General features: G+C 37.9%; 2 protein-coding genes and 5 long non-coding RNA genes across 7 annotated transcripts; 6 read left to right on the top strand and 1 right to left on the bottom strand.

Moving 5' to 3' along the window:
* The first annotated feature begins 3,157 nt into the window (after positions 1-3,157).
* On the top strand, positions 3,158-5,636 carry LOC148928440 (uncharacterized). Its single transcript, XR_016137720.1, has 2 exons — positions 3,158-3,661; positions 5,360-5,636. It is a non-coding gene; the product is annotated as an uncharacterized LOC148928440 (long non-coding RNA).
* LOC148928441 (uncharacterized) lies at positions 3,471-4,233 on the bottom strand. Its single transcript, XR_016137719.1, has 2 exons — positions 3,985-4,233; positions 3,471-3,884 (listed from the first exon to the last, which is right to left on the bottom strand). It is a non-coding gene; the product is annotated as an uncharacterized LOC148928441 (long non-coding RNA).
* Positions 5,637-14,128: 8,492 nt separating the features above from the next.
* Positions 14,129-15,249, top strand: LOC125198500 (uncharacterized). Its single transcript, XR_007172423.2, has 2 exons — positions 14,129-14,901; positions 14,979-15,249. It is a non-coding gene; the product is annotated as an uncharacterized LOC125198500 (long non-coding RNA).
* A 5,811-nt stretch (positions 15,250-21,060) lies between these two features.
* Positions 21,061-21,675, top strand: LOC148928439 (uncharacterized). Its single transcript, XM_089056673.1, has one exon. It carries the CDS (start codon positions 21,061-21,063, stop codon positions 21,673-21,675), a length of 615 nt encoding a protein of 204 aa, XP_088912799.1.
* A 10,326-nt stretch (positions 21,676-32,001) lies between these two features.
* Positions 32,002-33,813, top strand: LOC148928438 (uncharacterized). The gene is made up of 3 exons (XR_016128685.1): positions 32,002-33,255; positions 33,366-33,433; positions 33,510-33,813. It is a non-coding gene; the product is annotated as an uncharacterized LOC148928438 (long non-coding RNA).
* Positions 33,814-42,088: 8,275 nt separating this feature from the next.
* LOC125197373 (uncharacterized) lies at positions 42,089-43,903 on the top strand. Its single transcript, XR_007172053.2, has 3 exons — positions 42,089-43,340; positions 43,452-43,524; positions 43,596-43,903. It is a non-coding gene; the product is annotated as an uncharacterized LOC125197373 (long non-coding RNA).
* A 19,190-nt stretch (positions 43,904-63,093) lies between these two features.
* On the top strand, positions 63,094-63,904 carry LOC125191767 (uncharacterized). Its single transcript, XM_089069706.1, has 2 exons — positions 63,094-63,215; positions 63,440-63,904. The coding sequence occupies exons 1-2, from the start codon at positions 63,137-63,139 to the stop codon at positions 63,661-63,663; spliced, it is 303 nt and encodes a 100-aa protein (XP_088925832.1). The 5' UTR covers positions 63,094-63,136; the 3' UTR covers positions 63,664-63,904.
* Positions 63,905-72,089: the final 8,185 nt, after the last annotated feature.

Below are 72,089 nucleotides of genomic sequence, written 5' to 3'. Positions count from 1 at the left end.
GAGCATAAGCAGGGTTAAGGTGGGGTGCCCCTCAGCCATTTTAATTTCACCTACATTACATGTATGTATTGTTTATCAAATGATGGGGAAGTTGTTGGGGCTTGCACAAGGAAAATTACAAATTAAATAAATTTATAGAAAGACTCTACTTAGGTGATTATTACATGTATATATTGTTTATCAAATAATGGGGAGGCTGTTGGGGCTTGCACAAGGAAAATTGCAATTTAAATAAATTTATAAAAAGAATCTATTTAGATGATTATTACATGTATGTATTGTTTATCAAATGATGGGGAGGCTGTTGGGGCTTGCACAAGAAAAATTGCAATTTAAATAAATTTATAAAAAGAATCTATTTAGATGATTATTACATGTGTGTATTGTTTATCAAATGATGGGGAGGCAGTTGGGGCTTGCACAAGGAAAATTGCAAATTAAATAAATTTATAAAAGAATTTATTTAGGTGATTATTACATGTATGTATTGTTTATCAAATGATGGGGAGGCTGTTGGGGCTTGCACAAGGAAAATTGCAATTTAAATAAATTTATAAAAAGAATCTATTTATGTGATTATTACATGTATGTATTGTTTATCAAATGATGGGGAGGCTGTTGGGGTTTGCACAAGGAAAATTGCAAATTAAATAAATTTATGAAAAGAATCTATTTAGGTGATTATGTGGATCGATTCAATTTCATGCTACAACATTTATAAACATGCTATTGCGCAATTAATCACATAATTTTATATTAAATTATGATATTGAATCTTACAATTGTGATTCTCCAAAGAATAGAAGTGACTTGCTACTTCTCCACGTGTAAACCTTGAAGCTTTATTGCAAAACCAAAGATCTTCTAACCTATGACCAACTCTAGATCTAAGTTCCTTGTGGGATGAATCTATTGGCAATTATAAGGATCTTTAAGGAGAAGACAAGAAAAACCAATTGCACACACTTTCCAATTTTTGAATCCTCCTGTTATTGAGGAGCTCAAAAGCTGCCTCTTTTCTCTTCTTTTCCGCACTTTTGCTTTCGCCCTCTAGAATGATGTGATCTTCGGTTTCCGGCGAAATCAACACACCACCTGGCTCAAAAAGGGTCGTTAGTTTGCTGATTTCAGTGCAGTTTTGCTATAAAACACATGCATGAAACAGGATTGGGAGGCAAAAAAATACGCTCTCTGTCAAAAAAATTGTCTCATTTTTGCATGGCAAGAGTTTTAATGAGAAATTCGTAAAGAGAAATGAGGAGAAAAAGTAGGTAAAGTAAGAGAGATAATGAAATTATGAGAGAGTGAAGATAAAGTGGGAAAAGTATGGGAGAGAAACTTTCTATTTTTAAGAATGAGACTATTTTTTGTAGACATCCCAAAAATAGTAAAGTGAGACTATTTTCATGGACGAGGGAGTATTATTAATCAAAATATTATTCATATTTTAATTCACCGATGAAATTTATAAGAAAAATAATAATTGACTGAAACTACCTAATTTAAAAATTCAAATTATTAAAATATTATACTAATATATTTACTAATGTAAATAGTTAGACTTTTTAAAATAAATACAACTTATAATATATGTAAAATAAAAGTTTCAATTTATTAAAGTATTTTAAGGGTTTATTTTGGTAATAAGAAATATGAGATATCACTATAAAAAAAAAGTTGAATTTCCGACGGTGGCCAATCCCTCGGTAATTCTGATCAAATTTCGAACATAATTTCTGTAGTCTGCAGCTAAAAAACTTTTACCGACATGTAAAGTACTAACAGAAATTTTTCGTTTGATGCGTGTTAATCCTTCTTTGTTTTGTTTTATGAAATCGATTCGATTATAATATTTTAGAAAATTTTATTGACTATTTTAATTTTATAAAATTTATAAAAACCAAAGCTCGGTATATTTGTTTCCTCACTAGTTACAAGAATTGGGAGTTTGGTTATGGTAGGTGTGGGCGAAATTTTTATGTACTTTTCTTTTATTACTATTAAAATCATATTTTTAAAAATTGATTGGGCATATTAAAATAAAAATAATATAAGTAAGAATATCTATAATAAATCATTTAAGATACCATAGACATAGAAGTATTTATATTTGAGATGTTTTTCTTTTATTTAAGACATTTGTACTCTCTCCATTCCACATTAATAGAATGATCATTTTTTTAAGCATGATGATTAAGAAAAAATGTATAAAAGAATAAATAAATAGATAATAAAATAGGAGAGAGCATAAGCAGGGTTAAGGTGGGGTGCCCCTCAGCCATTTTAATTTCACCTACATTACATGTATGTATTGTTTATCAAATGATGGGGAAGTTGTTGGGGCTTGCACAAGGAAAATTACAAATTAAATAAATTTATAGAAAGACTCTACTTAGGTGATTATTACATGTATATATTGTTTATCAAATGATGGGGAGGCTGTTGGGGCTTGCACAAGGAAAATTGCAATTTAAATAAATTTATAAAAAGAATCTATTTAGATGATTATTACATGTATGTACTGTTTATCAAATGATGGGGAGGCTGTTGGGGCTTGCACAAGAAAAATTGCAATTTAAATAAATTTATAAAAAGAATCTATTTAGATGATTATTACATGTATGTACTGTTTATCAAATGATGGGGAGGCTGTTGGGGCTTGCACAAGGAAAATTGCAAATTAAATAAATTTATAAAAGAATTTATTTAGGTGATTATTAAATGTATGTATTGTTTATCAAATGATGGGGAGGCTGTTGGGGCTTGCACAAGGAAAATTGCAATTTAAATAAATTTATAAAAAGAATCTATATAGGTGATTATTACATGTATGTATTGTTTATCAAATGATGGGGAGGCTGTTGGGGTTTGCACAAGGAACACTGCTAGCATCCCAACAAAGTCCAACACGTCAGCGACATCCGCCAATGTATGTTCCTGCGTAAAATGGGAAAATTTGTAGAAATCATATAAGATCTTGCACTTAATGCCAAGATCAAAATCTACGGTGAGATAGATTGAGAAATCTAAGCTAATCTTTGAGAAGATTTTCCATAAGATTTACTGAGGAGATCATTTATTCCCATATCAAATAAAATCTTAAGGAAATAGATATAATAATTGCAAGTGGGAATACGTGGTAACTTCTTCATATCTATCACCAATCTTATACAGTATTTGCATTCAATACGAATCTAATTTCAGAGATTTCATAGAAAGAATGCAACATAAATTATTTTATCCTATAAATAGAAACAAAGTTCCTTCTGCTCTCAATCACTTTCACATACTCTATCAAATAAAATACTATGAGGAGATAAAGTAATGTGCAAGTGGATAGTAGACATTTAATGCATAATCTCATTGCAAGATTTGTTCAGGAGATTGAGGGAGCAGATTATGCCAAGTAAGATATTAAATCCCTGCTAAAGATCTAAGCATATCAAATCAGAGATATGTACAAGCTAAGCTAGGCAAGGTAAATGTATATATATGGGAACGAGCTTTTCTTTTTCCAGCGTCACTTACAAAACAATAGGAACTCACTCCAAAACTTTCAACCATCCAAAGGAGAGAGAAGGAGTAAGAAAAGGGGGAGAGTTGCAAACAATTACAGGGTCAAGTCCCACAATCCAACAACACATTTTCCCACGTAATGAAGGTAAACTCCAAGCACTTTTCTTTTCTCAAAATTTGCATATAAGCATGTAGATCAAGAATAACAATTCTTCACTTTAGCTACCAAAACAACAAATAACAATTCTTCACAAAATAAGAACTTGTCTCGAGAGTATAAATCTGTCGGGACTCCGGCGACTAATCTTCGGCACCCTATCGACGACAGTAGCAGCCCCACAGCCCGATGCATCACTGATTTCACCCACCTTCAAAAATATACAAGTTTGAAACACCTAAACTTTAAATCAAAGATTAAATCTTTAGAAATTACACAGAAAGAAATAGGATAGAATTTCTCTAACTTACCTCTCAGGAGTCGGCGATGAGGCAGCGGCCGTCGGGGCGTCGGGAAACTGCTCTGGCAGTGCGAGGCGTGGGGAGGCCGGGGAACCGCCGCCCGTGCAGCGGCGGCGACAGATTCGAGATTCGAGAGAGAGAGGCGAGGGGGAGAAGAAATAGAGAGAGAGTTGAGGGAGAAAGGGAAAGAGACGTAAGGAGTATATATATATATATATAATTGGGCTAATTTCTAATTAATTCTTCTCAATTTGAATTAGTGTAAGAAGTATTCCTTTAGCCCACTGCCGATAATTTCATCTTGAGCTAAGTTCTATATATTAATTGGCCCATTTAGCTCTTGATTTATAAATTGATCCATGCTTTGTTTAGGCTAATTTAAATTATTTTGGCAGGACCAAAATATTTTGATAGAAGATAAAATCTCTGGAAGTAAATAAATAAAATTTCTCTTTAATTAGTTGTTTAAGACTTCTAATTAAATCCCAGAATTATAATGAAATGATTTGAAAATGAATTTCTAGAGAGAGTCATAAAAACCTAATAGAAGAGTAAGGCTTAAAGAAGGAGAACCATATAATAAGATGCATATCGTAAAGTTATTATATATATATATATATATATATATATATATATATTCTTGAAGCTGAAATTTAGCTTGTATTTTGTTTCTAAAAAGGAAGAACATACAGGAAGATAACTTTGAGAAACAGAGAATTACGAAAATCCTAGGAAGCAAAAACAAGGTGAACTTTTCTATCCTACATACTAATGTGGATAAAAATGCAAATTATTTTTGAAGTGATATTTTATGAAAAACTCGAACATATGTTTGTTGTTTATTTTAAATGATGTTGTCTTGCCAAAATGTTTTGTGTATGATGCCTATCTGTTTTGGCGTGAGGCCAAGTGAGTTGTGAATGATGATATGTGAATCGAATTCGGGTCCAAGTGAGGGTGGTGTCCCTACTCGGACTAGTGTACACAGGAGACCTATGGCCAGAGGGCAGGTTTGGTGACCGAGGAAGGTGGCCACCTTCCCGACACAAGAATGTTGATGTGACCGTGAGAGAACACCATCTCTACGGCACAAGATTGTTAATGTGACCGTGAGAGAACACCATCTCTACGGCACAAGATTGTTAATGTGACCGTGAGAGAACACCATCTCTACGGCACAAGATGATCAGATATGGCAAAATACAGAAAGAAATGCACTGCAGTCGAAAAATGATTTTTAGTAAGCTCGGGTCTTTTTAATAAAATCCCTGAGTGTTACTGTGATAATGGCTTGACAATATTTTCAAATGTATATTTGTATTTTCGGCAATGTGTTCACTGAGTACTTTTGTACTCAGCCCTGCATATATTTCTAAATGTGCAGGTTGAGCAGCGAAGTGGTGGATGAAGTGCTATTGAGACAATACATTTAATTCAGTCAGATTAGGACTCTCGGAGGTTCATGTCTCCATACATGGAACCGCGTTCATTTGCTTCCGTTGTGCATCTTAAAAGACCCAAGTCTATTTTGTTCAAAACTCTGGTGTATTGAAATTTTTACAAACGATTACTCGAGTTTCATGATCGAGTATCTTTCCTTCTATGTATCAGCACTTGATTAGTCATGTCTCGCAACCAATGTTTGATTTTGTTTTTCCCTATTTCTTTCCCCGCTTCTTATACCCTCCCCCGAGTCACGGTTCCCCGACTAGGCTATCCTTAGCAAGTGCGGTCGTGAAAATCTATTTAGGTGATTATTACATGTATGTATTGTTTATCAAATGATGGGGAGGCTGTTGGGGTTTGCACAAGGAAAATTGCAAATTAAATAAATTTATAAAAAGAATCTATTTAGGTGATTATGTGGATCGATTCAATTTTATGCTACAACATTTATAAACATGCTATTGCGCAATTAATCACATAATTTTATATTAAATTATGATATTGAATCTTACAATTGTGATTCTCCAAAGAATAGAAGTGACTTGCTACTTCTCTACGTGTAAACCTTGAAGCTTTATTGCAAAACCAAAGATCTTCTAACCTATGACCAACTCTAGATCTAAGTTCCTTGTGGGATGAATCTATTGGCAATTATAAGGATCTTTAAGGAGAAGACAAGAAAAACCAATTGCACACACTTTGCAATTTTTGAATTCTCCTGTTAGTGAGGAGCTCAAAAGCTGCCTCTTTTCTCTTCTTTTCCGCACTTTTGCTTTCGCCCTCTAGAATGATGTGATCTTCGGTTTCCGGCGAAATCTACACACGGCTCAAAAAGGGTCGTTAGTTTGCTGATTTCAATGCAATTTTGCTATAAAACACATGCATGAAACAGGATTGGGAGGCAAAAAAATACGCTCTCTGTCAAAAAAATTGTCTCATTTTTGCATGGCAAGAGTTTTAATGAGAAATTCTTTAAGAGAAATGAGGAGAAAAAGTAGGTAAAGTAAGAGAGATAATGAAATTATGAGAGAGGGAAGATAAAGTGGGAAAAGTATGGGAGAGAAACTTTCTATTTTTAAGAATGAGACTATTTTTTGTAGACATCCCAAAAATAGTAAAGTGAGACTATTTTCATAGACGAGGGAGTATTATTAATCAAAATATTATTCATATTTTAATTCACCGATGAAATTTATAAGCGAAATAATAATTGACTGAAACTACATAATTTAAAAATTCAAATTATTAAAATATTATACTAATATATTTACTAATGTAAATAGTTAGACTTTTTAAAATAAATACAACGTATAATATATGTAAAATAAAAGTTTCAATTTATTAAAGTATTTTAAGGGTTTATTTTGGTAATAAGAAATATGAGATATCACTATAAAAAAAAGTTGAATTTCCGACGGTGGCCAATCCCTCGGTAATTCTGATCAAATTTCGAACATAATTTCTGTAGTCTGCAGCTAAAAAACTTTTACCGACATGTAAAGTACTAACAGAAATTTTTCGTTTGATGCGTGTTAATCCTTCATTGTTTTGTTTTATGAAATCGATTAGATTATAATATTTTAGAAAATTTAATTGACTTTTTTAATTTTATAAAATTCATAAAAACCAAAGCTCGGTATATTTGTTTTCTCACTAGTTACAAGAATTGGGAGTTTGGTTATGGTAGGTGTGGGCTAAATTTTTATGTACTTTTCTTTTATTACTATTAAAATCATATTTTTAAAAATTGATTGGGCATATTAAAATAAAAATAATATAAGTAAGAATATCTATAATAAATCATTTAAGATACCATAGACATAGAAGTATTTATATTTGAGATGTTTTTCTTTTATTTTAGACATTTGTACTCTCTCCATTCCACATTAATAGAATAATCATTTTTTTAAGCATGATGATTAAGAAAAAATGTATAAAAGAATAAATAAATAGATAATAAAATAGGAGAGAGCATAAGCAGGGTTAAGGTGGGGTGCCCCTCAGCCATTTTAATTTCACCTACATTACATGTATGTATTGTTTATCAAAGGATGGGGAAGTTGTTGGGGCTTGCACAAGGAAAATTACAAATTAAATATATTTATAAAAAGACTCTACTTAGGTGATTATTACATGTATATATTGTTTATCAAATGATGGGGAGGCTGTTGGGGCTTGCACAAGAAAAATTGCAATTTAAATAAATTTATAAAAAGAATCTATTTAAATGATTATTACATGTATGTATTGTTTATCAAATGATGGGGAGACAGTTGGGGCTTGCACAAGGAAAATTGCAAATTAAATAAATTTATAAAAGAATTTATTTAGGTGATTATTACATGTATGTAATGTTTATCAAATGATGGGGAGGCTGTTGGGGCTTGCACAAGGAAAATTGCAATTTAAATAAATTTATAAAAAGAATCTATTTAGGTGATTATTACATGTATGTATTGTTTATCAAATGATGGGGAGGCTGTTGGGGCTTGCACAAGGAAAATTGCAATTTAAATAAATTTATAAAAAGAATCTATTTAGGTGATTATTACATGTATGTATTGTTTATCAAATAATGGGGAGGCTGTTGGGGTTTGCACAAGGAAAATTGCAAATTAAATAAATTTATAAAAAGAATCTATTTAGGTGATTATTACATGTATTGTTTATCAAATGATGGGGAGGCTGTTGGGGCTTGCACAAGAAAAATTGCAATTTAAATAAATTTATAAAAAGAATTTATTTAGGTGATTATTACATGTATGTATTGTTTATCAAATGATGGGGAGGCAGTTGGGGCTTGCACAAGGAAAATTGCAAATTAAATAAATTTATAAAAGAATTTATTTAGGTGATTATTACATGTATGTATTGTTTATCAAATGATGGGGAGGCTGTTGGGGCTTGCACAAGGAAAATTGCAATTTAAATAAATTTATAAAAAGAATCTATTTAGGTGATTATTACATGTATGTATTGTTTATCAAATAATGGGGAGGCTGTTGGGGTTTGCACAAGGAAAATTGCAAATTAAATAAATTTATAAAAAGAATCTATTTAGGTGATTATGTGGATCGATTCAATTTCATGCTACAACATTTATAAACATGCTATTGCGCAATTAATCACATAATTTTATATTAAATTATGATATTGAATCTTACAATTGTGATTCTCCAAAGAATAGAAGTGACTTGCTACTTCTCCACGTGTAAACCTTGAATCTTTATTGCAAAACCAAAGATCTTCTAACCTATGACCAACTCTAGATCTAAGTTCCTTGTGGGATGAATCTATTGGCAATTATAAGGATCTTTAAGGAGAAGACAAGAAAAACCAATTGCACACACTTTGCAATTTTTGAATCCTCCTGTTAGTGAGGAGCTCAAAAGCTGCCTCTTTTCTCTTCTTTTCCGCACTTTTGCTTTCGCCCTCTAGAATGATGTGATCTTCGGTTTCCGGTGAAATCTACACACACCTGGCTCAAAAAGGGTCGTTAGTTTGCTGATTTCAGTGCAGTTTTGCTATAAAACACATGCATGAAACAGGATTAGGAGGCAAAAAAATACGCTCTCTGTCAAAAAAATTGTCTCATTTTTGCATGGCAAGAGTTTTAATGAGAAATTCGTAAAGAGAAATGAGGAGAAAAAGTAGGTAAAGTAAGAGAGATAATGAAATTATGAGAGAGGGAAGATAAAGTGGGAAAAGTATGGGAGAGAAACTTTCTATTTTTAAGAATGAGACTATTTTTTGTAGACATCCCAAAAATAGTAAAGTGAGACTATTTTCATGGACGAGGGAGTATTATTAATCAAAATATTATTCATATTTTAATTCACCGATGAAATTTATAAGAGAAATAATAATTGACTGAAACTACATAATTTAAAAATTCAAATTATTAAAATATTATACTAATATATTTCCTAATGTAAATAGTTAGACTTTTTAAAATAAATACAACTTATAATATATGTAAAATAAAAGTTTCAATTTATTAAAGTATTTTAAGGGTTTATTTTGGTAATAAGAAATATGAGATATCACTATAAAAAAAAAGTTGAATTTCCGACGGTGGCCAATCCCTCGGTAATTCTGATCAAATTTCGAACATAATTTCTGTAGTCTGCAGCTAAAAAACTTTTACCGACATGTAAAGTATTAACAGAAATTTTTCGTTTGATGCGTGTTAATCCTTCTTTGTTTTGTTTTATGAAATCGATTCGATTATAATATTTTAGAAAATTTTATTGACTTTTTTAATTTTATAAAATTTATAAAAACCAAAGCTCGGTATATTTGTTTCCTCACTAGTTACAAGAATTGGGAGTTTGGTTATGGTAGGTGTGGGCGAAATTTTTATGTACCTTTCTTTTATTACTATTAAAATCATATGTTTAAAAATTGATTGGGCATATTAAAATAAAAATAATATAAGTAAGAATATCTATAATAAATCATTTAAGATACCATAGACATAGAAGTATTTATATTTGAGATGTTTTTCTTTTATTTTAGACATTTGTACTCTCTCCATTCCACATTAATAGAATGATCATTTTTTTAAGCATGATGATTAAGAAAAAATGTATAAAAGAATAAATAAATAGATAATAAAATAGGAGAGAGCATAAGCAGGGTTAAGGTGGGGTGCCCCTCAGCCATTTTAATTTCACCTACATTACATGTATGTATTGTTTATCAAAGGATGGGGAAGTTGTTGGGGCTTGCACAAAGAAAATTACAAATTAAATAAATTTATAAAAAGACTCTACTTAGGTGATTATTATATGTATATATTGTTTATCAAATGATGGGGAGGCTGTTGGGGCTTGCACAAGAAAAATTGCAATTTAAATAAATTTATAAAAAGAATCTATTTAGATGATTATTACATGCATGTATTGTTTATCAAATGATGGGGAGACAGTTGGGGCTTGCACAAGGAAAATTGCAAATTAAATAAATTTATAAAAGAATTTATTTAGGTGATTATTACATGTATGTATTGTTTATCAAATGATGGGGAGGCTGTTGGGGCTTGCACAAGGAAAATTGCAATTTAAATAAATTTATAAAAATTATCTATTTAGGTGATTATTACATGTATGTATTGTTTATCAAATGATGGGGAGGCTGTTGGGGTTTGCACAAGGAAAATTGCAAATTAAATAAATTTATAAAAAGAATCTATTTAGGTGATTCTGTGGATCGATTCAATTTCATGCTACAACATTTATAAACATGCTATTGCGCAATTAATCACATAATTTTATATTAAATTATGATATTGAATCTTACAATTGTGATTCTCCAAAGAATAGAAGTGACTTGCTACTTCTCCACGTGTAAACCTTGAAGCTTTATTGCAAAACCAAAGATCTTCTAACCTATGACCAACTCTAGATCTATGATCCTTGTGGGATGAATCTATTGGCAATTATAAGGATCTTTAAGGAGAAGACAAGAAAAACCAATTGCACACACTTTGCAATTTTTGAATCCTCCTGTTATTGAGGAGCTCAAAAGCTGCCTCTTTTCTCTTCTTTTCCGCACTTTTGCTTTCGCCCTCTAGAATGATGTGATCTTCGGTTTCCGGCGAAATCTACACACCACCTGGCTCAAAAAGGGTCGTTAGTTTGCTGATTTCAGTGCAGTTTTGCTATAAAACACATGCATGAAACAGGATTGGGAGGCAAAAAAATACGCTCTCTGTCAAAAAAATTGTCTCATTTTTGCATGGCAAGAGTTTTAATGAGAAATTCGTAAAGAGAAATGAGGAGAAAAAGTAGGTAAAGTAAGAGAGATAATGAAATTATGAGAGAGGGAAGATAAAGTGGGAAAAGTATGGGAGAGAAACTTTCTATTTTTAAGAATGAGACTATTTTTTGTAGACATCCCAAAAATAGTAAAGTGAGACTATTTTCATGGACGAGGGAGTATTATTAATCAAAATATTATTCATATTTTAATTCACCGATGAAATTTATAAGAGAAATAATAATTGACTGAAACTACATAATTTAAAAATTCAAATTATTAAAATATTATACTAATATATTTACTAATGTAAATAGTTAGACTTTTTAAAATAAATACAACCTATAATATATGTAAAAAAAAAATTCAATTTATTATAGTATTTTAATGGTTTATTTTGGTAATAAGAAATATGAGATATCACTATAAAAAAAAAGTTGAATTTCCGACGGTGGCCAATCCCTCGGTAATTCTGATCAAATTTCGAACATAATTTCTGTAGTCTGCAGCTAAAAAACTTTTACCGACATGTAAACTACTAACAGAAATTTTTCGTTTGATGCATGTTAATCCTTCTTTGTTTTGTTTTATGAAATCGATTCCATTATAATATTTTAGAAAATTTTATTGACTTTTTTAATTTTATAAAATTTATAAAAACCAAAGCTCGGTATATTTGTTTCCTCACTAGTTACAAGAATTGGGAGTTTGGTTATGGTAGGTGTGGGCGAAATTTTTATGTACCTTTCTTTTATTACTATTAAAATCATATTTTTAAAAATTGATTGGGCATTTTAAAATAAAAATAATATAAGTAAGAATATCTATAATAAATCATTTAAGATACCATAGACATAGAAGTATTTATATTTGAGATGTTTTTCTTTTATTTTAGACATTTGTAATCTCTCCGTTCCACATTAATAGAATGATCATTTTTTTAAGCATGATGATTAAGAAAAAATGTATAAAAGAATAAATAAATAGATAATAAAATAGGAAAGAACAAATTAAATAAATTTATAAAAAGACTCTATTTAGATGATTATTTGTCACGACCACAACTCCCTAGTGCTAGTGAGCGTAGCTATTTCGCGACTAAAAATTCTCAATAATCAAGGGACAACAATAAAAGGATGAAATCACTTAAATCAATAGTATCAAAGGCATATGGGTACATAGTCAAAACGTGTTCAGAGTATCAAGACTAAGTTCATAGCTTTCTAGCACATAACTCTAGATTTGCAGCGGAAGAGTCCAAGACAAAATAGCACGTATGAAGACATGCTACTTTGGGCTACCTAACTACTTATTTAAAAAGCTTGTCCCAACACCTTCGCCTGCTCGTCCACGTTCAACCTGCACATTTGAAAATAACATGCAGGGCTGAGTATTTGATATACTCAGTGGGCACATTGCCAAAAACAGTTCTATTTTAAATTGTCAATGCCACAGTTAAGTGATCACGGGGTTTTACTTAAAAGACCCGAGTCACTAAAATACTTTTCCTTTAGTAAAGATTTGATTGCGCAATCACATAACATAGATATACCATATCTGAAACTGATATGAACCGGGAATGTGGCCACATTCCACGACCGTCACTGGACCGGCCAACTCCTTTGTTAGCTCACGGTCCCCTCATGTGTACACTAGTCCGAGTAGGGTTTGCGGCCCTACTGGGACCCGAATTCGATTTAACTAAATTGGCATAGCCAAGCAGATAGGTAATCATAAAACAAAACATGGCATGACAACATACTTGAGCAAAGATTCACATTTTCATACTGAAATCACATTTTGAAAGAAATGCCCACCTCAAAAGCTAAAGCTCCTTCCGAAATTTCCTTAACTTGGTCTTAGATGACGTTCGAAGACGTCCCTTTAGGAAATAAAATGATACTTAATTAGATTTTGAGATATCCGTTAAGCTTAAACATGAATGCATCCTAGGTGCGTGATCATTTTATTCTTCCTCTAAATTTTCTAGGAGAGTTCTAGAATTCTTGAGTATTAATTAAATCAGTAGATTTAATTAAATTAGAAAAAATTATTCACTTAACTAGAGGGTGCTACCTCCTATGCTATTTATTTAAGCACACTAAAATAAGCTCGAGGTCTATTCATCGTTAGCGTATTGTAGTCTCTTAAAAATTAATTATTTGAGCACTCATACTAAATTCCGGAAGAAAAACGACTTATCCTCGTGGAGATAAAAATGCGGGCTATTAATTAAATTCTATAGCAACCCAATTCTCTATTTAATTTCTTAGTCCATACTTTTAAATTTTCTTTACAAGGGCCCAACTTAAAACTTATATCACTAGCCCATCCTTTTAGTTAATAGAGGCCCAACAACTAAAACTAAAAAGAAGAAGCCCACTACTCCCTTAAACCATCGGCCTCCCCCCTTCTCACACCCTCATTCTCAACCCCCCAACATTCGAAACCCTAATCGGAGAAGAGCTTGGCGGCGCCTCCTCGTCTACCGCCGCCGGCTGCTCCGATCAGCGCCCCCCTCCCTTGTGCGTCGCCGGTGACTCGTTGCCTTCCCCTCCTCTCTCTACCTCATTAATAAAAAATTTCCCAAATTAAAATCCTAAATCGGAAGAGGAAAAATCGGCGGCACCACCCTCTTCTTCCTCACGTTGCGTCGCCGGACTCCGCCGGCACATACTCCCCTGCAACTCGACACTCGACGCCGCTGAGCGTTTCCCGGTGAGGCAGCGCCGCCTCCTTCACGGCTGCATCCGTCATCGCCGTCTAAGGCTCGGGGGAAACGACGGCTGCTGCGCGGCGAGGCTCGAGGCGCCGCCGCTTCGCGCTACTGCTCCTGCGGCGCCGTCGCCCCGGTCGACTACCCGGAGTTCTGCCGTTGACTGACCATACCAGACAGCTTGCCTTTCTAAGGCTAAGTTCTTTAGCCTCTCTCTTTTTTTTTTGTTCATCTCCTATGATTTAGGTGTGGAAAGGAAGTAGATATTCTCAAAACTGTGCCTCTGATTTTAAAGATTTATTCTTGTTGGGGTAAAAGCAGCAGCCTGTTGTTTTTCTTCTTCTGTTATGCAGGATAGCTCTAATCTTCTTATCTTAAACATGAAATCAATGAAAGGCAAGGAGTGTGCTAGTGCTTTACCGATTCTATTTAGGATTTAGTATGCTATTTAAGATTTCTATGTTGAGGTGCTCTGTTCTCGCTTGTATTTGTTCTTCTTACTGATTCCGAGTTGTGGATTTGTAAGTGACCTCTTTGTGCTTAAGCATGGTTGTGTGGTGATTTTCTACATGGATGAAAAAGGAGTCATAAGGGAAGTTGTGTGTTACCTCTTATGATAGTGAAGAAAATGGGGCTGCCCTTGTTGTTACTCTCGGTTATGTGCCACTCTTTACTCTCTATCTTGCTGAAAATTTGATGGTATGCAGAAGGAAGTTGAATGTGTTGTGGAGGGGATTTTATAGATTGGTTGTGGTGTACTATGGGGGAATTAAATGGGGCTGATCTCTCTTGTCTTCATATCACAACATATCTCTCTTTTTCTGATCATGCAGCCCCTTTGTCTTAATGTAGTTTGTTGGCTAGTTTGGGTACTTGGTACTTGGTGAATAAATCCCATTGTTTGATTGTGGCTAGGTATAACAGGTGTTGCGTTAGTGAAGGGCTTTGCAGGCTGGACTTGCCCCCTTTTTGGGTAAGTCCTTGGTCTTCATAGGAAAAGAAAGGTTGTTTCTTCCCCTCTATAAGTATTCCATTAATTACTCTTGTCCCATGGCCATTAAAACTTGTTTTTATCTTGCAGGTGAGAGAGGAATCTTAGCTCCCACCTAGCTGCACTTCGAGCGGGCCTGGATTTGATGTCTGGGCCGACGGGCTGCCCGAAACGGGCCCTAAATTGGGCCTGGAGAAAAGGCCCGAAATGCACTCCACATTTTATATTTTCCTTTCCTTGTTTTCTTTCTTTAAGGACTTTGATCCATGTAATCTATTTTATTAGTTGTTCCTTTTATTGGACACGAAAATACCATTCGAAACACTTTATTTTTCCGAAGTGTATCTTTAGTCTGTTTTAACTCGCTCACTTACTTCTTTAGCTTTTACTTTGCAACTAAAAAGATTAAGTTTCATTAAAGGCTCGAGTTCCACTAAAACTTCACGAAAAGAGAGGACGTTACATTTCTAGTTCCACATTAATATATCGAAAGCAAACTAATGGTGCGGGTATTACATAAAAAGAATCTATTTAGGTGATTATTACATGTATGTATTGTTTATCAAATGATGGGGAGGCTGTTGGTGTAGCACCCGCTTCTTTTATTATCTTTTCATGTATGTTAACGTCGAACTAGAAATCTATCGTTCTCTTGTTTCGTGAAAATAAATGGAACTCGAGCCTTTGATGAACTTAATAGTGTTATTTGCAAAGTAAAAGTTAAAGAAATAATCAAACGAACTAAACCAACTAATGTACGTTGCGGAATAAAGGAATGCTATTCAAGTGTTCCCGAAAGAAAATATCCACATAATGCCCAAAATTTGTTTCTTTGGAATTTCATGATGGTCTTACAAAAAGGATGAGATGGGATATTAATATTACAATACTCTTGAATGAACCAAAAGCTCAAGGAAATAAAGTCTAGGGTAGCTTGCACTTGGACTTCTTTTCCCGAGCCCACGCCGCACTACCACCGCGCCATATCCGTGCAGTCGCCGAGCCCAGGCAGCCGACGGAGACTCAGGGCAGCTGACCCACGTCTCAAGGCAGCCGCAAGGCAGCCATGCTTTTCCTCTCACCTACAAGATAAGTAAAGACAAGTTTAGTGACTAGGAAACAAAAGAAAATAAAGGGGGCTATTAATTGAAGAAAAGAAACAACATTTCCTTTAGTTATAGAGGACCAAGGATTTGCCATAGAAGGCAAGTCAGCCCTGCAACAACTATTGCACAACAGCCATTTATTTCTCACGAGTACATACTCCATAAACCACCAAAAGAATAGCTAGCAAGGAGCCAAAGAGTCCAGATTTAATCTCTGCCAAAATCCCAACAAACTCCAATATATATACACCCTCTCCAATCAGCCTCACTGCCACACTATGACCACACACATTGTCGAGAATTAGAGCGGGAGCAAGGAGAGTGAAGGGAGTGAGCCTAGAAGTATCTCAACAAACAAGAGGAATCCACAAGCAAGGTAATCAAGATACTCCCCTCTGCATCATATTAGAACCTCATACTCAAGAACTTAGAGCTTTAGGATTTCCACATCACACAATTTAGTACAAGAAATATCATAAGCTACTGCCTAAGGAGGATCAAAGCTTTAGCACCCCATAGTCAAGAACTTCTTTACCACAAGCTATTGCCAGAAATGAACTCAACATAATGAACTAGATAATGGGAGTTAGAAAGCTTAGCTTAGTGCGATCGAATGACAACGAAGCTCCGGAGAACTGGCTGTAATGGTGGCGCTGCTGGAGCAGCTGCGCGAGGCAGCGGCGGCTGGCGTCGGCGCCGCCGAGTAAAGATCGCTGCCTTCCGGAGAGCTTGATGGAGAAAGAGCTCGACGGCGAGAGAAAGCTCGGCGCAGAGCAGCGGCGAACGGCGAGGTGGAGCCGTCGCGACGGAGGCGATGCCTCCTCTCCACCACTGATTCGCCGGGAAGGAAGAGCGCCCGCCGGAGCGCAGAGGAAGCGGGGGCGTGAGCCTCCGGTAAGTGTCGTGGCTGCCTCACGGAGGAGGCGGACGACAAGGGACGGCGGCGAGAGGAGCTGCCGCTCCCGTAGCGGAGTGAAGGACGGTGTGGGAGCCAGCGCTGACGGAGCTCCGAAATTCCCATCGAGGTAGCGGCGCCGGAGAGGTCGTAGGAAGGGGATGGAGGCTCAGCTCCTCATTCTCAATTTAGGGAATCAATTTTAGGGGATGAATTAGTGGGGGGAAAGGAGACGGCGAGGAGGCACTGCGACTCCGGCGATAGTGTCGCTGAGCTCGACGGAAATCGTGAGCACAGAGCTGACGGGCTGACGCTGGCAAATACAGCCGAGAGAGAGAGGGAGAGTGCTGGACGGAAATGGGCGGTTGACGGCATTTTCACCAAGGAAGAGAAGCGCCGCCGGAGGAGGTGGCGGAGGACGGCGACCGATGAGGGCGGCCGCGAGGCGGTGGCGGCGGAACAGGCGGCGTTGTCGCCGAGAGAGAGGAGGAAGGAGAGTTTAGGGTTTGTGATTGGGGAATTTTGGAAATGAAGGAGGAAGAGAGAGGGGTCGATGGTTAGGGTAGGGAGTTTGGGCCAATTCTTTTTATTAATTAGGTATTGGGCCTCCATTTTTTTTTTTGTATCGGGCCTCTTTAGTAATAGGTTGGGCCACTAATTAATTAAAGCATGGGCTAAGAATTTATTTAAATCATGGGCCTTTATATGTTATGAATTAATTAATAGTCCACAAATTAATTCCACGAAGATAAGTCTAAATTTTTTTTTCGGAAACTAGCAAGAGTGCTCAAATGATTAATTTTAAGAAACTACGATACGCTAACGAGTATTTAGACCTCGAGCCAAATTTTTTGTATGTTTACATAAATGGCATGGGAGGTAGCACCCTCTAGTTAAGTGAATAATTTTACTAATTTAATTAAATCTACTGATTTAATTCATATTCAAGAATTCTAGAACTCTTCTAGAAAATTTTAAAAGAAGAATAAAATGATCATCGCACTTAGGATGCATTCATGTCTAAGCTTAATGGATACCTCAAAATCTAATAAAGTATCCTTTTTATTTTCCTAAAGGGACGTCTTCGAACGTCATCTAAGACCAAATTAAGGAAATTCCGGAAGGAGCTTTAGCTTTTGAGGTGGGCATTCTTTCAATATGTGATTTCAGTATGAAAATGTGAATTTTTGCTCAAGTATGTTGTCATGCCATGTTTTGTTTTATGATTACCTATCTGCTTGGCTATGCCAATTTATGCTAAATCGAATTTGGGTCCCAGTAGGGCCGCAAACCCTACTCGGACTAGTGTACACATAAGGGGACCGTGAGCTAACAAAAGGGGTTGGCCGGTCCAGTGACCGTCGTGGAATGTGGCCACATTCCCGGTTCACACAATGTTCAGATATGGTAGATCTATGTCATATGATTGCGCAATCAAAATCTTTATGAAAGGAAAAGTATTTAGAGACTCGGGCCTTTTAAATAAAAACCCCGTGATCTCTCAACTGTGGCTTGACAATTAAAATCAAAACTGTTTTTTGGCAATGTGCTCACTGAGTATATCAAATACTCAGCCCTGCATGTTTCTTTTAAAATGTGCAGGTTGAACGTGGACGGGCAGGCGATGGTGTTGGGAATGTATCCTCGAATAAGTCAATAGGTAGCCCAGGGTAGTATGTCTCCATACATACTGCCTTGTCTTGGACGTTTCTGCTGTAATAGGATTCTATGTTAGAGGGATTGTGAACCTAGACCGCACTCTGACTTTATGTTGTCCATTTCACTTTCACCTGCGAGACTTTTGTCCTAGGTTTCTTCTTATAAATCATGTTTATTCTTCATCCCTTGATTTTAAGGTGCTATTGAATCACGTTTAGATGCAGTCACCATCATTAGGAAGTTTGTGGTCGTGACAGAGTGGTATCAGAGCACCGTTCTTTCGCTCTGGACCCAAGAACCTTCTTTCAAGCTCTAGCTAGAATGATAGTACTAGACTAGAATATGACTAAAATGGAATGCTTAAAGGGGCCCAACACCTCGACTCGTCACGTTCAACCGCAGCAATGAGGTAAGAAAGAAGTTATTACCAGAAAATTTTCAGTTATTTATGAAAGGACTTGATAAAAGGGAAAATGATTTCTTTTAAAGATATTTCAAAAATATTCAAGGATTTCAAGGAAAAGCATGTAAATTCCATTTTTCTACGAACCAGAGAATTTCAAGTTTAAAATGTTAAGCATAAGGATGTCTTACAAATGCTAAAGTATTATTAGTTATGCATGCCTGATTATGTGAAGTATGATGATAGATCGAGGAAGTTTTTAGAAAGTTACGAAATGACTAATGCATGCAAACCTAGAGCGCCTAAGGAGGTACATTAGGCTAGAGTATCTATGAACGAATAGTCGTGAATGACGACTCTTGCACCGCTTCTAAGGACGATGAAATCAACGGAAACATGCAAGTTAGGGCAAACCCCTAACTTTTATAAAAAAAAATATAATAGAACTTTAAATGCGAACTACGGCGTACTATATTACGACTTTACGTTTAAAAAGAGAAAGAACGTCCAAAATTATGAGGGCCCCCGTGTCACTCAAAACAAATGCTAATACGATCTACCCTATCGGAGAAAAACCCTAATAGGTTATCGATACGACGGCTAGTACTATATATATATATATATTTCACTATGCATATTACTTCTATACCTTATTCTCTCTTTTCGCGTTTTTGAGAGCCCATTCTTTCGTACAGATGGCACGACAGCGCTACACCCATCGTAGGCCACTCCGAGCTGGCGCGGATTCCGAGGCAGTGGTTTGCTATTTCCGGTCCTACCGCCGCTGCCATGGGGATACGTTGGCGGAGTTCGTGGCACACTACGCGAAGTTATGGGAGGAGGCCAACTGTCATGGGGTGAAGCCCTATGAGGGTATCATGAGGCTCGTCGGTCTGTTTCCTGAGGAGTGGCAGAGTTGGATGACGGCCACTGCCGAGTTGTACACGTCATCCCCGCCTCCCACGTATGAGCCTATTGGGGATATGCCCGGTTTCCTGAGCGCAGTCTCAGCAGGGTGCTTCCACTTCGGTGATGGGCCTCCACCAGGGGCGCAGGCGCCCGGGAGCGAGGGATTCCGCAGGTTGCCACCCTTGGCCCTCATGCGGGGTGCAGGCGGAGTATTCGAGGAGGGGCAGTCGTCTCGAGCTCCCGCCCGCGAGAGGGGCCGAGTAGAGGTTACGCCCGACTCGAGTGATGAGACCGGGTCCATGGGGAGCAGCGCGGCGGGTGAGGATGACAACGAGAACCCAGAGGAGGAGGGCGTAGACGACGATGAGGTCAGTGAGGAGGACTCCGAGAGAGAGGACTCGGATGAGGAACCCGAGGAGGTTTTGGAGTGGGGCGAGATGCAGGAGGATGGTCCCGCTGAGGAGGAGCCACAGATTGGCGGCCTCGCTAATTTGAAGTTGGAGTTCATTCCCCCACCACCAGAGATACCTCCACCCCCGGTGGAGCCCCACCCGGAGACACTACGGTTGTCCCAGCAACCGATAGATTTGACCTCTTTCAGCGAGCTGTATCATCGCATTTGGCGTATGCGCAGAGAGTTGGCCGCCGGGACCGATATTCCCTATGCACCAGTGGCAGCCCCGGAGCCATCAGAGCCTGTGGCAGTACCAGAGCACCCCGAGGAGCCGGTGCCTCCGATCGAGACGTCCCATCAGGGGACTAGTCATGGCGACCCGATGTGGATCAGCAGCGACTCTGAGCAGGACTGATTGGGCAGGCCTCAGACGTACTTATTGTAGTAGCTTAGCATCATGTTTTCTCTTTCCATGTACCGAACCTTTTTAGGAGCTTTCTTATTTTCCTTATTGCCCTCACATGTATCGGATTTTAAGTCCTCGCTGGAGGCAATTTTCTTTGATTATGACATGTGATGTTTCTTGGCTATGTTACTTGCCCTTGATATTATTGCTTCTTGTGTTCAAAAAAAAAAATGGTGTATTTAATGAATCCAATGCATAAGATTGTGACATTCGGTGATTATAAATTCTTTAACCTTGTTATCCTTAGATCAGAATGCCGCCAAGAAAACGTGCCGGACGGCCCAGAAGGAATGACGAGGTGCCACAAAATGTACCCCGAGGAAATGGAGCGGGAAGAGGGATGACTCCACCACCTCCTCCGCTGCCTCCACCTCCACAGGAGCGGCGAGTAGAGGAACTTTTTCTGAGACAAAACCCTCCGGTTTCCAATGGTTTAGGGGACCCAGTTGTGGCTGAAAACTGGATACGCGCCATGGAACGTATCTTCAACTTCCTGCACTGCAACGATCAGGAACGGTTGACTTGTGTGACCTTCCAACTGTCAGGATCAGCTGATTTCTGGTGGGAGGCACGAAAGAAAATTTTAACCCCGGAACAACTGGCTCAGATGACTTGGGATGAGTTCAAAACTGGAATGTATGACAAGTATATCCCAAAGAGTTACCGTAAGGCTAAGGAAGTGGAATTCTATAATCTGAAACAAGGACGGATGTCCGTTACTGAGTATGACAGAATGTTCTGCGACATGTCTCGCTACGCGCCTTACCAAGTCGATACTGATGAGAAGATGGCTGAGAAGTTTTGTGCCGGTTTGAGGTACGAAATAAAGATGGCCTTGGCAAGCCTTGGAGGGTTGTCGTACCCTGAATCACTGAGTCGAGCCTTGGACATCGAGGCAGCCATGCCCAAAGAGAAGTCAACTGTACTTGTTGCCACAGCACCACCTCAACAATAGCAAAACTTCCGAGAGAAAAGGAGGTGGGATGGAGATCGTGCTCCAAATGAAGTTAAGAGGCCACAACTTGCTCTGAAGCCACCGCAGAATGGTGGAAGGCAAACTGCTCCAAGTCAGATGATGGAGTACAGACCTAGAGCCCCTCCCTGTGCCAAGTGCTCGAAGAATCATCATGGGGAGTGCAAGGCTGGGACTGATAGGTGCTTCTACTGTGGCAAGGGCGGACATTTCTCCAGAGAATGCCCGGATAGGAACGCTGGAGTCAGAGGGAGACAGAACTATCAAGGGCAGCGTCCACAACTGCGGGCACTTCAAGCTGAGCCGAAAGGAAAAGTGGCCCTACCCCAAGCTCCACAACACCAGCGGCAGTTACGGCAGAGACTTCCCACTCAGGCCAGAGCTTTTGCACTGAGACAGAGGCAGCCTAGGACGGAGCCAGGGAACCAAGAGCAGGGCAACCTGGCAGGTATGGGAACTCTCCTCAACATACCTATTGCCATTTTGTTTGATACGGGTGCATCACACTCATTCATATCAGCACCTTGTGTGGATACTTTAGAACTGCCTACTGACGAAGTAAAACATAAGATGAGGGTGTCCTCACCCGTAGGAGGCCTTATAGACATCACCCAAACTTGCTCAAACGTAGAATTTACTATGGGAAACCTTAAGTTAGTGGCTCACAATTTGCATGTGATGTTGATGTGGAGCGTCGACATCATTTTGGGAATGGATTGGCTGTCTGCAAACTACGCTACCATTCTCTGTAAGGAAAGGCAGATCTCCCTACAATACCCAGGGAAGGAACCCACAATCTTCCACGGGATCTCCATGAGGCGACGAAAGTCCATAATTTCTGCACTTCACGCAACTACTATGATAAGGAAAGGATACCCTGCATACCTCGTTTACCTGAATGGAGAGGGGAAAGAGGACCGTAAGATTGAAGATGTAGCAGTGGTACGAGAATTTCCAGATGTCTTCCCAGACGCACTACCTGGATTGCCGCCAGACAGGCAGTTAGAATTCACAATTGATCTCGAACCAGGATCGGCCCCAGTATCAAAGGCACCATACAGAATGGCACCTAAAGAGTTAGAGGAACTCAAAATACAGCTACAGGAATTATTAGACCTTGGTTTCATCCGACCTAGTGTGTCACCATGGGGCGCACCAGTGCTCTTCGAGAAGAAGAAGGACGGAACGTTGAGAATGTGTATCGACTACCGAGAGTTGAACAAACTGACGCTCAAAAACAAGTACCCTCTACCAAGGATTGACGACCTGTTTGACCAACTTCGAGGGGCTGGTGTATTCTCGAAAATGGACTTGAGATCAGGTTATCACCAACTGAAAGTCCGACATGACGATGTACCCAAGACAGCTTTCCGCACCAGATACGGCCATTACGAATTCACTGTGATGCCTTTTGGGCTCACAAATGCCCCGGCAGTGTTCATGGACTTAATGAACCGCGTGTTCCACCCGTACTTGGACAAGTTCATCCTAGTCTTTATAGACGATGTACTCATCTACTCGAAGAATGAGAAGGAACACGAGGAACATCTGAGAACCACCTTAGAGACGTTGAGAGCCGAGAAGCTCTATGCTAAGTTTAGCAAGTGTGAGTTCTGGCTCAACGAGGTGAATTTCCTCGGACACATAGTTACGGCAGATGGGATCCGAGTGGACCCTGCCAAGGTGGAGGCAGTGCAACGTTGGCAGTCACCGACAACACCGAGTGAAATTCGAAGTTTCTTAGGTTTGGCTGGATATTATCGGAGGTTCATTGAAGGATTTTCTAAAATAGCCAGACCAATGACTCAACAGCTCAAGAAAGGAGCTAAGGTCAATTGGACGCCGGAATGTGAAGCAAGTTTCCAATTATTAAAAGAAAAATTGACCACCGCACCAATCCTAGCCGTGCCAGCGCCAGAAACAGGCTATGTAGTGTACACCGATGCTTCAAAGGTCGGACTTGGATGCGTATTGATGCAAGATGGCAAGGTGATTGCATACGCATCACGCCAACTTAGGCCACACGAGCTGAATTACCCCCCTCATGATCTGGAACTAGCAGCAGTAGTACATGCCTTGAAGATTTGGAGACATCACCTCTACGGAGTTCGATGTGAGATCTTCACGGACCACAAGAGCCTTAAGTACTTCTTTGAGCAGAAAGATTTGAACATGCGACAACGCAGATGGCTCGAATTAGTCAAGGATTATGACTGCGGTATAAATTACCACCCAGGCAAGGCTAATGTAGTGGCAGATGCCTTGAGCAGGAAGACCATCCCCCAAGTGGCCACTTTCCTCACACAGAATGAGGAGCTTATACGAGAATTTTCCAAAATGCGGCTCGAAATAGTAGGAGCACCAGAGACGGTGGAAAGTAGGATCGCCACTCTAAAGATTGAGCCAGACTTAAGAGCCAGAATTGTTGAGGCTCAAAGGAGTGATGAAGCATTAGAGAAAATTCGACTTAAAGTGAGAACGGGAAAAGAGGTGAGTTATCGCGAAGAGGCGGATAACGCTCTCACGTTTGAAGGAAGATTATTTGTGCCCAATGACGAGACTCTCAGGAATGAGGTCATGAGCGAAGCTCACGAAACACCCTATACTGCCCACCCAGGAGGTACGAAAATGTATCAAGATATGAAGAAGCATTTTTGGTGGGATGGCATGAAGAGGAGCATAGCATCGTTTGTAGAAAGGTGCCTAGCATGTCAACAAGTGAAGGCTCTACATCAACGACCCTATGGAAAATTGCAACCCCTGGAAATTCCAGAGTGGAAATGGGAGCACATTGCAATGGATTTCGTGACAGGATTGCCAAAGTCACAACGAGGGAATACTGCTATTTGGGTGATTATAGATCGCCTCACCAAAAGCGCCCACTTTGTACCAGTTCGTATCACTTACGGATCGGACAAGCTAGCCCAGATCTACGTGCAAGAGATCATACGATTACATGGAATACCGGTGACGATCACATCAGACAGGGATCCGAAATTTACTTCTAGATTTTGGATAAGCCTACAGCAAGAACTAGGCACCAGGTTGAATTTCAGTACAGCATTTCATCCGCAGACTGATGGGCAGTCTGAGAGAACAATCCAGACCTTGGAAGACATGTTAAGAGCCGTAGTGCTCGACCGAGGAGGAAAATGGGAGCCAGTGTTGCCACTTATAGAGTTTGCTTACAATAACAGTTATCAGGCGACTATAAACATGGCCCCATACGAAGCACTGTATGGGAAGAAGTGTAGATCACCGCTTTATTGGGATGAGGTCGGTGAGAGAAAGACGCTGGGACCGGATTTAGTAGAGGAGATGATAGAGGTCGTCCGCCAGATCCGTGAGAGAATCAAGGAAGCTCAAGACAGGCAGAAGTCTTACGCGGATGCCCGCCGAACCGACCTGCAGTTCAAGGCGGGAGACAAAGTTTTTCTAAAAGTATCTCCGTCTAAAGGGATTACAAGATTCGGCGTCAAGGGCAAGCTAAGACCACGTTTCAGCGGACCCTACGAAATTTTAGAAGAAGTGGGTCCTGTGGCGTACAGATTGGCACTCCCACCGAGTTTCGGGAACGTGCACAATGTTTTTCACGTGTCTCAATTGAGGAAATATGTGTTCGACCCAAAACATATAATCCACCAAGAGGAGATGGTGTTGGAACCAGACTTAAGCTATGAAGAGAAGCCAGAGGCAATCTTGGATAGGAACGTCAAGGAATTGAGGAATAAATCTATTGTAACGGTGAAAGTTCTATGGAAACATCATAGTCACGAGGAAGCTACGTGGGAATTGGAAGACAAGATGAAAGAAAAGTACCCAGAACTGTTTGAGTAACATAAGCAAAATTTCGGGACGAAATTTTCTTTAAGGAGGGTAGAATGTAGCACCCGCTTCTTTTATTATCTTTTCATGTATGTTAACGTCGAACTAGAAATCTATCGTTCTCTTGTTTCGTGAAAATAAATGGAACTCGAGCCTTTGATGAACTTAATAGTGTTATTTGCAAAGTAAAAGTTAAAGAAATAATCAAACGAACTAAACCAACTAATGTACGTTGCGGAATAAAAAGGAATGCTATTCAAGTGTTCCCGAAAGAAAATATCCACATAATGCCCAAAATTTGTTTCTTTGGAATTTCATGATGGTCTTACAAAAAGGATGAGATGGGATATTAATATTACAATACTCTTGAATGAACCAAAAGCTCAAGGAAATAAAGTCTAGGGTAGCTTGCACTTGGACTTCTTTTCCCGAGCCCACACCGCACTACCACCGCGCCATATCCGTGCAGTCGCCGAGCCCAGGCAGCCGACGGAGACTCAGGGCAGCTGACCCACGTCTCAAGGCAGCCGCAAGGCAGCCATGCTTTTCCTCTCACCTACAAGATAAGTAAAGACAAGTTTAGTGACTAGGAAACAAAAGAAAATAAAGGGGGCTATTAATTGAAGAAAAGAAACAACATTTCCTTTAGTTATAGAGGACCAAGGATTTGCCATAGAAGGCAAGTCAGCCCTGCAACAACTATTGCACAACAGCCATTTATTTCTCACGAGTACATACTCCATAAACCACCAAAAGAATAGCTAGCAAGGAGCCAAAGAGTCCAGATTTAATCTCTGCCAAAATCCCAACAAACTCCAATATATATACACCCTCTCCAATCAGCCTCACTGCCACACTATGACCACACACATTGTCGAGAATTAGAGCGGGAGCAAGGAGAGTGAAGGGAGTGAGCCTAGAAGTATCTCAACAAACAAGAGGAATCCACAAGCAAGGTAATCAAGATACTCCCCTCTGCATCATATTAGAACCTCATACTCAAGAACTTAGAGCTTTAGGATTTCCACATCACACAATTTAGTACAAGAAATATCATAAGCTACTGCCTAAGGAGGATCAAAGCTTTAGCACCCCATAGTCAAGAACTTCTTTACCACAAGCTATTGCCAGAAATGAACTCAACATAATGAACTAGATAATGGGAGTTAGAAAGCTTAGCTTAGTGCGATCGAATGACAACGAAGCTCCGGAGAACTGGCTGTAATGGTGGCGCTGCTGGAGCAGCTGCGCGAGGCAGCGGCGGCTGGCGTCGGCGCCGCCGAGTAAAGATCACTGCCTTCCGGAGAGCTTGATGGAGAAAGAGCTCGACGGCGAGAGAAAGCTCGGCGCAGAGCAGCGGCGAACGGCGAGGTGGAGCCGTCGCGACGGAGGCGATGCCTCCTCTCCACCACTGATTCGCCGGGAAGGAAGAGCGCCCGCCGGAGCGCAGAGGAAGCGGGGGCGTGAGCCTCCGGTAAGTGTCGTGGCTGCCTCACGGAGGAGGCGGACGACAAGGGACGGCGGCGAGAGGAGCTGCCGCTCCCGTAGCGGAGTGAAGGACGGTGTGGGAGCCAGCGCTGACGGAGCTCCGAAATTCCCATCGAGGTAGCGGCGCCGGAGAGGTCGTAGGAAGGGGATGGAGGCTCAGCTCCTCATTCTCAATTTAGGGAATCAATTTTAGGGGATGAATTTGTGGGGGGAAAGGAGACGGCGAGGAGGCACTGCGACTCCAGCGATAGTGTCGCTGAGCTCGACGGAAATCGTGAGCACAGAGCTGACGGGCTGACGCTGGCAAATTCAGCCGAGAGAGAGAGGGAGAGTGCTGGACGGAAATGGGCGGTTGACGGCGTTTTCGCCGAGGAGGAGAAGCGCCGCCGGAGGAGGCGGCGGAGGACGGCGACCGATGAGGGCGGCCGCGAGGCGGTGGCGGCGGAACAGGCGGCGTTGTCGCCGAGAGAGAGGAGGGAGGAGAGTTTAGGGTTTGTGATTGGGGAATTTTGGAAATGAAGGAGGAAGAGAGAGGGGTCGATGGTTAGGGTAGGGAGTTTGGGCCAATTCTTTTTATTAATTAGGTATTGGGCCTCCTTTTTTTTTTGTATCGGGCCTCTTTAGTAATAGGTTGGGCCACTAATTAATTAAAGCATGGGCTAAGAATTTATTTAAATCATGGGCCTTTATATGTTATGAATTAATTAATAGTCCACAAATTAATTCCACGAAGATAAGTCTAAATTTTTTTTTCGGAAACTAGCAAGAGTGCTCAAATGATTAATTTTAAGAAACTGCGATACGCTAACGAGTATTTAGACCTCGAGCCAAATTTTTTGTATGTTTACATAAATGGCATGGGAGGTAGCACCCTCTAGTTAAGTGAATAATTTTACTAATTTAATTAAATCTACTGATTTAATTCATATTCAAGAATTCTAGAACTCTTCTAGAAAATTTTAAAAGAAGAATAAAATGATCATCGCACTTAGGATGCATTCATGTCTAAGCTTAATGGATACCTCAAAATCTAATAAAGTATCCTTTTTATTTTCCTAAAGGGACGTCTTCGAACGTCATCTAAGACCAAATTAAGGAAATTCCAGAAGGAGCTTTAGCTTTTGAGGTGGGCATTCTTTCAATATGTGATTTCAGTATGAAAATGTGAATTTTTGCTCAAGTATGTTGTCATGCCATGTTTTGCTTTATGATTACCTATCTGCTTGGCTATGCCAATTTATGCTAAATCGAATTCGGGTCCCAGTAGGGCCGCAAACCCTACTCGGACTAGTGTACACATAAGGGGACCGTGAGCTAACAAAAGGGGTTGGCCGGTCCAGTGACCGTCGTGGAATGTGGCCACATTCCCGGTTCACACAATGTTCAGATATGGTAGATCTATGTCATATGATTGCGCAATCAAAATCTTTATGAAAGGAAAAGTATTTAGAGACTCGGGCCTTTTAAATAAAAACCCCGTGATCTCTCAACTGTGGCTTGACAATTAAAATCAAAACTGTTTTTTGGCAATGTGCTCACTGAGTATATCAAATACTCAGCCCTGCATGTTTCTTTTAAAATGTGCAGGTTGAACGTGGACGGGCAGGCGATGGTGTTGGGAATGAATCCTCGAATAAGTCAATAGGTAGCCCAGGGTAGTATGTCTCCATACATACTGCCTTGTCTTGGACGTTTCCGCTGTAATAGAATTCTATGTTAGAGGGATTGTGAACCTAGACCGCACTCTGACTTTATGTTGTCCATTTCACTTTCACCTGCGAGACTTTTGTCCTAGGTTTCTTCTTATAAATCATGTTTATTCTTCATCCCTTGATTTTAAGGTGCTATTGAATCACGTTTAGATGCAGTCACCATCATTAGAAAGTTTGTGGTCGTGACAGTTGGGGTTTGCACAAGGAAAATTGCAAATTAAATAAATTTATAAAAAGAATCTATTTAGGTGATTATGTGGATCGATTCAATTTCATGCTACAACATTTATAAACATGCTATTGCGCAATTAATCACATAATTTTATATTAAATTATGATATTGAATCTTACAATTGTGATTCTCCAAAGAATAGAAGTGACTTGCTACTTCTCCACATGTAAACCTTGAAGCTTTATTGCAAAACCAAAGATCTTCTAACCTATGACCAACTCTAGATCTAAGTTCCTTGTGGGATGAATCTATTGGCAATTATAAGGATCTTTAAGGAGAAGACAAGAAAAACCAATTGCACACACTTTGCAATTTTTGAATCCTCCTGTTATTGAGGAGCTCAAAAGCTGCCTCTTTTCTCTTCTTTTCCGCACTTTTGCTTTCGCCCTCTAGAATGATGTGATCTTCGGTTTCCGGCGAAATCTACACACCACCTGGCTCAAAAAGGGTCGTTAGTTTGCTGATTCAAGTGCAGTTTTGCTATAAAACACATGCATGAAACAGGATTGGGAGGCAAAAAAATACGCTCTCTGTCAAAAAAATTGTCTCATTTTTGCATGGCAAGAGTTTTAATGAGAAATTCGTAAAGAGAAATGAGGAGAAAAAGTAGGTAAAGTAAGAGAGATAATGAAATTATGAGAGAAGGAAGATAAAGTGGGAAAAGTATGGGAGAGAAACTTTCTATTTTTAAGAATGAGACTAGTTTTTGTAGACATCCCAAAAATAGTAAAATGAGACTATTTTCATGGACGAGGGAGTATTATTAATCAAAATATTATTCATATTTTAATTCACCGATGAAATTTATAAGAGAAATAATAATTGACTGAAACTACATAATTTAAAAATTCAAATTATTAAAATATTATACTAATATATTTACTAATGTAAATAGTTAGACTTTTTAAAATAAATACAACCTATAATATATGTAAAATAAAAGTTTCAATTTTTAAAAGTATTTTAAGGGTTTATTTTGGTAATAAGAAATATGAGATATCACTATAAAAAAAAAGTTGAATTTCTGACGGTGGCCAATCCCTCGGTAATTCTGATCAAATTTCGAACATAATTTCTGTAGTCTGCAGCTAAAAAACTTTTACCGACATGTAAAGTACTAACAGAAATTTTTCGTTTGATGCGTGTTAATCCTTCTTTGTTTTGTTTTATGAAATCGATTCGATTATAATATTTTAGAAAATTTTATTGACTTTTTTAATTTTATAAAATTTATAGAACCCAAAGCTCGGTATATTCCTCACTAGTTACAAGAATTGGGAGTGTTTGGTTATGGTAGGTGTGGGCGAAATTTTTATGTACTTTTCTTTTATTACTATTAAAATCATATTTTTAAAAATTGATTGGGCATATTAAAATAAAAATAATATAAGTAAGAATATCTATAATAAATCATTTAAGATACCATAGACATAGAAGTATTTATATTTGAGATGTTTTTCTTTTATTTTAGACATTTGTAATCTCTCCATTCCACATTAATAGAATGATCATTTTTTTAAGCATGATGATTAAGACAAAATGTATAAAAGAATAAATAAATAGATAATAAAATAGGAGAGAGCATAAGCAGGGTTAAGGTGGGGTGCCCCTCAGCCATTTTAATTTCACCTACATTACATGTATGTATTGTTTATCAAATGATGGGGAAGTTGTTGGGGCTTGCAAAAGGAAAATTACAAATTAAATAAATTTATAAAAAGACTCTATTTAGATGATTATTTGTCACGACCACAACTCCCTAGTGCTAGTGAGCGTAGCTATTTCGCGACTAAAAATTCTCAATAATCAAGGGACAACAATAAAAGGATGAAATCACTTAAATCAATAGTATCAAAGGCATATGGGTTCATAGTCAAAACGTGTTCAGAGTATCAAGACTAAGTTCATAGCTTTCTAGCACATAATTCTAGATTTGCAGCGGAAGAGTCCAAGACAAAATAGCACGTATGAAGACATGCTACTTTGGGTTACCTAACTACTTATTTAAAAGTCTTGTCCCAACACCTTCGCCTCCTCGTACACGTTCAACCTGTACATTTGAAAATAACATGCAGGGCTGAGTATTTGATATAATCAGTGGGCACATTGCCAAAAATGGTTTTATCTTTAATTGTCAATGCCAGAGTTGAGTGATCACGGGGTTTTACATAAAAAGACCCGAGTCACTAAAATACTTTTCCTTTAGTAAAGATTTGATTGCGCAATCACATAACATAGATATACCATATCTGAAACTGATGTGAACCGGGAATGTGGCCACATTCCACGACGGTCACTGGACCGGCCAACCCCTTTTGTTAGCTCACGGTCCCCTTATGTGTACACTAGTCCGAGTAGGGTTTGCGGCCCTACTTGGACCCGAATTCGATTTAACTTAAATTGGCATAGCTAAGCAGATAGGTAATCATAAAACAAAACATGGCATGACAACATACTTGAGCAAAGATTCACATTTTCATACTGAAATCTCATTTTGAAAGAAATGCCCACCTTAAAAGCTAAAGCTCTTTCTGTAATTTCCTTAACTTGGCCTTAGATGACGTTCGTAGACGCCCCTTTAGGAAATAGCATAATATTTAATTAGACTTTGATAAATCAATTAAGCTTAAACGTGGATGCATCCTAAGTGCGTGATCATTTTATTCCTTTTCCTTAATTCATAAAAAGAGTCCCTGAGTACTAAAATAGACTCGAGGTCTTTTCATCATTTCGCACCATAAATTACTCGAGCGCTAATACTAAAGTCTGGGAATTAAATTTATCATCGTGGAAATAAATTAGCGGACCATTACTTAACCTCAATTATTTGATTTAGCAACATAGGTGGGCTCATGATTTAATTAGGCTAGAGCAAACTCCCATTTTATTTTAATTATTAGCCCAACTCTTTAGATTATTTAAAGAATTGGTCCATTAATTAACAAAACCTTAGCCCATGCATTTAATTTATAGAGGCCCAAAAGAAGAAAAGGAGAGGCCCAAATGAAAGAGGCCCAATTTCTTCCTCCCTCAAAACTATCGGCCTCTCTCTCTCAAAACACAAAATCCCCAAAATCAAAATCAAAAACCCCAATTCCTAATCCTTGCTTTGGAGAGGAACGACGGCGCATCTCCCCCCCCTTCGTCGCCGGCTCCAGCTCTGGATCGACGGCGCGCCTGTGTCGCCGTTATCGCGCGGCGAGCTCCGCCGTCGCCGCTGCTCCAACTCTCTCTCTCCTTCTTCCCTTCTAATCTCTCCCTCCTTCGGCTGCTACGCCGCGCCTCTGAAATTCCCCTCTCCGCTCATCCTTTGCTCGTTCTCGGCGATTCAGCGCCGTCGCCGACGTCTCCGGCTGAGGTAGACGCGGCTTGGCCCGCCTTGAAGACCAGCCCGCCGTCGCCTCATCTTTATTAGCGGAGTCGCCGACAGGAAGGAGGCATCGCCTCTCTTTCTCCCTGCCTCCGGCGTTCTCCTGGCTCCCTCCGGCGAATTCTCTACCGCCGTCATCGCAGCTCGCCGTCCGGCAGCTCTCCCATCACTCCTCGCTCCAAAGCTAAGTTTTTTTCCTCTCATTTATTTCCTTGTAACAATACTATGTTTCAAAGATGAAGTCTTAGTGTATCTTACTGTGTGATGTTGAAACCATCTTGGGTAGTAATTTAATTGGGGAAAACTTTGATATCAAAACTTGTACATGAGGCCTACTGTGTTGGTTTGTATTCTTACTCAAAGTATGGGTTCTATCAGTCGATATTGCTAAGTTCACATTGGATTTTTGAGCACCTATAGTTCTAAGTTCTTGATTATCTATGATTGGCTATCATGATGCATTGGTGAGGGTGGGCTATGGAATACCTCTCCTTTGCGATTCTCGTTTTACGGCTGCTTCTCCGTGTTGCCGCTGCCCCTCCTCGCCTTCTTGCTCCTCCCGATTCCTTGCTGCACTCCTTGATTGTGAGTGAATTTGTGGTTTCTGGGGAGGGAGTCAGGGGCGGTTTATGGTGGTTTATATAGGCGAAGTGTGGTGTACTCGTGAGGCCTTAAATGGCTGTCAAAGCTCTTTGTTTTCATGCTGCAGATGGCACCTTTAGTTTACTTCCTTTGTCTCTTTCTTGAAACATAAGTACTACCTTCATTAGGTTACTTTGTTTGATGTGCAGGGGAAGCAGGTGGCTGTTCGGTTTGGGCTGATTTGGCGCAGCTGGAGGGACACGTTTTGGGCTAGCTGATCAGCAAGGTATCGGTCAAAGGATAGGTTGCCACTCCAAAAGAGGCAAGTCTCAAATTCTTGGCAGCAATGAGAGGTAAATTCTAAATGTTTTATCTCAGTTGTCCCTTCATTCATTTATTACTTAGTACACAGGTTTGCAGCCTTGTACTCCTAAGTTTTAAGAATTTTTGTTTTCACATACAGCTCTCGGTTTGGTGCATTGGCTGTGTAGGAGTGTACCTCCCATTTTGGGATCATTTAGACCTTCTTTGGTAAAGAAAGGATGCCTCCTTCCTTGTTTGGTTTGATGTTGGGAAAAGTAATCTAAAATATTTATTAGTTTTGTAGGTTCTTGCAGGTTTAATGGCAGATAAAGGAAAAGGGTTTTTTTAAAAAAAAATTGGGGATGTGGCCTGGGATCGAGACGAGGCAGTCGGGCTGGCTGCACGGGCCTTCGGGCTGCCCTCTAAGTCTTTGGGCCGAAAGAAATCTCGAGTTCGAGAGTCGAGGCCCAACTCTTTGTATATTTGTATTCTTAAATTCTTTTTTTTTTTTTGTCAACACATGTGTAAATTATTTTATAGTTATAGAGTAGCTTGATATGTATTCGGACTTTCTAGTTTGACAAAGTAACCTCATTTTTATTTCTTGACGTTTATTGTATTTCACACGTATATACGAAAATCTGTTTTAGTTTGATCGACACTCTTCAAATTAGCAACCAAGCAAGACCATCGACTAATATTTCTGATTTGAAAACAACAAACATTTCTCTAGGTTGACATTAGTCTTAAAGAAAAGGTAACAAAGAGCGGGTATTACATTCTACCCACCTTAGCAAAAATTTCGTCCCGAAATTTTGCTTATGTTACTCAAACAGCTCTGGGTACCTTTCCTTCATCTTGTCTTCAAATTCCCACGTAGCTTCCTCGTGACCATGGTGTTTCCATAAAACTTTCACCGTTACAATAGATTTGTTCTTCAGTTCCTTGACCTTCCTATCCAATATTTCCTCTGGCTTCTCTTCATAGCTTAAGTCTGGTTCCAAAACCATTTCCTCTTGGTGGACTATGTGTTTCGGGTCGAACACGTATTTCCTCAATTATGATACGTGAAAGACATTGTGTACATTCCCGAAACTCGGTGGGAGTGCCAATCCGTACGCCACAGGACCCACTTCTTCTAGAATCTCGTAGGGTCCGATGAAACGTGGCCTTAGCTTGCCCTTGACGCCGAATCTCGTAATCCCTTTAGACGGAGATACTTTCAGAAAAACTTTGTCTCCCGCCTTGAACTGCAGATTGGTTCGGCGAGCATCCGCGTAAGACTTCTGCCTATCTTGAGCTTCCTTGATTCTCTCACGAATCTGACGGACAATCTCTATCATTTCCTTTACAGAATCCGGTCTGAGTATCTTTCTCTCTCCGACTTCATTCCTGTAAAGCGGTGGTCTACATTTCTTTCCATACAATGCTTCATTTGGGGCCATGTTTATAGATGCTGACAACTGTTGTTGTAAGCAAACTCTATAAATGGTAGTACTAGCTCCAAGTTTCCTCCACGGTTGAGCACGACGGCTCTCAGCATATCTTCCAAGGTCTGGATTGTCCTCTCAGACTGCCCATCAGTCTGTGGATGGAATGCCGTACTGAATTCAATCTGGTGCCTAGCTCTTGCTGCAGGCTTATCCAAATCTAGAAGTAAATTTCGTATCACGGTCTGATGTGATCGTCACCGGTATTCCATGTAATCGTATGATCTCTTGCACGTAGATTTGAGCTAACTTGTTCGATTCGTAAGTAATACGAACTGGTACGAAGTGCGCGCTTTTGGTGAGGCGATCTATAATCACCCAAATAACAATCCTGTCACGAAGTGCGCGCTTTTGTGACCTTGGCAACCCTGTCATGAAGTCCATAGCAATGTGTTCCCATTCCCACTCGGGGATTTCTAGGGGTTGCAATTTCCCATAGGGTCGTTGATGTAGAGCCTTCACTTGTTGACATGCTAGGCACCTTTCTACAAACGACGCTATGCTCCTCTTCATGACATCCCACCGAAACTGCTTCTTCATATCTTGATACATTTTCGTACTTCCTGGGTGGGCAGTATAGGGTGTTTCATGCGCTTCGCTCATGATCCCATTTCTGAGAACCTCGTCATCGGGTACACATAATCTCCCTTCAAAAGTGAGGGCGTCATCCGCTTCTTCATGATAACTCACCTCTTTTCCCGACCTCACTTTAAGACGAACTTTCTCTAATGCTTCATCACTCCTTTGAGCCTCAACAATTATGGCCCTTAAGTCTGGTTCAATCACTAAAGGGGCGATCCTACCTTCCACCGTCTCTGGTGCTCTTACTACCTCCAGTCGCATCTTAGCAAATTCCCGTATGAGCTCCTCATTCTGTGTGAGGAAGGTGGCCACTTGGGGCATAGTCTTCCTGCTCAAGGCATCTGCCACTACATTGGCCTTGCCTGGGTGGTAATTTATACCACAGTCATAATCCTTGACTAATTCGAGCCATCTGCGTTGTCGCATGTTTAAATCCTTCTGCTCGAAGAAGTACTTAAGGCCCTTGTGGTCCGTGAAGATCTCACATCGAACTCCGTAGAGGTGATGTCTCCAAATCTTTAAGGCATGTACCACTGCTGCTAGTTCAAGGTCATGAGTGGGGTAATTTAGCTCGTGTGGCCTGAGTTGGCGTGACGCGTACGCAATCACCTTGCCATTCTGCATCAGTACGCATCCAAGTCCAATCTTTGATGCATCGGTGTACGCTACATAGCCTGCTCCTGGTGCTGGCACGGCTAGGACTGGTGCGGTGGTCAACTTTTCTTTTAATAGTTGGAAGCTTGCTTCGCACTCCGGCGTCCAATTGACCTTAGCTCCTTTCTTGAGCTGTTGAGTCAGTAGTCTGGCTATTTTAGAAAATCCTTCAATAAACCTTCGATAATATCCAGCCAAACCTAAGAACTTCGAATCTCATTAGGCGTTGTTGGTGACTGCCAACGTTGTACTGTTTCCACCTTTGCAGGGTCCACTCGGGTCCTTTCTGCCGTTACTATGTGTCCAAGGAAGTTCACCTTGTTAAGCCAGAACTCACATTTTCCAAACTTAGCATAGAGTTTCTCGGCTCTCAACGTCTCTAAGGTGGTTCTCAGACGTTTCTCGTGTTCCTTCTCGTTCTTCGAATAGATTAGTACATCATCTATAAGGACTAGGACGAACTTGTCCAAGTATGGATGGAACACGCGGTTCATTAAGTCCATGAACACTGCCAGGGCATTTGTAAGTCCAAAAGGCATTACAGTGAATTCGTAATGGCCGCATCTAGTGCGGAACGCCGTCTTGGGTACATCATCATGTCGGACTTTCAGTTGGTAATAGCCTGATCTCAAGTCCATCTTCGAGAATACACCCGCCCCTCGAAGTTGGTCAAAAGGTCATCAATCCTTGGTAGAGGATACTTGTTCTTGAGCGTCAGCTTGTTCAACTCTCGGTAGTCGATACACATTCTCAGTGTTCCGTCCTTCTTCTTCACGAAGAGCACTGGTGCGCCCCATGGTGACACACTGGGTCGGATGAAACCGAGGTCTAGTAATTCCTGTAGCTGTATCTTGAGTTCTTCTAACTCTTTAGGCGCCATTCTGTATGGTGCCTTCGATACCGAGGCCGATCCTGGTTCGAGATCGATTGTGAATTCTAATTGCCTGTCTGGCGGCAATCCTGGTAGTGCGTCCGAAAAGACATCTGGGAATTCTCGTACCACTTCTACATCCTCAATCTTACGGTCCTCTTTCTCTTCTCCATTCAGATAAACGAGGTATGCAGAGCATCCTTTCCTTATCATAGTGGCCGCTTGTAGCGCAGAATCTATGGACTTTCGTCGCCTCACGGATATTCCGTGAAAGATTGTGGGTTCTTTCCCTGGGTATTGCACAGAGATCTGCCTTTCCTTACAAAGAATGGTAGCGTAGTTCTCGGCTAACCAATCCATTCCCAATATGATGTCGACGTTCCACATCAACGTTACATGTAAATTGTGAGCCACTAACTTAAGGTTTCCCATAGTGAATTCTACGTTCGAGCAAGTTCGTGAGGTATCTTTAAGGCCTCCTATGGGTGAGAACACCCTCATCTTATGTTCGATTTCATCAGTAGGCAATTCTAAAGTATCCACGCAAGGTGCTGACATGAAAGAATGACAATAGGTATGTTGAGGAGAGTTCCCATACTTGCTAAATTGTCTTGCTCTTGGTTCCCTGCTCAATCTTAGGCTGTTTCTGCCTCGGTGCAGTAACTATAGTCTGAGTGGGAAACCTCTGGCGTAGCTGCCGCTGGTGATATGGTGATTAGGACTGTCTTTCTTCTTGGCTCAGCTTGAAGTGCCCGCAACTACGGACGCTGCCCTTAATAGTCCTGCCTCCCTCCTGTCCTAGTATTCTTGTACAGCATTCCCTGGAGAAATGTCCGCTTCTGCCACAATTAAGGCACCTATGTGTCATAACTATGCACTTTCCACGGTGGTTTCTTGACCACTTAGCGCGGGGATGGGCCTTAGGTCGGTACTCAACCTTCTTATTGAGATCGGCTTCTCTACCGCCATTCTGCGATGGTTTTGGGGCAAGTTGTTGCTTCTTATTCTCATTTGAAGTACGTTTTCGTTTTCCCGATCGTTCCTTCATTCGTTGGTTTTATTGCGCCATATCTCAGATGATTTTCCTCTTGTCGAAGACATCCGTTCATTAAAACGTAATCTATGAGAGTGTTCATATTTTCACTAGATTTCGTTACCTAACGATGATCTTGATCTCCATTTCCTCGTGGCTCTCCTAGTTCACTTTGTTATTTGTGCCCCAAACGATTAATCACTTAGATAAATAAGTCTTGCATAACGAAAAGTCATTAGGTCTGTACGTATATAAGATTCCTTTACATTTCTCTTTTTGTGGCCTACATTCTATGTATATAGCGTAACGATCCATCCCATAGCAGCTCGTGACCGGCGGCACACAAGTGCGAAAAGTCCAAACAACTATGCCCTTCATGATTGCCTTGTACTAAGAACTCGATGATTAATCAAACAGTCTTAACTTGGATAGGTACTGATGTCACCTAGAAGAAACATGACTGCAAATTTCTTTTATTGAAAGGACTATAGAATATCCAAAGGGATAAGAATAACATCTCTTGCTCGACTGTTGTGAATTTTCGACCTCAAATCGTGACAATTGATTTTGAAGGCAAGTACTAAGTTCAATTGAACTTATCGTATCCATTCAAAGAACTTCAAGGTTCAAATGGTTTCAAATACTTAAACCCATCGAATTTGTGAATTCAATTCTTATGGGAACTTGAAAGAACATGAGGTAGGTCATGAGAATAAGATGATACTGTATGAACTCTCAATTTCCATAGTAGGCTTGTCAAATAAGATGGTTAAATTGTCCGTTCAAATTGACTAGATCCGGACATCAAGGATGATGATTTCAACATGTCAAGACCTCAGATGATTAGTCGCAAGAGGGTTTAGAAATGTAAACAATTGCCATGGATTAACGTTGATCATGGTTCACCAACATTATAATGTGGAAATCATGGAAATACATCAATGGATTCACAGGTAGCGACCAAAGTGAAAGAAATATTTTTGGAAAAGTCAACTACCATCAAGGAAAATGCAATACATTAGCCTTAACTTAGTGTTTCAGAAAGAAATCTTGAGCTAGAAATAATGCATGTAGTGGAACTGGACAAGAAAAATTCACTCATATAAGAACGAAATAGTCACAATATGGTTGCCAAATAAGGAGGTGAACAAAAGTTCCACTTATTGTGCCATTCTCTGAGAAGAAATGTCTGAAAAAATCAGCAACTTAAGGGTGAAGTTATACCGTGAGAGTTAAAGAATCTGGGATATTGATTTTATCAATGGTGGGTCATACGGGGGACAACAAACAACAAAGATGCTTGAGAACATATAAGTCTTTCGAATTTAAGATTTGAAAGTAAGTCACCATTTTCGTAAAAAAAAATAAATAAATAAAATGATAGTGACTTATTACTTGCAAAAACGTGAAAGTCTTAAAAAGACGGCAGGACACCCTTGTTCAGGATGTTCAAAATGAGATTATTCTGGAGGGCATGGCCGTAAGCAACTTTAGAGTCGAAGGTTTATGACCGGAGCTTATGAACTCAACACCTTACATTTTCTGAACAATGAGCTCAACTACTATAGCCAACAAATTGAAAGAGAGTCACAACTTTCGTAGGAGAAAAAAAAAATGAGGCATTAGTTGCATAAATCCAAGTCAATCTAAGGTCTAAAGTAGACGAGGGCATTTTCATTAAGGAGGTTCATAGAAAGAAATCGATGGGAATCCAAGTAAGTACTGTTGATCATAATCATATGTTCCACTTATGTGACACTTTCTTGTTTGTTCTTTCGGAGCTTGAACATGATCAGAGCGTTCTAGGAAACCATAGATTCCAAGCTAGGATTCCTGGTGTTACAACTAATAGCTGTCGTTGAAGGTCATATTTTCATAATGATCTCGATAAGTCAGGACGTTCATTCTCGTAAAACATTGCACTCTCCATCGTGCTTCACAGCGTGCTATAAGCATTGTTTCTAGATCACGTAGCCTCCTTGACTTGCTACGCAAGACTGGATCACTTAATTTGATCGTAAGTACGATATCTTTTCGTGTAAGGATACACCTCCTTTACTGGATCAAGGGTACGCTCATTTTGATTATGATTGAGTTCATGAAGACAAAGGGAACTTCATGTTGTTCCCATCATTTAAAACGTTCAACAGACGCCCATGTGCCGTAGGTAGTTTCTCGTATCTCGTCTGATCGTTACCATCTAAGAATAGATGGGTTATTTATAAATTGTTAGGTTCATTCTTGTACATTTGGAATTGTTCCAATTACAACATCATGGATCGTGGTCTCGTCAAGAGATAGGGTAGAGGAAAAGGTGTGGGGTCCACTTTTAGACACATTCATCTATATTTCCTCATTCTTAAAACAAAATTAGGGGTTTGCCCTAACTTGCATATACTCGTTCATTTTATCGCTTAGAAAAGCGGTAAGGAAGTCATCAACTTACAACTCTGTTCAAGAGCGTTTAGTCTAACGTACTTCTTAGGCATTCTATGTTCGCATGCGTTAGTCATTCCGTAACTTCCTAAAAAGTTCCTTAATCTATCATCATACTTCACATAATCGAGCATGTGTAACTGATAATACTTTAGCATTTGTCTCAAAGACATCCTTATGCTTAACAATTTAAACTTGAAATTCCATGATTCATAGGAAAAATGGAATTTACATGCTTTTCCTTGAAAACCCTGAATATTTTCACAATATCTTCAAAAAGAAATCATTTTTTTTTTTCAAGTTCTTTCATGAATAACTGAAAATTTTTCTGGTAAAAACTTCTTTCTTACCTCATTGCTGCAGTTGAACGTGACGAGTCGAGGTGTTGGGTCCTTTTAAGCTTTCCATTTTAGTACTATCCTAGTCTAGTACTATCATTCTCGACTAAGGCTTGAAAAGAAGGTTCTTGGGTCCAGAGCGAAAGAACGGTGCTCTGATACCACTCTGTCACGACCACAACTCCCTAGTGCTAGTGAGCGTAGCTATTTCGCGACTAAAAATTCTCAATAATCAAGGGACAACAATAAAAGGATGAAATCACTTAAATCAATAGTATCAAAGGCATATGGGTTCATAGTCAAAACGTGTTCAGAGTATCAAGACTAAGTTCATAGCTTTCTAGCACATAATTCTAGATTTGCAGCGGAAGAGTCCAAGACAAAATAGCACGTATGAAGACATGCTACTTTGGGTTACCTAACTACTTATTTAAAAGTCTTGTCCCAACACCTTCGCCTCCTCGTACACGTTCAACCAGCACATTTGAAAATAACATGCAGGGCTGAGTATTTGATATACTCAGTGGGCACATTGCCAAAAATGGTTTTATCTTTAATTGTCAATGCCACAGTTGAGTGATCACGGGGTTTTACTTAAAAAGACCCGAGTCACTAAAATACTTTTCCTTTAGTAAAGATTTGATTGCGCAATCACATAACATAGATATACCATATCTGAAACTGATGTGAACCGGGAAAGTGGCCACATTCCACGACGGTCACTGGACCGGCCAACCCCTTTTGTTAGCTCACGGTCCCCTTATGTGTACACTAGTCCGAGTAGGGTTTGCGGCCCTACTTGGACCCGAATTCGATTTAACTTAAATTGGCATAGCTAAGCAGATAGGTAATCATAAAACAAAACATGGCATGACAACATACTTGAGCAAAGATTCACATTTTCATACTGAAATCACATTTTGAAAGAAATGCCCACCTCAAAAGCTAAAGCTCTTTCCGTAATTTCCTTAACTTGGCCTTAGATGACGTTCGTAGACGCCCCTTTAGGAAATAGCATAATATTTAATTAGACTTTGATAAATCAATTAAGCTTAAACGTGGATGCATCCTAAGTGCGTGATCATTTTATTCCTTTTCCTTAATTCATAAAAAGAGTCCCTGAGTACTAAAATAGACTCGAGGTCTTTTCATCATTTCGCACCATAAATTACTCGAGCGCTAATACTAAAGTCTGGGAATTAAATTTATCATTGTGGAAATAAATTAGCGGACCATTACTTAACCTCAATTATTTGATTAAGCAACATAGGTGGGCTCATGATTTAATTAGGCTAGAGCAAACTCCCATTTTATTTTAATTATTAGCCCAACTCCTTAGATTATTTAAAGAATTGGTCCATTAATTAACAAAACCTTAGCCCATGCATTTAATTTATAGAGGCCCAAAAGAAGAAAAGGAGAGGCCCAAATGAAAGAGGCCCAATTTCTTCCTCTCTCAAAACTATCGGCCTCTCTCTCTCAAAACACAAAATCCCCAAAATCAAAATCAAAAACCCCAATTCCTAATCCTTGCTTTGGAGAGGAACGACGGCGCATCTCCCCCCCCTTCGTCGCCGGCTCCAGCTCTGGATCGACGGCGCGCCTGTGTCGCCGTTATCGCGCGGCGAGCTCCGCCGTCGCCGCTGCTCCAACTCTCTCTCTCCTTCTTCCCTTCTAATCTCTCCCTCCTTCGGCTGCTACGCCGCGCCTCTGAAATTCCCCTCTCCGCTCATCCTTTGCTCGTTCTCGGCGATTCAGCGCCGTCGCCGACGTCTCCGGCTGAGGTAGACGCGGCTTGGCCCGCCTTGAAGACCAGCCCGCCGTCGCCTCAACTTTATTAGCGGAGTCGCCGACAGGAAGGAGGCATCGCCTCTCTTTCTCCCTGCCTCCGGCGTTCTCCTGGCTCCCTCCGGCGAATTCTCTACCGCCGTCATCGCAGCTCGTCGTCCGGCAGCTCTCCCATCACTCCTCGCTCCAAAGCTAAGTTTTTTTCCTCTCATTTATTTCCTTGTAACAATACTATGTTTCAAAGATGAAGTCTTAGTGTATCTTACTGTGTGATGTTGAAACCATCTTGGGTAGTAATTTAATTGGGGAAAACTTTGATATCAAAACTTGTACATGAGGCCTACTGTGTTGGTTTGTATTCTTACTCAAAGTATGGGTTCTATCAGTCGATATTGCTAAGTTCACATTGGATTTTTGAGCACCTATAGTTCTAAGTTCTTGATTATCTATGATTGGCTATCATGATGCATTGGTGAGGGTGGGCTATGGAATACCTCTCCTTTGCGATTCTCGTTTTACGGCTGCTTCTCCGTGTTGCCGCTGCCCCTCCTCGCCTTCTTGCTCCTCCCGATTCCTTGCTGCACTCCTTGATTGTGAGTGAATTTGTGGTTTCTGGGGAGGGAGTCAGGGGCGGTTTATGGTGGTTTATATAGGCGAAGTGTGGTGTACTCGTGAGGCCTTAAATGGCTGTCAAAGCTCTTTGTTTTCATGCTGCAGATGGCACCTTTAGTTTACTTCCTTTGTCTCTTTCTTGAAACATAAGTACTACCTTCATTAGGTTACTTTGTTTGATGTGCAGGGGAAGCAGGTGGCTGTTCGGTTTGGGCTGATTTGGCGCAGCTGGAGGGACACGTTTTGGGCTAGCTGATCAGCAAGGTATCGGTCAAAGGATAGGTTGCCACTCCAAAAGAGGCAAGTCTCAAATTCTTGGCAGCAATGAGAGGTAAATTCTAAATGTTTTATCTCAGTTGTCCCTTCTTTCATTTATTACTTAGTACACAGGTTTGCAGCCTTGTACTCCTAAGTTTTAAGAATTTTTGTTTTTCACATACAGCTCTTGGTTTGGTGCATTGGCTGTGTAGGAGTGTACCTCCCATTTTGGGATCATTTAGACCTCCTTTGGTAAAGTAAGGATGCCTCCTTCCTTGTTTGGTTTGATGTTGGGAAAAGTAATCTAAAATATTTATTCGTTTTGTAGGTTCTTGCAGGTTTAATGGCAGATAAAGGAAAAGGGTTTTTTTTAAAAAAAATTGGGGATGTGGCCTGGGATCGAGACGAGGCAGTCGGGCTGGCTGCACGGGCCTTCGGGCTGCCCTCTAAGTCTTTGGGCCGAAAGAAATCTCGAGTTCGAGAGTCGAGGCCCAACTCTTTGTATATTTGTATTCTTAAATTCTTTTTTTTTTTTTGTCAACACGTGTAAATTATTTTATAGTTATAGAGTAGCTTGATATGTATTCGGACTTTCTAGTTTGACAAAGTAACCTCATTTTCATTTCTTGACGTTTATTGTATTTCACACGTATATACGAAAATCTGTTTTAGTTTGATCGACACTCTTCAAATTAGCAACCAAGCAAGACCATCGACTAATATTTCTGATTTGAAAACAACAAACATTTCTCTAGGTTGACATTAGTCTTAAAGAAAAGGTAACAAAGAGCGGGTATTACATTATTACATGTATGTATTGTTTATCAAATGATGGGGAGGCAGTTGGGGCTTGCACAAGGAAAATTGCAAATTAAATAAATTTATAAAAGAATTTATTTAGGTGATTATTACATGTATGTATTGTTTATCAAATGATGGGGAGGCTGTTGGGGCTTGCACAAGGAAAATTGCAATTTAAATAAATTTATAAAAAGAATCTTTTTAGGTGATTATTACATGTATGTATTGTTTATCAAATGATGGGGAGGCTGTTGGGGTTTGCACAAGGAAAATTGCAAATTAAATAAATTTATAAAAAGAAACTATTTAGGTGATTATGTGGATCGATTCAATTTCATGCTACAACATTTATAAACATGCTATTGCGCAATTAATCACATAACTTTATATTAAATTATGATATTGAATCTTACAATTGTGATTCTCCAAAGAATAGAAGTGACTTGCTACTTCTCTACGTGTAAACCTTGAAGCTTTATTGCAAAACCAAAGATCTTCTAACCTATGACCAACTCTAGATCTAAGTTCCTTGTGGGATGAATCTATTGGCAATTATAAGGATCTTTAAGGAGAAGACAAGAAAAACCAATTGCACACACTTTGCAATTTTTGAATTCTCCTGTTAGTGAGGAGCTCAAAAGCTGCCTCTTTTCTCTTCTTTTCCGCACTTTTGCTTTCGCCCTCTAGAATGATGTGATCTTCGGTTTCCGGCGAAATCTACACACGGCTCAAAAAGGGTCGTTAGTTTGCTGATTTCAATGCAATTTTGCTATAAAACACATGCATGAAACAGGATTGGGAGGCAAAAAAATACGCTCTCTGTCAAAAAAATTGTCTCATTTTTGCATGGCAAGAGTTTTAATGAGAAATTCTTTAAGAGAAATGAGGAGAAAAAGTAGGTAAAGTAAGAGAGATAATGAAATTATGAGAGAGGGAAGATAAAGTGGGAAAAGTATGGGAGAGAAACTTTCTATTTTTAAGAATGAGACTATTTTTTGTAGACATCCCAAAAATAGTAAAGTGAGACTATTTTCATGGACGAGGGAGTATTATTAATCAAAATATTATTCATATTTTAATTCACCGATGAAATTTATAAGAGAAATAATAATTGACTGAAACTACATAATTTAAAAATTCAAATTATTAAAATATTATACTAATATATTTACTAATGTAAATAGTTAGACTTTTTAAAATAAATACAACTTATAATATATGTAAAATAAAAGTTTCAATTTATTAAAGTATTTTAAGGGTTTATTTTGGTAATAAGAAATATGAGATATCGCTATAAAAAAAAAAGTTGAATTTCCGACGGTGGCCAATCCCTCGGTAATTCTGATCAAATTTCGAACATAATTTCTGTAGTCTGCAGCTAAAAAACTTTTACCGACATGTAAAGTACTAACAGAATTTTTCGTTTGATGCGTGTTAATCCTTCTTTGTTTTGTTTTATGAAATCGATTCGATTATAATATTTTAGAAAATTTTATTGACTTTTTTAATTTTATAAAATTTATAAAAACCAAAGCTCGGTATATTTGTTTCCTCACTAGTTACAAGAATTGGGAGTTTGGTTATGGTAGGTGTGGGCGAAATTTTTATGTACTTTTCTTTTATTACTATTAAAATCATATTTTTAAAAATTGATTGGGCATATTAAAATAAAAATAATATAAGTAAGAATATCTATAATAAATCATTTAAGATACCATAGACATAGAAGTATTTATATTTGAGATGTTTTTCTTTTATTTTAGACATTTGTACTCTCTCCATTCCACATTAATAGAATGATCATTTTTTTAAGCATGATGATTAAGAAAAAATGTATAAAAGAATAAATAAATAGATAATAAAATAGGAGAGAGCATAAGCAGGGTTAAGGTGGGGTGCCCCTCAGCCATTTTAATTTCACCTACATTACATGTATGTATTGTTTATCAAATGATGGGGAAGTTGTTGGGGCTTGCACAAGGAAAATTACAAATTAAATAAATTTATAAAAAGACTCTATTTAGGTGATTATTACATGTATATACTGTTTATCAAATGATGGGGAGGCTGTTGGGGCTTGCACAAGGAAAATTGCAATTTAAATAAATTTATAAAAAGAATCTATTTAGATGATTATTACATGTATGTACTGTTTATCAAATGATGGGGAGACAGTTGTGGCTTGCACAAGGAAAATTGCAAATTAAATAAATTTATAAAAAGAATCTATTTAGGTGATTATTACATGTATTGTATATCAAATGATGGGGAGGCTGTTGGGGCTTGCACAAGAAAAATTGCAATTTAAATAAATTTATAAAAAGAATCTATTTAGATGATTATTACATGTATGTATTGTTTATCAAATGATGGGGAGGCAGTTGGGGCTTGCACAAGCAAAATTGCAAATTAAATAAATTTATAAAAGAATTTATTTAGGTGATTATTACATGTATGTATTGTTTATCAAATGATGGGGAGGCTGTTGGGGCTTGCACAAGGAAAATTGCAATTTAAATAAATTTATAAAGAGAATCTATTTAGGTGATTATTACATGTATGTATTGTTTATCAAATGATGGGGAGGCTGTTGGGGTTTGCACAAGGAAGAGCTTGGCGGCGCCTCCTCGTCTACCGCCGCCGGCTGCTCCGATCAGCGCCCTCCTCCCTTGTGCGTCGCCGGTGACTCGTTGCCTTCCCCTCCTCTCTCTACCTCATTAATCAAAAATTTCCCAAATTAAAATCCTAAATCGGAAGAGGAAAAATCGGCGGCTCCACCCTCTTCTTCCTCACGTTGCCTCGCCGGACTCCGCCGGCGCATACTCCCCTGCAACTCGACACTCGACGCCGCTGAGCGTTTCCCGGTGAGGCAGCGCCGCCTCCTTCACGGCTGCATCCGTCATCGCCGTCTAAGGCTCGGGGGAAACGACGGCTGCTGCGCGGCGAGGCTCGAGGCGCCGCCGCTTCGCGCTACTGCTCCTGCGGCGCCGTCGCCCCGGTCGACTACCCGGAGTTCTGCCGTTGACTGACCATACCAGACAGCTTGCCTTTCTAAGGCTAAGTTCTTTAGCCTCTCTCTTTTTTTTTTGTTCATCTCCTATGATTTAGGTGTGGAAAGGAAGTAGATATTCTCAAAACTATGCCTCTGATTTTAAAGATTTATTCTTGTTGGGTTTATTCACAGGGGTAAAAGCAGCAGCCTGTTGTTTTTCTTCTTCTGTTATGCAGGAAAGCTCTAATCTTCTTATCTTAAACATGAAATCAATGAAAGGCAAGGAGTGTGCTAGTGCTTTACCGATTCTATTTAGGATTTAGTATGCTATTTAAGATTTCTATGTTGAGGTGCTCTGTTCTCGCTTGTATTTGTTCTTCTTACTGATTCCGAGTTGTGGATTTGTAAGTGACCTCTTTGTGCTTAAGCATGGTTGTGTGGTGATTTTCTACATGGATGAAAAAGGAGTCATAAGGGAAGTTGTGTGTTACCTCTTATGATAGTGAAGAAAATGGGGCTGCCCTTGTTGTTACTCTCGGTTATGTGCCACTCTTTACTCTCTATCTTGCTGAAAATTTGATGGTATGCAGAAGGAAGTTGAATGTGTTGTGGAGGGGATTTTATAGATTGGTTGTGGTGTACTATGGGGGAATTAAATGGGGCTGATCTCTCTTGTCTTCATATCACAACATATCTCTCTTTTTCTGATCATGCAGCCCCTTTGTCTTAATGTAGTTTGTTGGCTAGTTTGGGTACTTGGTACTTGGTGAATAAATCCCATTGTTTGATTGTGGCTAGGTATAACAGGTGCTGCATTAGTGAAGGGCTTTGCAGGCTGGACTTGCCCCCTTTTTGGGTAAGTCCTTGGTCTTCATAGGAAAAGAAAGGTTGTTTCTTCCCCTCTATAAGTATTCCATTAATTACTCTTGTCCCATGGCCATTAAAACTTGTTTTTATCTTGCAGGTGAGAGAGGAATCTTAGCTCCCACCTAGCTGCACTTCGAGCGGGCCTGGATTTGATGTCTGGGCCGACGGGCTGCCCGAAACGGGCCCTAAATTGGGCCTGGAGAAAAGGCCCGAAATGCACTCCACATTTTATAATTTCCTTTCCTTGTTTTCTTTCTTTAAGGACTTTGATCCATGTAATCTATTTTATTAGTTGTTCATTTTATTGGACACGAAAATACCATTCAAAACACTTTATTTTTCCGAAGTGTATCTTTAGTCTGTTTTAACTCGCTCACTTACTTCTTTAGCTTTTACTTTGCAACTAAAAAGATTAAGTTTCATTAAAGGCTCGAGTTCCACTAAAACTTCACGAAAAGAGAGGACGTTACATTTCTAGTTCCACATTAATATATCGAAAGCAAACTAATGGTGCGGGTATTACATAAAAAGAATCTATTTAGGTGATTATTACATGTATGTATTGTTTATCAAATGATGGGGAGGCTGTTGGGGTTTGCACAAGGAAAATTGCAAATTAAATAAATTTATAAAAAGAATCTATTTAGGTGATTATGTGAATCGATTCAATTTCATGCTACAACATTTATAAACATGCTATTGCGCAATTAATCACATAATTTTATATTAAATTATGATATTGAATCTTACAATTGTGATTCTCCAAAGAATAGAAGTGACTTGCTACTTCTCCACGTGTAAACCTTGAAGCTTTATTGCAAAACCAAAGATCTTCTAACCTATGACCAACTCTAGATCTAAGTTCCTTGTGGGATGAATCTATTGGCAATTATAAGGATCTTTAAGGAGAAGACAAGAAAAACCAATTGCACACACTTTGCAATTTTTGAATTCTCCTGTTATTGAGGAGCTCAAAAGCTGCCTCTTTTCTCTTCTTTTCCGCACTTTTGCTTTCGCCCTCTAGAATGATGTGATCTTCGGTTTCCGGCGAAATCTACACACCACCTGGCTCAAAAAGGGTCGTTAGTTTGCAGATTTCAGTGCAGTTTTGCTATAAAACACATGCATGAAACAGGATTGGGAGGCAAAAAAATACGCTCTCTGTCAAAAAAATTGTCTCATTTTTGCATGGCAAGAGTTTTAATGAGAAATTCGTAAAGAGAAATGAGGAGAAAAAGTAGGTAAAGTAAGAGAGATAATGAAATTATGAGAGAGGGAAGATAAAGTGGGAAAAGTATGGGAGAGAAACTTTCTATTTTTAAGAATGAGACTATTTTTTGTAGACATCCCAAAAATAGTAAAATGAGACTATTTTCATGGACGAGGGAGTATTATTAATCAAAATATTATTCATATTTTAATTCACCGATGAAATTTATAAGAGAAATAATAATTGACTGAAACTACATAATTTAAAAATTCAAATTATTAAAATATTATACTAATATATTTACTAATGTAAATAGTTAGACTTTTTAAAATAAATACAACCTATAATATATGTAAAATAAAAGTTTCAATTTATTAAAGTATTTTAAGGGTTTATTTTGGTAATACGAAATATGAGATATCACTATAAAAAAAAAGTTGAATTTCCGACGGTGGCCAATCCCTCGGTAATTCTGATCAAATTTCGAACATAATTTCTGTAGTCTGCAGCTAAAAAACTTTTACCAACATGTAAAGTACTAACAGAAATTTTTCGTTTGATGCGTGTTAATCCTTCTTTGTTTTGTTTTATGAAATCGATTCGATTATAATATTTTAGAAAATTTTATTGACTTTTTTAATTTTATAAAATTTATAAAACCCAAAGCTCGGTATATTCCTCACTAGTTACAAGAATTGGGAGTTTGGTTATGGTAGGTGTGGGCGAAATTTTTATGTACTTTTCTTTTATTACTATTAAAATCATATTTTAAAAAATTGATTGGGCATATTAAAATAAAAATAATATAAGTAAGAATATCTATAATAACTCATTTAAGATACCATAGACATAGAAGTATTTATATTTGAGATGTTTTTCTTTTATTTTAGACATTTGTAATCTCTCCATTCCACATTAATAGAATGATCATTTTTTTAAGCATGATGATTAAGAAAAAATGTATAAAAGAATAAATAAATAGATAATAAAATAGGAGAGAGCATAAGCAGGGTTAAGGTGGGGTGCCCCTCAGCCATTTTAATTTCACCTACATTACATGTATGTATTGTTTATCAAATGATGGGGAAGTTGTTGGGGCTTGCACAAGGAAAATTACAAATTAAATAAATTTATAAAAAGACTCTATTTAGGTGATTATTACATGTATATATTGTTTATCAAATGATGGGGATGCTGTTGGGGCTTGCACAAGGAAAATTGCAATTTAAATAAATTTATAAAAAGAATCTATTTAGATGATCATTACATGTATGTACTGTTTATCAAATGATGGGGAGGCAGTTGTGGCTTGCACAAGGAAAATTGTAAATTAAATAAATTTATAAAAAGAATCTATTTAGGTGATTATTACATGTATTGTTTATCAAATGATGGGGAGGCTGTTGGGGCTTGCACAAGAAAAATTGCAATTTAAATAAATTTATAAAAAGAATCTATTTAGATGATTATTACATGTATGTATTGTTTATCAAATGATGGGGAGGCAGTTGGGGCTTGCACAAGGAAAATTGCAAATTAAATAAATTTATAAAAGAATTTATTTAGGTGATTATTACATGTATGTATTGTTTATCAAATGATGGGGAGGCTGTTGGGGCTTGCACAAGGAAAATTGCAATTTAAATAAATTTATAAAAAGAATCTATTTAGGTGATTATTACATGTATGTATTGTTTATCAAATGATGGGGAGGCTGTTGGGGTTTGCACAAGGAAAATTGCAAATTAAATAAATTTATAAAAAGAATCTATTTAGGTGATTATGTGAATCGATTCAATTTCATGCTACAACATTTATAAACATGCTATTGCGCAATTAATCACATAATTTTATATTAAATTATGATATTGAATCTTACAATTGTGATTCTCCAAAGAATAGAAGTGACTTGCTACTTCTCCACGTGTAAACCTTGAAGCTTTATTGCAAAACCAAAGATCTTCTAACCTATGACCAACTCTAGATCTAAGTTCCTTGTGGGATGAATCTATTGGCAATTATAAGGATCTTTAAGGAGAAGACAAGAAAAACCAATTGCACACACTTTGCAATTTTTGAATTCTCCTGTTATTGAGGAGCTCAAAAGCTGCCTCTTTTCTCTTCTTTTCCGCACTTTTGCTTTCGCCCTCTAGAATGATGTGATCTTCGGTTTCCGGCGAAATCTACACACCACCTGGCTCAAAAAGGGTCGTTAGTTTGCAGATTTCAGTGCAGTTTTGCTATAAAACACATGCATGAAACAGGATTGGGAGGCAAAAAAATACGCTCTCTGTCAAAAAAATTGTCTCATTTTTGCATGGCAAGAGTTTTAATGAGAAATTCGTAAAGAGAAATGAGGAGAAAAAGTAGGTAAAGTAAGAGAGATAATGAAATTATGAGAGAGGGAAGATAAAGTGGGAAAAGTATGGGAGAGAAACTTTCTATTTTTAAGAATGAGACTATTTTTTGTAGACATCCCAAAAATAGTAAAATGAGACTATTTTCATGGACGAGGGAGTATTATTAATCAAAATATTATTCATATTTTAATTCACCGATGAAATTTATAAGAGAAATAATAATTGACTGAAACTACATAATTTAAAAATTCAAATTATTAAAATATTATACTAATATATTTACTAATGTAAATAGTTAGACTTTTTAAAATAAATACAACCTATAATATATGTAAAATAAAAGTTTCAATTTATTAAAGTATTTTAAGGGTTTATTTTGGTAATACGAAATATGAGATATCACTATAAAAAAAAAGTTGAATTTCCGACGGTGGCCAATCCCTCGGTAATTCTGATCAAATTTCGAACATAATTTCTGTAGTCTGCAGCTAAAAAACTTTTACCAACATGTAAAGTACTAACAGAAATTTTTCGTTTGATGCGTGTTAATCCTTCTTTGTTTTGTTTTATGAAATCGATTCGATTATAATATTTTAGAAAATTTTATTGACTTTTTTAATTTTATAAAATTTATAAAACCCAAAGCTCGGTATATTCCTCACTAGTTACAAGAATTGGGAGTTTGGTTATGGTAGGTGTGGGCGAAATTTTTATGTACTTTTCTTTTATTACTATTAAAATCATATTTTAAAAAATTGATTGGGCATATTAAAATAAAAATAATATAAGTAAGAATATCTATAATAACTCATTTAAGATACCATAGACATAGAAGTATTTATATTTGAGATGTTTTTCTTTTATTTTAGACATTTGTAATCTCTCCATTCCACATTAATAGAATGATCATTTTTTTAAGCATGATGATTAAGAAAAAATGTATAAAAGAATAAATAAATAGATAATAAAATAGGAGAGAGCATAAGCAGGGTTAAGGTGGGGTGCCCCTCAGCCATTTTAATTTCACCTACATTACATGTATGTATTGTTTATCAAATGATGGGGAAGTTGTTGGGGCTTGCACAAGGAAAATTACAAATTAAATAAATTTATAAAAAGACTCTATTTAGGTGATTATTACATGTATATATTGTTTATCAAATGATGGGGATGCTGTTGGGGCTTGCACAAGGAAAATTGCAATTTAAATAAATTTATAAAAAGAATCTATTTAGATGATCATTACATGTATGTACTGTTTATCAAATGATGGGGAGGCAGTTGTGGCTTGCACAAGGAAAATTGTAAATTAAATAAATTTATAAAAAGAATCTATTTAGGTGATTATTACATGTATTGTTTATCAAATGATGGGGAGGCTGTTGGGGCTTGCACAAGAAAAATTGCAATTTAAATAAATTTATAAAAAGAATCTATTTAGATGATTATTACATGTATGTATTGTTTATCAAATGATGGGGAGGCAGTTGGGGCTTGCACAAGGAAAATTGCAAATTAAATAAATTTATAAAAGAATTTATTTAGGTTATTATTACATGTATGTATTGTTTATCAAATGATGGGGAGGCTGTTGGGGCTTGCACAAGGAAAATTGCAATTTAAATAAATTTATAAAAAGAATCTATTTAGGTGATTATTACATGTATGTATTGTTTATCAAATGATGGGGAGGCTGTTGGGGTTTGCACAAGGAAAATTGCAAATTAAATAAATTTATAAAAAGAAACTATTTAGGTGATTATGTGGATCGATTCAATTTCATGCTACAACATTTATAAACATGCTATTGCGCAATTAATCACATAATTTTATATTAAATTATGATATTGAATCTTACAATTGTGATTCTCCAAAGAATAGAAGTGACTTGCTACTTCTCCACGTGTAAACCTTGAAGCTTTATTGCAAAACCAAAGATCTTCTAACCTATGACCAACTCTAGATCTAAGTTCCTTGTGGGATGAATCTATTGGCAATTATAAGGATCTTTAAGGAGAAGACAAGAAAAACCAATTGCACACACTTTGCAATTTTTGAATTCTCCTGTTAGTGAGGAGCTCAAAAGCTGCCTCTTTTCTCTTCTTTTCCGCACTTTGCTTTCGCCCTCTAGAATGATGTGATCTTCGGTTTCCGGCGAAATCTACACACACCTGGCTCAAAAAGGGTCGTTAGTTTGCTGATTTCAGTGCAGTTTTGCTATAAAACACATGCATGAAACAGGATTGGGAGGCAAAAAAATACGCTCTCTGTCAAAAAAATTGTCTCATTTTTGCATGGCAAGAGTTTTAATGAGAAATTCGTAAAGAGAAATGAGGAGAAAAAGTAGGTAAAGTAAGAGAGATAATGAAATTATGAGAGAGGGAAGATAAAGTGGGAAAAGTATGGGAGAGAAACTTTCTATTTTTAAGAATGAGACTATTTTTTGTAGACATCCCAAAAATAGTAAAGTGAGACTATTTTCATGGACGAGGGAGTATTATTAATCAAAATATTATTCATATTTTAATTCACCGATGAAATTTATAAGAGAAATAATAATTGACTGAAACTACATAATTTAAAAATTCAAATTATTAAAATATTATACTAATATATTTACTAATGTAAATAGTTAGACTTTTTAAAATAAATACAACTTATAATATATGTAAAATAAAAGTTTCAATTTATTAAAGTATTTTAAGGGTTTATTTTGGTAATAAGAAATATGAGATATCACTATAAAAAAAAAGTTGAATTTCCCACGGTGGCCAATCCCTCGGTAATTCAGATCAAATTTCGAACATAATTTCTGTAGTCTGCAGCTAAAAAACTTTTACCGACATGTAAAGTACTAACAGAAATTTTTCGTTTGATGCGTGTTAATCGTTCTTTGTTTTGTTTTATGAAATCGATTCGATTATAATATTTTAGAAAATTTTATTGACTTTTTTAATTTTATAAAATTTATAAAAACCAAAGCTCGTTATATTTGTTTCCTCACTAGTTACAAGAATTGGGAGTTTGGTTATGGTAGGTGTGGGCGAAATTTTTATGTACTTTTCTTTTATTACTATTAAAATCATATTTTTAAAAATTGATTGGGCATATTAAAATAAAAATAATATAAGTAAGAATATCTATAATAAATCATTTAAGATACCATAGACATAGAAGTATTTATATTTGAGATGTTTTTCTTTTATTTTAGACATTTGTACTCTCTCCATTCCACATTAATTGAATGATCATTTTTTTAAGCATGATGATTAAGAAAAAATGTATAAAAGAATAAATAAATAGATAATAAAATAGGAGAGAGCATAAGCAGGGTTAAGGTGGGGTGCCCCTCAGCCATTTTAATTTCACCTACATTACATGTATGTATTGTTTATCAAATGATGGGGAAGTTGTTGGGGCTTGCACAAGGAAAATTACAAATTAAATAAATTTATAAAAAGACTCTATTTAGGTGATTATTACATGTATATACTGTTTATCAAATGATGGGGAGGCTGTTGGGGCTTGCACAAGGAAAATTGCAATTTAAATAAATTTATAAAAAGAATCTATTTAGATGATTATTACATGTATGTACTGTTTATCAAATGATGGGGAGGCAGTTGTGGCTTGCACAAGGAAAATTGCAAATTAAATAAATTTATAAAAAGAATCTATTTAGGTGATTATTACATGTATTGTATATCAAATGATGGGGAGGCTGTTGGGGCTTGCACAAGAAAAATTGCAATTTAAATAAATTTATAAAAAGAATCTATTTAGATGATTATTACATGTATGTATTGTTTATCAAATGATGGGGAGGCAGTTGGGGCTTGCACAAGGAAAATTGCAAATTAAATAAATTTATAAAAGAATTTATTTAGGTGATTATTACATGTATGTATTGTTTATCAAATGATGGGGAGGCTGTTGGGGCTTGCACAAGGAAAATTGCAATTTAAATAAATTTATAAAAAGAATTTATTTAGGTGATTATTACATGTATGTATTGTTTATCAAATGATGGGGAGGCTGTTGGGGCTTGCACAAGGAAAATTGCAATTTAAATAAATTTATAAAAAGAATCTATTTAGGTGATTATTACATGTATGTATTGTTTATCAAATGATGGGGAGGCTGTTGGGGTTTGCACAAGGAAAATTGCAAATTAAATAAATTTATAAAAAGAATCTATTTAGGTGATTATGTGGATCGATTCAATTTCATGCTACAACATTTGTAAACATGCTATTGCGCAATTACTCACATAATTTTTATTAAATTATGATATTGAATCTTACAATTGTGATTCTCCAAAGAATAATAGAAGTGACTTGCTACTTCTCCACGTGTAAACCTTGAAGCTTTATTGCAAAACCAAAGATCTTCTAACCTATGACCAACTCTAGATCTAAGTTCCTTGTAGGATGAATCTATTGGCAATTATAAGGATCTTTAAGGAGAAGACAAGAAAAACCAATTGCACACACTTTGCAATTTTTGAATTCTCCTGTTAGTGAGGAGCTCAAAATTCTTGCAAGTTTGGAGGCTAGATTTAGGTTTAGTGTGATGTAAAATATCACACCTCCTTCATCCATATTTATACCAGATCTGTGGGGCTTGGATTGAGCTTCCCCATTTGGACCTTCTTTACTAATTAAATTATTTTCAAGCCCGCGTTTTCTAAGGATAGAAAACACAGTTGATCGCGACTAGGGGAGGATTAAAGAAGCAGGGAAGAAAGGGGAAAACAATAATACTCGACCATATCTCAAAATAAATGAAATAGATCGAATAAAAATCAGAGTATCATTTCAACCATCTACATCTCAAAACGAATATTATCTCAACAATACTTGAACTCAAAAGAAATACTGCTTAGCGGAAGCATTCGAGAGTAGAATAATGTCATGTATGAAGACACAACATCTTCCGAACATTTGAAAAACATCTTCTTCACTTTTATGCTCAACACCCACTGATAGTTCCAGGTTCTTTCCCTAGTTTACGTATGTAATTTGGAGTGTATCCAACTGATTAGGAAGAGATTCCCGACCCAGTTGAGTCGTTGGTACGACAATCGGGACCTGACTTCAAACAAGTTTCCTCAACCCACTTCTACTAATTAGTATAATGGAGGTAAGGGTCGAATCCCACGAGGATGGACATGTTTTGATAACTGCGGTGACTTTCCTGGGTGTTTTGGTTAGCTACCACGCTTGGGTTGAGATTTTACCTAGGCGAGAAATAAAGGTGGTACTCTACTGACTAGTAGGTGTGAAAATAACAGGCATGTGGTGGTGTTCGTGAAAATAGGGGACAAGGTGTCTCAGAGGCATATGGAAAGTAGACAGTTACTAAAAGAGGAAAATTAGACAACAAGGTATATCTGGTGGCTGGGGCTCTCTGACAGGTCTGGATAGTACAACTGAAAAGTAGGGAACAAAAGCAAAAGTAACTTAAAAGTAAAAGTGGTCCAAACTAAAGTTGATTTTGACGTTTGCTTCTTCACCAAGTATTGACAAAAATCATATGAACACAAACACCATAACTAAACTTCAGATTCATAAATTCAAACTCAAGATCCATCGATTAAAATGTTCAAACATAAATTAAACGGTGAAACTGCAACTTTACTTTTACTGACTGACATGCAAGGTGGTAATCACGGCGTAGAAAAGAAACTCATGCACGGAAATTTGACTAAACATAACTGCAACTTCAAATCAACAATTCCAGATAAAAAAGCACTCAGAAATTAAAAGCAATAACTAGATCTAACTTTGCTAGGCAGAATGAAGCAAATTCGAACCAAAGTGACATGCGAAATAGAAACTTCATAACGCAAACGTTGGAAAATAACAAAGTACTTCAAAAGGCAACAACGATGAGTGTTTGCAACAAACCAACGATGAAAGCAAGTAACGATTAAACTAGAAAGCAAAGTAACGATTGTTTTGCCACTCCGGGCGATGATGCTGCTATACTACTACGATAACTGGCTGGAACGACGGACTGATGACTTCTCCGGCAGACTCTTGGACGTCAAGTAACAATGGCTGTGGCGAGGAACGAGAGATTGGATAATGCTGAAGGAACTGATCTTCTAGAGAGAATTCTAACTAAGTGTGGTGGCTGGACTCTAAAGGCGAACTCCTTCTCTCTCTCCAAGTGGCTTCTTTTATAGGGAAGCTTGCCCTTGCTTTTAGGGTAGACTTCCTTCAAGTTTTGACTTTTATGCCCTTGTTAATGATCATCCCAGCTATCCTTCTTCTCCATCTCGAGCCTATTCTCTGGCATGCATCCTGGTCAGTATTGCACCCTTCTAGCGCCCTTTTCACTTGCGTCACCTGAATCGTTTCCTACTGACTTGGATCCTTTAATCCTGCACACTTGAGCAACTGTTTTGCAGATAATGCATGCATTTCACGACATACTGACCATTAACCAAGGCTTAGAATACGACTTATCACCCACCGCGCTCGTCACAGCTCAACCTGCACATTTTTAAATGAAATGCAGAGCTGAGTACTTGATGCACTCAGTGGACTCATACCGAAAATATTTTATAAAAAGTATTTATCATGCCACCATTGAGTGAACTCGGGGTTTTAACTATGAAAAAAAAATACACAAGACACTAAAATCATTTTCATCGTAAAAGTCGGTTGATCAACCATTTCCCATAGATGTCTACAATATCTGATCCATTGATGATAAGGAATGTGGCCACATTCCAAGTTACTAGACCGGCCGACCCAAAAGACGGCTCACGATCCCCATTGGTGTACACTAGCCTGAGTAGAGACTCACTCCCTAGTTAGACCCGAATTCGATTATCCATAGATGGCAAAAGCCACATCAGATAGGTTCCATAGATAAAACAAAACACGACGTGACAAATGTTCATATCATTTTCACATCAAAATTATACTTAGGGCATTGCCCTTATTTAAGAAGAAAGCGCACCTCGTTCATTTTCTCCTTTTCGATCTTACTTCGCTCGTGGAGAAAATCCTTCCTTGAGTCATGCTTCTCCTCTCTTTCACTTATAATTGGAGCAGCCCGAGTCTCTCTCGAAAATTCCAAATCAGAGAGCTTGTTGCTTCTCTCCCTCTTAATTTCCTTCGCAACCTGCTCGCTTCCCTTCTTCACGCCTCTCGGTCCTCTATCTCCCTTTCTCTTCTCCGTCCCTGCTCTAGTGCGGCGAGCTCGAAATCTCAGCTCTCCGCCTATCTTCTTCTCTCATACGCCGCTGCCTCACTCTTTTCTCTCTAACTCTCTAACTCTTCGGTCTCTGAAATTGATTTTGATCTATCGTGTGTGAGCCCGACGAAAGCATGGAGTATATAAAGATAGTTTCTGATTTTTAGGTGTCATGATAGATCATGCCAGATATTGTGGAACAGAAAAGGGAGTGGCATTTGACGATTAATTTCTTTTGGCTAATTAGGTTGTTGATTCAAGAAGAGCTCGTGGGTTTTTCTCAATAAGGAAAAAAGAATTGAGCTCAAAAAGAATAAGTGGGCTTCCTTAAGAAAAATCATTGGACTTGCAAAAGGAATAATTGTTTAAGCCCAATTAGTAAAATCATTCTTTCGACAAAAGAAATAAAGGCGTAAAATTTTCAGATGTACAACGACGTACTTTCGAGAACAAATAAAAAGGTAGAAAAAGTCGGGGTGTTACAATTATAACCCATAGTTGATCTTTTATGGGACGAAGGGAGTATTGTTGATCGTTTCAATTGCTGACGGTTCATGCCCAACTGGCAGTTTTTTACCTTTTGTAAATCACACTAGATCGACTTTGACCGGCCATTCCGGTCTGGTTTTTAAACAATCCTCCCTATTCCCAGTCTTCCCCTGCCTGTTGATCACTATATTCATTTCTATTTTTAATTATTTTGGTTTGGCCATTGCTATTCATTCCTCTGTTGATGACCTAATTGATTTATCTCATCTCAAGACAATTAGTATGGCAGCATCTGAGCATAAGATACGAGAAGGAATACTTTAGTCTTCTAATTAATCAACACTCAAGTAATTTCATTTATTCTATGAATTGAGTCGTTGGTTGTCTTTTTCTCTAATAAGAATGGTTAAGAAGTATACTTCAAATATTTAAATACGGAAAGGCTCTGAAACGAACGTGATTCACAAATGTAACGATCTCCTTGCTATAGGTCGTGTAAAGCCACCAAAATTCTTGGATATGAATACTCTTATCAAAAAAATGTGTTCAAATGCTCGGAGCACAAAGATAAAAGAACAGTATTCCTTCGTTCAATTCCCGATTAATTGACACCAATTTCCTTTTATTTATTTGTCCATAAATAATTGATAACCTTAAATTTTACTTTCTCCTCATCCTACAAGAATATGGACTCTTTCTTTTTTAATACGTCTCATAAGAATATGCATTTTTTAAATTTAGAAACTCTTTTCTCTCTAATAAAGTGTGATCCATTCATTCTCTACTAATATTTTAATTACTTTTTCTTTCTACTTCTCTCTTACTTTACTATTTATACCTTAAAATTCATGTCCAACCAGTGGCGGACGCAGGAAAAAAGTTTGACAGGGGCTTAACTAAAATTTTTCATACCCACTTTCGTCCATGAAAAATAGTCTCATTTTGTCATTTTGGGATATCCACTAGTCCCATTTGTGAAAATGGAAAGTTTCTTTCTCATATTTTTATCTACTTTTCTTTCTATATACTATCTCTTTTACTTTTTCTCTGTCCCACTTACTTTAATTCCTCATTAAAACCCGTGTTGTTCACAAATGAGACTATATTTTTTGTGCCATCATCTCTAATACTTTACTCATTTGATCTATTTTACTTTATTTTCTCTTACTTTATCCCAACTACCATAAGATACGGATGAAGTAAAAATTATAAAAAAGCATAAATATCTAATACTATATAAAATTAATTCTAACACAAGTTTAACAAAAAGAATAATATAATTCACGTTCTAGGTGTGTTTTAATTTGCTAAAGCAATAAATATCTAATACTCCATAAAAATGTTGATACTCATATTTTTAAAACATAGTTACACACTTACACTATTCACAATATTTGTAGAGCTAGAAGTTAAAACGTGCCACCATTTAAGTAGGAGGAATAGGGATTGACTTTTTCTAACTATTATTATTATATTCATTTAAGTTTAAAATATTTTATTTATTTCTATCTTCTTTCTCATCCTTACTCCTGTGCGGCCGTTGTTACATGAAGTTTTTTCAGTAATTTTATTTTTCAGCCCCTCCTTCTCACTAAATTATTTCCCATTAAACCCCCAAAAAGATAGTAGAAATTTATTATAAAAAAAAATAGTTTAGGGAGGGCTTAAGCCCCTCACCTCCTCCACCTGTGTCCGCCACTGTGTCCAACCAAAAGTTCATATTCCTGTGGGATGGATGGAGTATTCCTTTTGGTAATGGACCCCACATTCCACTAACTTATTATACTCATATTTTATTACCCGGTCCGTCCCCTATTATGTGTCCAAGTTTTGCATTTTGATCTGTCTCATAAACATTGTGTCACTTCATTTTTTCACTTTTATTAGTGGACCTAGTATTCCGCTAACTCATTTCACTCATATTTTATTATAAAACTAATATTACATCCGTCCAAAAAAGAGAAACAAACTATTTTACCATTTTGGGCTGTCCACCAAAATTAGACCATTTTGGAATGTGAAAAGTTTTAAACAGTTAAATACTATGTCTATTTTTGAGGTGCGGAGGTAGTATATAAAAAGTAAGACCCACGCTTGAATAACTTTTTAAACCACTTTCTATTACATTTTTAAAACTCAGACCGGGTCAAAGTGATACACTTATTGTGGGATAAAGAGAGTATAAAACTAACACTCCCTCTGTCCACAATAAAAGACTAGTTTTACCAAAATTAGACTAAGTCTAAAAATGAAAAGTTTTGAATAAATACTAACCCTACACATCATAACCCTTATTTTTGATGGGCGGAGGGAGTATATAATAGTAGAAATCACATTCCGCTAATTTTTTCAATTTATTTTCCACTATATTCTTACGAACCGAGTCAAACGGGCTCAATTCATCGTGGACGTAGGAAGTGCAGTTTTTATTCTTATAAATTAAACTAAACACACGTTATTATAGTACTAATATATAATCTATTAATAGCAAGAAAACAATTCTTTATAGAAGTTGTGAAATTCATCAGGTTCAAGGCAATTATAACTAGGATTGTGAATGAATCGAGCAATTCAGATCTTTGTTCGATAAAAGCTCATGAGCCTCGAAGTATTCCGAAAATAAAGCTATGGCTCTGCCCGATATAAATAAACCTTCAACTCGATTTAATTACGCCTGAACTTTAATAGGGTAAATGAATTATCAATCTTGGAATTATATAATAAAAAAATTAAGCTAATTGTGTTTTATGTAGGGCTATCGCCAAACAATACACTCACTTAGTTACTTTTACAGTTTTACCACTTGATGATTGTCCAAGCAACCTTTAACAATTAAATAAAAATAAACCATTTGTGATTTCCCTGATTTTTACCATAAATTTAAACTGCCCTCAAACCAGTTATGATATAGAAAATTAAACATGAGGAAACACTTAATCAAAACAACACATAAACACAAATACAATTAAAACTCGGGTGCAAAATTGCGAATGGTCACCAACCCCAAAGACTATTAATTTCTGAAAGAGTCTTGTTTCATATTTATATTTTGAAGCTTGAGTAGCAAGAAGACTAGATTCGATTTTTGTCCTATTATTCCAACTTGCTCCATTTTAATACGCGTGTTTAGTGTGGAGTAAATTATTAAATATATATATATAAAATATATACTATTCGTCTTTTTTTCTCCTTAATCCTAATAATTTGATTCGCCTACACAATAACACAACTAACTAGTGTCGCAGCATCTGAGGAAAAGTGTATATTAGTCTTTTAAATAATTAACACTCTAAGTGATTTCATTTATTTTTTGGGAGTGGGTTGGTTGTCATTTTCTGTAACAAGAATGGGTATTTAAGAACCAAATTTCAATTTAATTATGTATCAGCCACCATAGTCATGTATTATAAGAAACTATCAATGTCCCTGATCGATAACTTGTTTGCAAGAATGTCTCCGGAATTAAATTTGTAGTGCGTTTGGTTTATGAGATTCAACTCCATAACTCAATCCTAGATGGATAATCATGAGTTAATTCGTCACAGCTAACCCCCTATGACTAAAATAATCTCACAACTCAATCCTAGATTATATTTTGCTCTTATTTTATTTTGGAAACCAAACCCCACCAATATATATATATATATATATATATATGCAGTATACCAACTAAAATCCCGCTCCTAATGAATTAATTCCATGCCAAAAAACAGCACAATAACTAAACATAATTTTTTCAGATGGATAATTAAACACAAATTACCTAAATATAACCCTCCCATTATTGTATCAACTGTCGATGTCGTCCATCTAATATTGTTATTATATAAATACCAAACCAACCTAACACATTAATCATATTAGTATAAAATCTAATTACTGCCAATATATATATATATATAGCTATACCTCGTAAGGAATTAATCCAACGACCTAGTACGATGATGCCTGCCTTGAGAGTAATAGCAATGGTAACAATCTTCATCTCAATTTCTGGAATCCATGCCAGAAATATTCCAGGTAATATATTAATCTGATCATCTAAGGAGCAGTTTGATAGGACAGATGATTCATCTGTCTTGAGATTTAAAATAAAAATGATCTAAATTTGTGTTATATCATCTTTAGTTTATTTATCTATAAATTTTATGTTAAAGCGAAGAGTATTGTTTTAAGTTACGTTTCTTTTTAAAGCATGTAAATTAATAATACTGATCAAGTTAATTTTTTTTAAATTTTCTCAGCTGATCATCTGAGTATCAATGGAGTAACTTATAGTCAGATTTTAGGGTTTGTTGGCATTGTGAGAAAGGGCTCTTGTAAAGGGCTAGATGGCGATGGCTCCACAGAGTCAGGTATAGCGAATAATGTTTTCCGACCACCGTTACCGTCACCTCCACCACCTAGGCCACCTCCGGGTCCCCGTTCTAGTATATCGTCCCTGCTTCAAGAAATTACCTCTGCGTGAAGACCATATTTTCGAGTTTTAGTTTGTGTGATAATGTCTACCAAATTATATAAATAAGTTAATCAATGTTTCTATAATTTTATTTATAATGTACAAAACCAATAAAAAAAATGAGGTGTGATGTACAAAAGTTCAAATTCATGTTGGACTAGCTCGATCTCATATTTAAAAATGATAGTTTGATTGTGTATTATGTGAACTTTTATAGACTTGATATATAGTTTGATTCATGTTTATGTAATTTTATTTGTAATGTACAAAACCAATGAAATAAAGAGTAAGGGCTAGAAGTAGTCCTAAACATATGACAATTTTATGATTTTGGTCTAAAACATTATCTTTTCAATTATTCGTTCCGTACAAACGAAAAAGAGGCTATATTTAGTCCTTTTTGGAAAGGACCGTGAAAAGTGACAGTCAACATCAGTTTAGCAACATAATTATTTTTGAAAAATATTAAAATTCTAATCAAAACAATTAAAATGGCACTGGAGGAGGAATTAGCTAAAATTGTTATCGGATAATCTGTAGCAGAGAGTATCCGATGGGTCGCTTAAGGAGGAATTAGTAGAAATTAAATCAGAGAAGAAATCGAGCTCGTCGTCGGAGCTATAAGTGCTAATGCCGTTGAAGCAATTGCAGCGATTGCAAGCGCATTTCACGGCGGCGGAGGACACCTCGTTGTTATCCTCCATGAAATTCTCAACCATTTTATCCAAACAGACCGAGCTCGGACGAAATACGGAGGACGTTGGTGAACGGACGGTCAAACAACTACTTAAGCTGAGACTTAAACACTGGTGGCTTCACGGCGTCGCTATGGATCCAATCAATAGGCTGAATTCTCATTGGAAAAGTTGATTTTCCGATCCAATCGATGAGGGGGCGGCCGCCGCGACACCTCGCAGCCTTTCTCTCATGCCGCCGCTGTAGCTCTCGTCACAGTCGCACATTAGGCTTAGGTAAAAGGTAATTAGCAGAAGCATGAATAAAGCATAAGAGAGAAAGCTCAAAACTTGGTTGCTCCTTTCAGTAGCACATCTTTCTAGCTAGGAATAACTTGACAACGTGGCATGCTAGGATCAGACTTGGCCTTGACTTCATTTAGAGATTGACCAACACATGATTCCACACTCACCTGAGCATTTTTCTCAGCTTTGTCATCGGTGAGTTGGCACAGGTTAACACCTCCCTTCAATTCGAGGGAGGCCAGGGAACAAACACGGAGCTTGTTACGAAGCCTCGCGAAGAATTGCTAGCTCAGCGGTTTGGTTAGAATATCTGCAACTTGGTCAAGAGAAGGAACATGCAGCCACCTTATCACGAACGAAATGAAGGTCCAACTCGATATGTTTGGTGCAAGAATGAAGTACAGGATTAAAAGCCAATGCAATAGTGCTTAGGTTGTCAACCCAAACAATAGGTGGAGACTTTGGTAGCCTGCCAATTTCAGACAAAAGTGACTGAATCCAGGTGATTTCAGAGACGAGATGGGCCAAGCCTCGGTATTCTGCCTCGGTGCTAGACCGTGAAACAATCTTCTATTTTTTAGCACACCAAGAAACAAGATTCTCACCATATTACACACAATATCCTGTCGTGCAGCGTCGATCATCTATGTCAGAGGCCCAATCGGAATCTGAAAATCCGGATAGATTGGAAGAAGAAGCACTGATGTGAATTCCATAATCAGTAGATCCAGCTAAGTAGCGAAGAATTCGCTTAACAGCTTTCCAGTGAGTGTCTAAAGGACAAGACATGAATTGGTTTACCTTGTTGACCGAATAACTCAATTCTGGTCTTGTGATTGTAGCATATTGAAGAGCCCCAACTACACTACGGTATAATTTACCATCAATAGTAGGCTCACCCTCAGATTTACTCAGCTTGAGGTCAGAAACCATAGGAGTGGGAGAGGAGTTGGCATCACCCATTTTCACTTTCTGAAGGAGTTCCTTTATGTATGCAGCTTGAGATAGGTGAAGCCCTTGAGTAGTTCTGGAGACTTCGATATCGAGGAAGTGCTTAACCTCTCCAAGATCTTTCAGAGCAAATTGACCATGGAGTTGATTAATAACATGTTGAATGCCGGATGAGGAATTCCCAGTGATAAGCATATCGTCTACATACAATAACAAGTAGATGGTTTCAAATTTGGAGTTCAGAAAGAACAATGACGTATCTGCCTAGCTTGAGAAGAGCAGATCGAATTGTTATAAACCAGGCTCGTGAAGCCTGCTTTAGGCCGTACAAGGCCTTAGACAGCTTGCAAACCATGCCGGGAGGGCCTTGTTCAAAACCAGGAGGTTGATGCATGTATATCTCCTCTTTAAGATCCCCATTGAGGAAGGCATTGTTGACATCTAAATGCCGAATAGGCCATCCAATAGAGATAGCAATACTAAGCATGATTCAGACAGTGTTGGGCTTCACCACGGGGCTGAAAGTTTCATTAAAATCAAAGCCGGCCTCTTGTGAGAAGCCTTGAGCAACTAATCTGGCCTTATGCCTAGCCACTGAACCATCAACATGTTTCTTTATGCGGAAAACCCAAGTGCAACCAATAAGATTTTTTCCGGGTGGAAGATAAGTGAGAATCCAGGTTTAATTTCTCAATAGGGAAAGAAATTCATCAGTCATAGCACATCTCCATACTGGAATAGCAATTGCAAATTTAGCAGAATGAGGGATGACAAGATGAAGTTCATCAGGCTTAGAGGATGATTCGGACTTGGTTTTAACAACATAAGCTTTTGGTTTATAGATGTCTCGTTGAGCCCGAGTTATCATGTGATGCTGCCTGGTTGGAGCAGGGGCAGCAGAGGTAGGAGTAGATAAAGGAGAAATAACTGGAATAGAAGGGGAAGAAGTAGCAGAGGTTGTATCAGTAGAAATAGTGGGATTCGGAGGAGTTGAATCAGTAGAAGATGTGGGATTCTGAGGAGTTAGTTCAATATGATGATGAACAACCATGTCAGTATCATGCGGTGGAGGAGGGGGGAATATTGATTGGGGAATTTGAGGAGCAGAGTGAGGAACCTGTGGAGCAGGAGATATGACTTGGGAATGAGGAGAAAGAGGGACTGATTTGTGGGGAAAAACAGATTCATCAAAGATGATGTCTCGTGTGATTATGACTTTACCATTGTTGAGCAAAGCTTTATAGCCTTTGTGAGATGAGCTATATCCCAAGAACGTGGCATGCTCAGATCTGAAATCTAGCTTAGACTTATTGAAAGGCCTAAGATGCGGATAACATAAGCAGCCAAAAGTTCTTAAATCAAGATAATTAGGCAAATATTTATAGAGCTTTTCATAAGGAGATGAGTTTCTGATAATAGGAGATGGAAGTCTATTTATTAAGTACACAGCCGTGGCAAAAGCATCGTCCCAAAAGGAGGAGGGGAGGCTAGACTGATCAAGAAGAGCAAGACCCATCTCAACGATGTGTCTATGCTTTCTCTCAGCCATGCCATTTTGTTGAGACACGATGGTGGATGTCTGCTACATCAAGATAGGAAGTGAGACCTCTATACTCACCACCCCAGTCACTTTGAAGGGATTTGATCTTTGAGCCAAACTGAGTTTCAACAGAGGATTTGAAATGCTTAAAAAACAGTAGTGAGCTCATCCTTAGTTTTGAGCAAGTAAAACCAAGTGAAACGATGATACGCTCGGATTTTGCACTGTTTAAGGCCATTATTTGGTCTGTTTTTTATGTCAAAGTCACTCTACACGTCCATTATTTGCATATTTTGTCTATTTTGGTATTTTGACGTGTTTTGTGAGAAATGTGCATAAATGAGCCGAAAAAGGGAGCCAAAACGCCAAGTTTGGGAATCTGGAGTCAGACGGCGACTGGCGACCGCCGCGGATGTGTGCGGCGACCGCTGGCGCCCGGCGGGCAGATCAATGTAGCGGTCCTCCTCGGAAAAATGTTCTTGGAAGAGAAGTCTCGTCCGGCGACCGCCGGAAGATGTGCGGCGGTCCGCCGCGAGAGAACAGACTCTCTGGACTCCAACGCGGCGACCCGCCGAAAAAAGGCGGCGAATCCGAGAAGCCCTAGATTTGCGCCCAGTTTTACAATATTTTGGAGATTTTTTTCCTTCTACAACAAGGCATGGCTTTTCCCTATAAATAAGGCCTCAAGCTTCATCAAAAAGAGAGAACTTCTAATTGCAAAATACTTCATAGAGATCAAGGCCTAGAGTACTTCATTGGTGCAAGGAGTTAGAGAAGGATTTCAAGAACATCAAGAACGACAAGGATTCAACCTACGGGTTTTATTTGCTTTAGTTTCAATTATGTGTAACTAAACTCATAGGATTCTAGGGATGTGTTAGTAACGACTTTGGTTATACAAATTCCTTTTTCTATTTAATATCCGTTTTGTTTTTACTTTGTTTCTTCCCTAAGTAGTTTTGATGCTGCATGATTGAGTGACACAATCGTGTATGATTTAATATAACTTGCTTCATAACTGTGACAGAGTTCTAGCGAGTTAGATTCACTTAGTAGACACTACAGTTAGCTTCCCTTAAAACGGCACTGTTAATTGAGAGTGAGGACTTTTCAAGGGTCTTAAGAGCTTTTTGGAGTTACGTGTTAGGATTGACAACCCTAATCTTGTAATCAACATTTGTATCGCATGAGCATAAGCTAAGTGACTCGTCCTTTCAAAGTATAAACTGTGCTAGGGTATTGTAGTTGGAATTTTGTATAACCATAACTGTGAACACACATCCCTGGGATTCCCTTATCTCTATTGTCTTCCTCTTGATTTATCTGCTTTTAGTTGATCTATGCTCTTATTGTTTTTTAGTTTTTTAAAAGTTTTCAAAACCCAATTGTTTTTCCAGATAGTATTTGAGTCTTAGTAGAGGATAGACACTTTGTGTTCGTCTTCCCCGTGTTCGATATCCGGTACTAACCTTTAGCTATACTATATATACTCTGTATACTTGCAGGTTTATTTAGTGCTAATAAAAAGTGCCTCAAACGACTAAATTGATCAATGAAGTTAACATAGTATCTAAAACCATTTCTTGATGTTATAGGAGCTGGACCCCATAAATCAGAGTGAACAATTTCCAGAGGTGAAGAGCAAGTGGTGATAGATGGTGAGTAAGGCAGTTTTTGGCTTTTGGAAACATAGCAAGAGTGACAAAGGTTGTCAGTTTTCATTGATTCATGAGAAATAATTCACTTTAGCAAGATCTTCTTTACAGTAGGATAGGCACAATGCCCAAGTCTTCTATGCCAAAGATCTAGACTAGAGGAAATATTACAAGAGGTGCTAAAACTAAAAGGCAAATTGGCTGAGCAGAAAGTGGACGAGGAGCCCTTGACTGAAGTAGCCTTGATTGAATGAGAAAGAGTGGGACCAGAATTGTGAAAGAGGAATTTGTAGAGACCATTTTCAAGGGTGCCCCGTAAGATGACTTGGATTCCTGGTCTTTCACAAGGCAAAAGATGGGATGAAACTTAAAAAATACATAATTATCCTTAGCAAAATGAGAGACACTAAGAAGATTTTTGGAAATATCAGGCACATGCAGGAGATTTTTGAGAAAGAAAAGGCGAGAAGATGAGGTATGAGAGGGACTATACACAGTTGAAGAACCAACATGAGCAATTTTAATTCCAGAATTATCACCAAGGTGAAGTGCAGTACCTCCATTAAACTCAGAGGCAGTGTTGAGATTAGCAAGATCGTTAGAGATGTGATGTGTGGCCCCTGAATCTGGATACCAAGATGATGAAGTGTCATTATTGAATTCGGATGGAGAGTAATGGCTGGAAGCTCTTCTGAACTCAGATGGGGAGTAATGGCTGGAAGCTCCTTTGGTGTGAGCAACATTGACTGATGGAGGCAATGAGCTAGGTAGGTGAGGTTGTTGTGGTTGCTGAGAAGGAGACCTGAGCTGAGCATTTTGTTGTAGCATGAAGGACTGCTCAAAGCGATGCCAACATCTTTCAGAAGTGTGCCCAGGCTTTTGACATAGTTGGCAAATAAGACGACCTCTTCCCTTAAAGTGTCTGCCTCGGCCTCTAAAGCCATTAAAGCCAGTGCCTCGACCACCATCACTCCTTGGTTGTTGAGAGTAGGAATTCCTTCTCATTCCAGAAGAAGTGTGAGCTAAGTTTGCTGAGGGAGCAGAGCCATCAACATTGACCTTGGAAACCGAGCTTCAAAGGTCAAAAGTAAAGCAGAAGCATCCTGGACACTGCAAATGTCTGTTTTAGCAGTGATAGTGACCATAACGGGATCATAATCACGAGGAAGACCACCGAGAATGTAAAGAATCTGATCTTCTTCAGATACACGGCAACCAGAGGCCGCAAGAACATCACAAATACTCTTTACTTTGCTGAGATAATCACTCATGGAAGGAGTGTCTTTCTTGATGGCCTGCAACTGAGATTTGTGTTGCATAACCTTGGCTCTGGACTGGTTGGCAAAGTTCGTCTCCAGAGCTTTCCAAATCTGATGAGTGGTATCCATACCAACAATGAGAACCATGATGTTCTCAGTGAGAGAGGACTGGATCCAGCTGGCTAGCAGTTGATCTTGTCTGCGCCAAGCAAGAAAGGCTGGATTTGGCCTGGATGAACCATCTGCTCCTTGAATCATTTTGGGGGGAATGACCTGATCATCCATCAGATATGAGTCAAGCTCATAACCAAGAATAATGGTCAGTATTTGCTGCTTCAAAACAAGAAAATTGGAACCATTGAGCTTGATGGTAGTGGGATGGCTTTGGGATAAAAAAGGGATAGTATTTTGGACTGAATCAGCACCACTTCTATCAGTGGTTGAAGACCCTTCAGCCATTTTTTTCAGGAAAGGAACAACAATGCAAAGAGAAAAGGAAAGAGGCTACAGAACCTAGGATTAACCTAGGCTCTGATACCATAAAAGGTAATTAGCAGAAGCATGAATACAGCATAAGAGAGAAAGCTCAAAACTTGTATACATTGCATTTTTGGATTGTGAAGTAGTATCTCTGAAAACCCTGGGCATACAAAGTAGCTCATTGCTATATATAGCAATGCTCAGAAGATACTAGAATAGAGACACGTACTCCTAACAATATTCTGCAAATAACCAACAAGAAAGAGAAAAAGATACAAGCACACAATGATCTGTCTCTTGAGTTAGCTCTTAACCAAATTGGTTGCTCATTTCAGTAGCACATCTTTTCAGCTAGGAATACTTGACAATGTGGCATGCTAGGATCAGACTTGGCCTTGACTTCATTTAGAGATTGACCAACACATGATTCCACACTCACCTGAGCATTTTTCTCAGCTTTGTCATCGGTGAGTTGGCACAGGTTAACAGAGTTGTTGTTGTTGTCGTCGTCGTCCGGGTTGGGGTGGTGGTGATGCTGGAACGATTGGTGGTGGTGGAGCTGGAGATCTTGGGCGTAGAACGACGACATAAGATTTATGAATTGTTTCAATCTCAAAAAGAATAAGCAAGGAGATGGTCTGCCGATATAGTTTCACTTTATGGTCGTGTTTGATAAGTTAGTAATATCAAGATAGAGAATTATATATGAAAATTTCTAATTGTTTAATATCATAGTTAAGCTTAACTCAAAACCCAATATAAGACAAGGGCCCTCTCCAATCTTACCAAAATTATAACTTTATCCATGTTCATGTAACCCACCAATTTATCAAGTTAAGCCATGTTATTTAACATACTATACAAATTTAAATAATTTCTTTTCTATCAAACAACAACGAATAAAAATCTTATCTTTACATCTTGACATGAAGCCCGTAATATTATCTTATTTTACATATCTTCTCATATCCCATATTTCTTAACAAACGGGTCCTAAATCTTTAATTGATTAGATTAGAATATATACTATTTTTTGAAAATAATTATTTTGACTAAAATGACGTTTACCGTCACTTTTTAACTACGCCATCCAAAAAGGACTAAAATGTGGCCCGTTTTCAATTGTGTTGGATCAAATAAATTCAAAAGATAATATTTTGGACCAAAATCATAAAATCGTCGTATGTTTAGGACCATTTTTGGGCCCTTACTCTAAAATAAATAATAAATGAGGTGTGATGTACAAAAGTTCAAATTCATGTTGGACTAGCTCTCATATTTTAATGTTTTAGTTTGTGTGATAATGTCTACCAAATTATATAAATGGGTTAACCAATGTTTCTATTATTTTATTTGTAATGTACAAAACCAATAAAATAAATGAGGTGTGATGTACAAAAGTTCAAATTCATGTTGGACTATCTCTCATATTTTAAAGATTTTGTTTATGTGATAATTTCGACCAAATTATATAAATAGGTTAATATAATTTTATTTATAATGTACAAAACCAATAAAATAAATGAGGTGTGATGTACAAAAGTTCAGATTCATGTTGGACTAGCTCTCA

This window comes from Salvia hispanica, chromosome 4 (genome assembly GCF_029641045.1).
Source record: "Salvia hispanica isolate PSC_SH4W2 chromosome 4, Shi_PSC_v1, whole genome shotgun sequence".
NCBI classification, from domain to species: Eukaryota; Viridiplantae; Streptophyta; class Magnoliopsida; order Lamiales; family Lamiaceae; genus Salvia; species Salvia hispanica.
Note: the sequence above shows the minus strand (reverse complement) of the source record. Positions and strands in the feature narration are given on the sequence as shown.

What these genes read in the sequence shown, in the direction of transcription:
- LOC148928439 (XM_089056673.1), top strand. Translation starts at nt 21,061, where the DNA reads ATGACTCCACCACCTCCTCCGCTGCCTCCACCTCCACAGGAGCGGCGA.
- LOC125191767 (XM_089069706.1), top strand. Translation starts at nt 63,137, where the DNA reads ATGATGCCTGCCTTGAGAGTAATAGCAATGGTAACAATCTTCATCTCA. An exon ending in CCATGCCAGAAATATTCCAG is followed by an intron (nt 63,216 to 63,439) that starts GTAATATATTAA and finishes AAATTTTCTCAG; the next exon opens with CTGATCATCTGAGTATCAAT.